The following is a 72,089-nucleotide window of genomic DNA, read 5'->3' as shown; positions in this document are numbered from 1 at the left end:
CTTCAGTGCCACCTTGTTCACTGAGAAAGCATTTACAAAGCACTCGTTCCACACAGGGGATTACATGACATCCTTGTTATTCACACTTGTAACAATTTTACAGTGAGCACCTGAAAAGTTGGGGTTTTAAAACTTTTTGTCAGTGCCACGCTTCCATTCTTTTCATGTGTCAGATGTGTCTTCTGACATTGTTATTTTTGCTTTTCTTTTGCACCAAGAAGGCCAACAGCATCCCGGCCTGTATTAGGAACAGTGTAACCAGCAGGAGTAGGGAAGTGATGGTTCCCTTATACTCAGCTCTGGTGAGGCCATACCTGAGTACTGTGTTCAGTTTTGGGCCCCTCACTACAGGAAGGATGTTGAGATGCTGGGGCACGTCCAGAGGAGGGTGATGAAGCTGGTGAAGGGTCTGGAGCACAAGTCTTGTGAGGAACTGCTGAGGGAGTTGGGACTTTTTAGTGTTGAGAAAAGGAGGCTGAGGAGAGACCTTATCACTCTCTACAACTACCTCCAAGGCAGGTGCAGAGATGTTGGGGTTGGTCTCTTTTCTCAGGTGACAAGCAATAGGATGAGAGGAAATGGTTTAAAATTGCACCAGGGAAGATTTAGGTTAGATATCAGGAAAAAATTCTTTACTGAAAGGGTTGTCAAGCATTGGAACAGGCTGCCCAGAGAGGTGGTGGAGGTGGTGGAGTCACAATCCCTGGAGGTATTTAAAGGCATGTAGATTAAGTGCTTAAGGGCATGAGGTGGACTAGGCAGGGTTAGGCTATGGTTGGACTCGATGATCTTAACAGTCTCTTCCAATCTAAGTGATTCTATGATTCTATCTTAAAAACATTTAAAATGCCTTTTGTCCCTGCTAGTATGAATTCCTTTTAGAGTTTTTGTAAAGTTCTTGTTTGCTAATTATGCAAACATATGTTGGTATTTTTTCCAGGTCCCTATTATTTTATAGGAACTAAAACTGTCATGGTCAGCATTTTAAGTGAAAAGCTAACACGGGTCATGACTCCATAGATTTAAAATGAGTAGATATATCAGTGACACTCAGAACAAAGGTAGTTATCTCTTTTCAGGTAAAGAGGCTCAGGCTTGTGAGATTCATGGTTCTGAAACTTCTCCATGTTAAAATAGATCATACCATCTTTTTTGGTTTCCAAAAGATGGTCCTGTCAGACAGAGGAAAGAGAAACGACAGTACAGCAACGCACACAGCACTAAATCCATTCCTTTCCCAATACCATTCAGGGATTTGGATACTGCATGACCACCGAGTTCAGTTTAGGCAAGGGATTCCTTAGGTTGCATGCAATCTGACTAAAGCCCCTTCCAATCTCATTGACTTCTGCTTGGCCCCTGCTTCCTGCTTCAGTTTGTGATGTGCCAAATACCCAGCTGGTAACAGCAGTGTCAAACCTGGTTAATAGCATGCTCTGACCACTTCTAACTCATGCATACATAACCTAGCTTTGGTTGGTTGGTTTGGGTTTTTTTTCCCCAGATGAAATTGTATATATTTTGCTCTGAGCAGGTACTATGCATGGAACCAATGCACCTCATTTTCACCAACTTGGTTGTCCCAAGGTGACACCTAAGGAGTAACTGTCTTCCTACAAATGTATTGTCTTTTCTCCCCTTGGCAAATGATGAATGTGTTAAGATACTCAAGTCCCTCATAATTATGTTCCTTGCCCCTCTCTAACCCTATGTTATTGGTATGTGACAGCATTTACCCACTTTTTTGGCCTGAAAAGTCTCTTAAAAACCACAGCTGCCACATCCCTTTATCCAAAGGAGTGCCTATAGCTGTCTGCTGAAGACATCTTTGAAAGACAACCTTCAACCTTCTGCCAATATGCAATAAACTCAATACCTTCTCCTTCACTTTTTCATTCCAAGACTGTGTGATCCCCTGCTAGGTCAGACTTCTCATAAAGTCACTGCCTTTCTCTACTGTGTGGCTACAGTGCCACTCCTGAAAAATGGTGAGGAACGCAGTAATTCATGAATGTGGTGGGGCTTTGCCAGTATCTGTGGCTGTTTGTTACAAATACAAGAGAAAAAAATAAATAAAACATAAATCCTTATCATCAGAAGTATTTCTGGAATTATAAATAATCTTATGTACATAATCTCCTTATGATTTTGCAGATCAAATCTCCAGAAGGCAAAATAACACCACATTTTTAATGAAGACCTCTTACATGTTATGATTAAGTACAAACACACGTATCAAACATTTGCTGCTCATATTCAAAAGCTTTTAACCATCTTACCACTATGACTACCATTACTGGCCCAGTGTTACATCCTTTCTTTCATCCTATCTCAGTATTTCCATAAAATAGGTTGCTTGATATGGAATCTTTGGGGTTTTATTATTCCTTACCTGAAAATATGGTAGAGTTTTTTCATAACCATGTTTTTCTCTGGAAGAAGAGTGCAACAGTTTAGTATGTGTTTCTTAAAAAATGAAAGATTTCAGCATTTACAATGAGCCATAGCTGCAGGAACAGGGAGTTCTGCTCCTTCAGGAAAACCTCTATGACAGCTCAGTCCTTAGGTAGGGGCAAGATGCTGCTAATCAGCTAATGATCAGTATTTGGCTTCTTTTGGAGAACATGTTTACATACTTTTGATTAAAGCAGAACTTTCAGTGCCATATGCAGCATATGGTGTGCATACCCCGTGTATATACCTTTTCATGTCTAAGCCCTTACTGATTTTCACATAAGCCATTTCAGTTAGTGCCAAAACCAGCAGCACTTACAGCAGCTCAGGATCATAGTTCAGACCTAGGTAATATAAGAAATATAGAGTTTGCTGTGCTATTTTGGGGCAGTCATCCATCTCATCTAATCTCATAGAAGTCTGTAACAGATGGTTCAACAGGAACATTGAGACAATGATACAGTGGACATTAATAATATAAACTGATGATCAAGGACATCCTGTCCAACTCTTGACTATGTTTGACATGTTTTCTGAAGCATGGGGTTTTACATTCCTCTCAAATATGTTTCAGCTCATAGAATGAAGCAGTGAATCTTCTTATTATCACTATAGTTCTCAGCAGTTTTGAAGCCAACTGAGCTTTTCTGTAATGTGTTTGATTGCTGCATAAAGCCCTACAATGTCCTGCAACTGCAGCTTCTGAAACGGCCAAGATACATTGGCATTTGTATCTTTCCCATAATTCAGACTTTCATGTCCAGAGAACTAGCAAAGTGGGTTCATGAGTACTATTTTCCTGTAGATGCACACCAGATGTATATATGGATGCCTTTTTGAACAAAATAAATAACCATGTTTAAAAATAACCCAACCTTTCCAAAATGGAACTAATGAAGAACACCAAAGTGTGTAATGCACAACCTCATTAAAATAATTAATGTATGCAAGCAATTTAGGTTTCAGTGCGTTGCAAAGTACCTGTTTTCAGTATGTATATGAACAGAGCATACTGGAACCATTTCCCAAAGCATGATAATACTGACCCTGGAGACACAAGAGAATGAGGAGGCTGTAAGCTACCTTCAGAGTCAGAAAAACAACTGGTCAGTGCAGAGCTGGGCTTAGCTTTCGTGTGGAGGTTGTATGAATGTGTCCTGGTTTCAGAAGTCACCCCTGCAGCCCTGCCCCCCTTGCCACTCAAACCCAAACCAGAATGATGGCCTTTATTTGGGAGAGAGTACAACACAAAACAGCTTAGATTTATGGAATGAACTGTTGCAAAATGTATATTCTTTGAAGAAGTGTTTTTAATGATGTTCTCACCAATGGCTATTTTGTAATGTCTAAGGTATATATCCATGTTCAGACCATTCGTGAAGCATGAAGCAGAGAAAAATAAATCTCAATGGAAAACTATGGGACCAGCAAAAGTTGCAGTGCCATCTCCAAAAAACTTTCTGCTGAAGCATTCAAAGGAACCCAAGCTACCAGCAAGTGAGTATAGACATGAAATACATGGAATGTAATGTTATTCTTTTATTTTAAAATCGATAACATTAATGTTGCAAGTGACAGTTATGGAGAATCAAATCTTTTAAAAAAATTAAATCATTTTTGCATGCTGGGACAGTTTCCATTGCTCTTTTTATAGCAAAACTATTTTACTATTTTATGAAAATGTTTCTTATTTTTGTGTAAAAATACTGAAAGAAGCAACAAGGAGATTATACAGGTAATTAGAAAATACAGTAAGCATTTACTCTCATGTGGTACAAAACCAGCTGAAACATACAGAAAAAGTCTCTCTCTCTTGGCTACAGCTATTCAGATGTTGAAGATGTGTTGATGGCATGTTCTATCCTGCTGATATTTCAATTTCTAACTATGGAGTTTAGTTCCTTTCTGCATCTGATCATTAATAATACAGTAAATAATGTGAATGGCAGTAATAGAAGTGAAATAATTGTTTTTAATGCTTGAAGAGAAATGGTAAAACTCCATGTGCCTTTCTTGATGTTACAAACAGCACACAGTTTTTACTCTTCAGCACTCCTTGTCAGCTCTTAATCCCGTAGCATTACATTGGCTGGCAGTGTTCAAAGCACAACATTTTTTTGAGATCTGCATGTCACAGAAATAAGAAGATGTGCCCCTATGTTTGGGCACAAACCGGAGCTGACAGTTCTGATGTTCAGCCTCATGGCTGATTCTGCAAGGGTGGAGTGATTTTTTTAGTGAGGCTGGAGTTCTAAGTACATTGCTATGAGAATTTGCAATTGAGTTATAAAGTTTCAGCTTGAAATTTATTTTAGCCTGGAAAAATAGAAAATCTTAATATACAGTATTTAAATTAAAAAAAAAAAAAGCTATCCAAAGGAATATAGGAGTCCAGCTCCCAAATTTGCATGGGACATGCAAATAAATGGCTGTGGCACTGAATATACAGGCTGTCCCAGGAGACTTTGGAGGCCTAATGCCTCAGGCAATGTGGATAATTAGAACCTTAAGGTGAGCTTTGGTCCCAGAGACCCTGTAGGCACCCTGGGCCACTTTTGAACAAAGCCTTCACTTTTTCAGGAAATCAGAACAATGTTCAGTGTACTGGAATGTCATTCATCAGGACATGGGAGTGTGAATGCTTCCAAGCTGAAGACTTTGTTACATTACCACACTAGTGTTTTAGCTAGGCATAGAGAAGATTCACCAATAGCTTAGAGCAGTCTGGAAGATCCCTTTTCAGTACCTGTATTATATAATTAGTGCTACCTACTTCACATTTGCTATATATTGTGATAGAGTGCTCTGACCCATTTTTCGCAGTCAAGCAGCTCACAATCCTTCTGTTTCAACTCATTGATTCAGGGCTTCATAATAGCAATATGTGCTTTGGTGTTTGCATTTGGAGTCAATGTACCAGAGCTTCAAAATGACTATGGCACATCACAGCTTCGATCCAGCCTAGTAATTTCATTGCCATCACCACATCCTAACAGATCTTGAGAAGGAACTGTATCATTAACTCAGAATTTCCTTGTACCTTTGCTGGATGACATTTCATACCTACTACAGAAATTAAGCTGTTACACTGCTTAATCCCCTCTTTTGAAGCATGGCATTTCCATCACTTGGAATTTAACCAGTGATCAGTTGTCTAAATGGGATTATCACATTGTGTGTTTGTAGAATCTGTGCCGCCTTCAAAACTGGGTTTGATTCAACTAGTTAAAAAATCGATTGCAAGGACAGAACAGAAAGATTGACTTTTTCCCCTGAAGTCTGGGATAGTGTAATTGTTTTGATTGCTCACCACTTCCTTACAAAAAGTGTTTCTTAACCTTCAGCTGAATCTTCTTGTATCACTGGACTTGAGCATTCATTTTAACCAAGCTTGGTTAGAAGAAGTAGGGTCTCCCAAAACAACAAATATGCACCAGTGTACTGCAGATGAGGGTTAGCCAGTGCTCACTGAGAAGCCTCAGAGATCTTGTTTCCAAAAAAAAAATCCTAAGAGAAATAGAGATTTAAGCCTGTGTGTCCTACAGTACTAAGTTATGGCAAGCTATCAGGTTGTAAAAACAAACATCAGGAAAGCACTTGTTGGTGGGCTCAGTATCAGGAAACGAGCTGTTGTAGTAATGAACTCTGTCACATGTGACATTACACCTACTTACTGTCAAAGAACATGAGCTCAGACAACCTGAACCAAATCATTATCTCTGATAATGACTGAGTTAGAGTTATATCTAGTGGGAAATATGGTGGGAAATGAATTGTCTTTCATCACTCACCTGAAGTGAGACTACTCAGGAGACTACTGACACTCTGTTGGTGTGTTGGAGAAAATATTACACTAGAAAGGAACAGTTTCTATATTCTCTAGAAAAAGAATTGTGACGGGTTGTTGACAAGTGTTGGGGAGCAGCAAGAGCAGGGCTTTTGCCTGAGGGAAAAGGAAATTGAGGGCAACCGCCTCAACAACAGGGTGCAGTCCCACACCAGCAGCAGGCAAGCAGTGGGGTGGTGATGTAAATGTGTCCTGTCAGTGACCTCATGGCCATCAAGCAAGATGGGGTAACAGGCCCGGTCCATCCACTGATCCCATGGCAGAGAGGGCTCAGCCAGGCACCGGCAGCACAGGGCTGAGCTGAAATGAGGTTCCTGAGCCCAAGGATATAGGGTGGATGCTTCAGCTGAGACTGGGCAGGGCCCTTAATGCCTAAGGGTCCTGACAATGAGTATCTTTAGTAGTTCTAGTAACATTTAAAGAAAGCCTTGTACTACTGCAGTTAAGAGGAAATGAGTGGCAAATTATAAGAAAAACCCACCTAAAACAACACAGTATTTCCTAGGTTATGAAACTTCTGTTACGCTGAAGAAGCATAATCATTTTCATCACAGTACATTCCCAGTCAATTCTTTCATCATAGTACAGCTGGTTTCTACGTTTATGTAATTTTGTACTTATTTTTTCCTCTTTGAAAAATATAGTAACATTAAATTGCCAAGTTCTTTGTTGTCATTGTTGAAAATGTTTACATGATCAATTCACAGGACAAAAAGAACAGGAGAGTAAGAAATTGCCTGCATTATCAGTGCCGCAGAGGACAGATCGCCCAGTTATGGGAATTCAGAGTAAAAAGAATTTTATAAATGCAAATGCAGTTGCTGCTATCACAGGATTGCCTAAAAAGCCTCAACCTATTTGTGTTGATAGCAGACAGGGAGATAAATATCTCCTTGAAACTTCAGGACTTGTTCCAAAATATATTAAAAAAAAGGTAAGTTGTATTAAATTGTAGTGGAAATACTAGTAGTGATGCCTGTTTGAGGTTCTCTACTGCATTCTCCCACGAAATGTTCATGGTTCTTTTTGAGATGTTTAGATACCACTGCTGTTTGTGGTAGACCTTTGAAATTCACCCAGGAGAAAATCACAGGCACCAGAGTTGTGCTGTGCCTTTGCTCTGTATTCACTTGCTTATGCTGTCAGCAAAAAATCGTCAGACTGATGGTGCTAAAGCAATAGTGCATGTGTTGTATTGGGAACCCTGGGAGTATCTAGTGGGGAGACAAATGGAGTTCTGTGGGGAAGGAATGCTGGGTCTTTAGGAAAGACAGGGAGAGGAGTGGTTGCCCTTTGGGTGAAGGAGCTGTTCAAATGTATGGAGTTCTTCTATGGAATTGGCAACAAGCTGGTTGAGCTTGTGAAACAGGATCAGAGGGAAAGATCAGTTAAGTGTCAAAAACTTGTTGTTATGGACCATCCAGTCAGGTGAGGAACTACATGAAATCTCATACAGCAACTTGAGGAAATCTTCAGATCACAGTGCAGCTTCTTAGGGAAGACCTCACCCTCCTTGATATCTGCTGAAAGACAACACAGTTGGATGAAAGCAGTCTGAAATGATTCCTGGCCATGTCAGCAACAGCTTCTTAACACAGATGATGGCTGAGCCAACCAGTGGTGGTGCTCTTTTGGTTCTGCTACTTACAAATGAGAAAGAACTGGTCAGAGGTGTGATAGTCTTGGTTGCACAGGCCATAAGGTGGTTGAAGATACACTCCTCTGCAGGGAGGTATGCGGTAGTGTACAGACTCTGCACCTCAGCAGAGCAAATGTTGGCTTATTTAGGGAACTGGTAGGTAGGTAGAACCCTGTGGGAGACAGCTCTGAAAAGCAAAGGGGCTGGCATGCCTGTGAGGACAACCTCCTCCAAGCAGAACAACCGTCCATTCCACTTCTCAGGAAAACAAGATGTATCAGGAGTCTGTCTAACCTAAACAGGTAACTTATCTGAACAGGTAACTCAGAACATTATTACAAAAGAGACAGGACATGTGACATAACTCATGGCACAGGGGAGATGCAAAAAAGTGAACTGAAGCCCTTGCAGTACCTTTGCACAGCTAAACACAGATAAGTGTATCATTTAGCGTGTGCAAGAATAGAAGGTAGACTCCAGTAGAGTCCAGTGTAGATGTGTTCCCCCAAGTACTGGGATATTTAGAAATTATTTTTCTTCACAGAAACACAATTCTGCCACATCCTGTATGGGATAGTTTGTAATTCCCAACTAGTTCAATTTTCATGTATATGTTAACACTGTTCACTCTTTTCCATGGCATGCAATGTTTAGCATGCATGAATCAGGATGCAGGAAGACTTTTCAAAGGAAGTATTTAAGGAATGTGTTCCAGAATGTAGAATCTGACACCATATAAAAATGTAAAATAGCTTGCTGTCCTTAACAGGTTTCAAACTGCTCACTCAACCATCAGTTCTTATAAATAGACACTTTGGGGTTTGAATTCTGTTTTCTCCCAAGGTTGCAAAAAGAAATTGAAGGGGAATCATTTATATGTTTTGCTCAGGCTACAATGCCAATCACGTTTGATATATCTGAGAACACAGTGGCTTAAGATTTTATTTTCAGTGGCACAAAATTCCCTTTCAAGCTGTCTTTGCAAATGTAATGTTATGTACGACATGTATGTCTTTGTTTCCTTCTTAAAAGTGCATAAAAGCAACTCTTTCTTACCTTTATAGGATTATGGTGTTACACCAAAATACATAACACAGAGAAAGGAAGAAATGAAGAGAGCTCAGGAAGAATATGAGGCCAGTATCTTGGAGCATCTCAAGAAAAAAGCCATGAAACGGCTATCTGATGAAGAAAGGACAAGTCTTCTGCAGGTGAATATTTTGGTTTAGTGTAATTAGTAAGATATACAAAAGCTTAATAAGTTAATGTAAGTATACTAGATTTTTTTAAGCCAGACAAATAAAATATGTTAGCTACTTTTTCACTAGATGGAGCTGTAGAACTGAAGTAGCAAACTGATCTGATCAGAGCTGGTCTGTAGTCCAGATTTACAAGTGCTTCAGTTCTGTAGGATTCCTGTCCCCCTAATGACCTGGAATTTCAGTAAAAATTCAGTGGAAGGCAGAAAATCAACAATATGAATTTAGTGACAGTTCTGACTCTCTACTTGAAAAATATAAATTGTCTTTTGTTGTTGTTGTTTTTTAAATCTCGTGTTCTCACTTTTATTGGTAGTTTCCGTCTTCACATTGTGACCTCACTGACTAAAGCAAAAGGTCATGCTTTAAAATGTGGCAAAACCAGAAAAGAGAATTAAATTGCAATATATTTAAGGAACTATAACTGGAAGAACTGTATTTTGTCAAGATGTTTTGGATAGTCTTTCGTATAGTTTTTATTGCACGAGATTTTCTAAAGAGAGCTAATACCATAAAAGAAGTAGAGCAGAAAAGAGAAATTTTAAAAGTATATCCAGTCTTTGAACTGCAGTTTCTCATGACCACATTTTAGTCAAATGTCCCATAAAAATGAGGCTCACATTATTGTGATAAATGTTTATCAGTCTGTCCCTTAATAACAAATAAGTAGGGAGAGCTCCACGTTGCTAAATTCCCACCAAAAAAAGGCCAGCAGAATGTCTAGAGAGAAAACACAGTGTCTAACTCACTTGCAAAGATTTAAGTGTTTAGTCATCAAGATCAAAACCAGTACAGTGATGTTTCTTGATTATGCAGTGAGCAGTAGAAGTTAGGAAGGAGTATGGGAGAGAGATGAGGGTATTGCATTGACAGCAATATAAGGAATATAACAGCAAGATTGAAGATTAAGATATTTTAATGGCAGGAAAGGTGTGGGACAAGCTGATGGTCCAGCAATTTAACTATGCAGAAAAAAAGGCATGTGCAATAAAACATGTGAGTTCAACTGCTCACAATTCTGCATTTAGTTTGATTAAAAATATGTTCTATATTTTTAAAATACAGGAGTGCACCAAAATATTTTTTTTTAACTAAGAAGTTTTTAGATTGTTTTTATTAACTCAGTATTTTCTCTTACACTTTTGAAAAAAGTTTGCTCTTTCATGGACCAGATTGCTTATACAGTTATATTGTGAGGAGGAATTAGTGTCCCCAGGCTTCCACCCAGTGCTCAGCTGTAGACATATGGGAATTCCTGTCTTTTAAAATAATTGACATTGCTAGTGAACACATGTGCACTATCTCATTTGTAAGAATACGTGGCAATAGAAGTCTGAGAACCAAATCAAACCTCATGAACTTACAAAAATAAAGGGAAATAATTTGTGCCAACATTTTTTGAACTCTCTCCATTATGCTTGCTTTGGTTGGGGTTTTATGAGAATAAAAGAGAATGTTGATAAATGCACTACATATTTCTCACAGATCCAGTATGTATTAGACCCCCTTATATAGAGTTCGATACTCAGCCTGTGATCTAGCCCGTAGTGATGGTGGTCAGCATGTTACATTGCTGTTGGAGGAGCTGTGAGCCTGATTTTTATGGAGGGAGTCATGAACTGCTTTTGATCTCCCCACTCTGTTGGGATAAACTGTGATGAGTGCACACACTTCTGATGTGTTTTTAAACTCACTATTTTCAATTATTTCCAAGCCAGTTTTTACTAATGCACACAAATAAGAATTATTTTTTAAAAGCCACAGATTACTTTTGCAATAAATACAGTGTATTTATTTGTCAACAATAAACACACTGCTTTGAATCTGTAAAATATTAGTTCATAGTAAAAAAGTATGTTTATCTTAGTATTGATGGGGAGGTATTTTTTCTGTTAAATCAATTCATAAAGTGAATTTCATGCAAAATCAGAATAATTTTAGGCATAAGAATCCTTGAGTTCTGAAATAGAAGGAACAATCTTCAAAGCTAAATAAGTATTAAGAATAATTCCTCCATATTTAATTTCAGTTTGTTAGTCAGCCAATCTGGGAGATAAGGTGCTTAATAGTAGTGGAGAAGGAGGACATGAGGTTGGAAATCAGTGTGCCATAAAATCAGTGTGTCACTGGAATCCAGAGAAGAACTGAAAACTTCAGTTCCCAAGAGTAACTTCAGTTCTTCATTCTAGTAGTTCTTCAGTGAGCATACTAGAACTAGATACATTGGAGCAAAGTTGCCTACTTGTAGGCCATTGGAACCATAAAAGTCTCTTACATAGAGTAAGGAAGAGTCACTCTCTGTTTACTTTATGCAATTTTTCCTTGAACATACTGAGGACTGGAAATGAAATGTGCATACAGGCTTCCCTGAGTTCTTGGTAGCCTACAGTGTTGACTGTTAGTCAAATTTATGTCTTTTTTTATTTTTTTTTCAGTTTAGCAGTTTTGTAGCTCATCCTTCATTGGTTTGATTAATTAGTGTTTTGTTGTCTCTTAACGACCGTAATTTTTTTCTCTCCAAGGCACAGAGCTTTTTAAAACATTACTTATATTGCATCAGAATAAGCCATAACTATTTCTGTGGCAACTACTTTGACTTTTAAGCATTTAACTAATTTGGCCCAATGAAGATGATTAAATATTATCCATATATTTATATATTAACATTGCAGTGATACTTATCAAATGCAAGATTAACAAAAACACCCAAAGTACTTTATGTGCATATTACTCCTAATAAGTTCTTCCTCTCATACTTCCTTTTCATCTCATGGCACTAGGGACTGAAAAAGAACTGGCAGGAAGTGTACCGTGAATTTCAGTGTCTTCCAGTAGAAATAGACACCATACCCAAGAAGCTATATAAAGAAAAGCTGGAAACACAGATGAAACAACTGGAGCATGACATAGAAGTAATTGAGAAGCACAAAGTTATCTACATTGCAAATGAGTAAAGACTGTTTTTCAGACATTGCCTCTTTCCTCCTTTTGTCCTTATCCTTACATCTCCAAGAACTGCCCCCCTAAAATTCTCAGAAGAAATAAACACCGCCAACTATTCAGAAGGAAATATGCAACTAACAGCAGTATCTGGCTTCTTAGAGAAGTTGTTACATGTAGTTCCCAACTGTGTAATTCATGAAGCATTTTGAAATAAAATTCTTAATTAAACTTTGAGTATAAAAACATTAATTTAATCTATTCTTCTTTTTAATTGTTATTAACTTCTAAGATTTCAATCAACATCACAAAAAAAAGAATAAAAATCTTGTTTGTGTGTTTGGAGCGCTTCTTCCCTTGCGTAGTCAAAACAAAATGAAATAATTGGCTGCTGAAGACAACTTGGTAAACATAACTCCAGGGTGGGGTGGCTTCTGGACTAGTTATTAAAAAGATGTTGCACTTCACTTAAAAGCTTGAGCGACTGTGTTTCTAAACAGCTTGGCTTCTGCATAACATTTTGTGCTCTCATTTTTTGTTACTAAAACCAATTTTTATAGTGGAAGCCCATAATAATGTAGACTTCACACAATACAGATACCGCATGTAGGTTGGTCTGTGTGTTCATCTATAAATAATTCTGTGATACTGCAGTAAATCAACAACTAAAGGAGAAAAACGTGTTTTGATTGCGGTTATGTGTGTAGTTAGAAGGAAAGCAATACACAACTAGCATGTGAGTCAAGACCTAGGCAGAAATGATCTCAGCACACAATACTGCAATTATTTGCATAAAAATAAAAATTGTTTTCCTTGCCTACTGCTTAACCTTTGCTTCAGAACACAGCTTTTTCTGTATGGTATCAATTATTACCACCAGCAGCTGTTGTGACATCATAGTGTCTGACATCAGCAGAGGATAAAGTAAAAAATTTCAAATGAACTAGCAACAGCCACATTTTCACGTACACAAAGTTCCTTTCATAAATTCATCAAGGGGTGGCTTTGAAGACTTCACAGTGATTCTAGGCTATATTTCTCGCGCATCTTAAACTTGTCTATGACATGCACTAGGAACGCGTGGGTGAGCAGGAATGTGTGCTTTGTTCTTCATAGCTTATTGTTAAGCAATCATGTTTATTTTTGAAAGATATAAGCTGGAAGAAAGCTGTGGGTTTGTAAAATATGAATTTCATTTACTGTTTACTGAAAAGAATGACTTATACTGTATATTTTAACAAACCCACACCAATTATGAGCACTTAATAACATGTCACATTATCTCCTAATGAAGTACAAGATGCCTTTCTAAAGAAACATGGTGTAGCCAATGTGGCTGTTTTTATGACTTAAAAAGAAAAAGCTAGATGTGACTCCAGAGCAGCGTGCATTCCCACTGCCTCATGCTCAGCTTGTGGATACTTGTAGAACATTTGGCTGAGTTAGGTTTAGGATGTGGATTTGGTTCGTCCATTTTCATCAGTGTTAACTTTATGGAAATACAAAGTAGGTGGTGGCCTGTTCCAAAATTTGGGATAAGCAACTTGGGTTATTATTGCATAAACCTCATATAGGTTTACGCACGGGATGTTCCCCTCTTGGTACGGGTGAATCACCTCCGTCACCCTGTGGGAGGTTATAAATCCTTCCACCTATTTTGATGTGTATTCCATGCAACCTAGCAACACTTCCGATTATGGAAAAAATATACTCTAATGAAAGCTTTTGAAAATACACACAGAAGGATGAGTTTCTTGCCCTTTAACTCTCTCTGGGAAGTTTGGCAAAATAAATGTACAGAATCCGAAGAACTAACACTGTACTGATATGTTCAGAAGTGCCAATAACTGAAGGTGGGATGTTCATGAATCAACTAATATGTCCATCCCTATAACTAAAGCAAAAAGCGGAGTAAACTCGGTTGTTCTGATAGAATTGGCACTTTGTAAAAGATAGTAAATATTAACAGAAACGAATCTGTTCACAGGCTAAAAAGTAGCATTACCAGTTGAAACATTCCCTAAACTCACTAGTCAGTTCCTGATAACCAATGAAATAATGAGAAAGGAAATAATCAAAATGCTCCTAAATAGTTCATAATTATCAAACTGGTATTTTTCAACGGTCCATATCAAATTGGATAACCATCACAAAACACATCCCAAATGGGGTACGAACACTCTGTCGGTCAGTAAGTTATGCTGCCTCAAACTGAAAATATTTCCTGTTGGAAGTTGTGCATGACAAAACTGCATATCTAGTTTTTAAAAATAGCAACATGAAATTATGATAAATATCTGACTGGCTGTCCTTTATAATGAAACTATTTATATCCAGGAAGGAAAGGATCAGATATGGCATCATCACAAACATGGGGAGTTCCTGATTGTATGGCTCCGATAGACCTGCCTCCGGCGAGCGGCAGATCTGACATGTGGGCTCCACGTGGCTGATCCCAAAGAGCGGTGGTTTCTTGGGCTCTGCATGCATCCCTGGGACCAGCTCTGGGACAGTTCCCCAAAATCTGCCTTGCAGAGGGGTAACCTCATTCCCTTCATGAAACAGTAAGGGCAAAATTCTATGGGAGAAATAATATAGGAAAAATCCCTCACTGATCTAATTTTCTTTGTTCATTTGTCTCCACAGGTGTATTTTATGGTGGGAGGGCATGATGTTCTGGCCCTTTGTGTATTTCTGTGAAAAGCTGGCATCACAAACTGCTGCTGTGACTGCTCTGCCACAGAGCTAGAGTCAGTCCTTTCACTGGCATACGTTTCAGGGAAAACAGCCAATCTTCAGCCCTGATGCTGGCAGACATCTTTCAGATAAGGAAACTTCCCATATATGCAGATTAATGGGAGTCCTGGATAAATGCTAGTCCTAGTCAACACTTTCATCCTTGGCTTTATGATGCTTATACTGTAACTAATATAATTACAGGAGAGGCCAGTAGCAAAGCCTATTATTAAGCTTGCCTGACGTTTCCCATAGCCAAGGATGGCAGCTGCTGGCCCTGCAGCTGAGGGAGATCACCCACCCCAGTGACTAGAGGCATGCTGAGCCTGACCATGCTAAGGAGGACTGGCCGGTTCTCCCCAGGAGCAGACATCTGAGGCAGTGATGTTTTCCTGACAGCCAAATGCCTAGATTGTTTTGAGGTTTTTTATTCTGTCTCAAGCTTGATCCAGCTTCTTTTTGTTATGTAATGTTATGTAAATAAAATGTGAGTAAATTCGGGGTTTTCATTGTCTAGGCTAAGCTGTGGCTTTGTGGTTGGAACCCAAGGCCGGATGAGTTTCTTGTGTATTTTTCTTTACTGTGTAAAGGGTGCTGAGCTAAATGTGACTGCCATCTCACCAAGTTATAAAAAACATACTTTTTCCCTTTTTTTTTTCTAGACCATACCTCCAACAAATGGTTGTAGGTGAGCAAACATAGACAAACAAACCACCTTCATGTCAGCTGGTCTTCTTGATGCTGCTATGAGGATGAACCTCTGTTCAGTCATAATAGCAGCTTGTGTTGTTAATTAACTATTCCATGTTTGCCTCCATGTTGACTCCACAGCATGGAGAAATTCACACAAACATGCAAACACTGGAATAACTTTGTCTTTAAATCCTTCCTTGAATGTTCTTTGCCATGGTGCCCACCAAAAATTTAAGAACAGTTAAACTGCTGGAGGGCTGAGATTAGGGTTTATCTCACTGACCTGTGCAGTTTCTTGTCTTGGGCTTGGGCTGTCATGCGGATCATCTTTTCCTCTCTTTGCTTGGTGTCTGCCACATTATTTTTCTCTGTAATTAGAGCTTAATGATAATAATAAAAATAATAACAACAATCTGGGGACAAATTAAGACCACGCAATAAAGGAATGGATTTGAGTTGCTTACTAAAAGGATCTGTTTTCCAAGAACCCTCATCTCATTTGTTTCAGCAACTGGAAAGTAGGAGTTGAAGAGAAATGAGATTTAAAGCACTTAACTTATTCCCTGGAGCAATATGATTTATTCATGTCTTTGTCATAGAATGTTTTTGAAGTGCAATGGTAAATGATTTATACCTGTTTTTTTTCACTGGTAGCCATTAATACCCCATTTCCTATTTAGGGGGGGTTCCTGACTTCTGCGATTTTAGCCCTTACTTTTTAAATACAAGTTATATTTTCCTAAACCTAGAAGCTATTCTTTAAACCTAGGCAGCACTGTGTAATAGTTTGAAAGCTATTGTCTCAAACTGGTCACTCAAAATTAATGAAATGAATGTTTAATTTGCCCTTGCTAGGTGAAAGCCTCCATATGGAGGATCCAGGTGACTCAATCCTCCAATTCCCAGAGCTGCTGTAAAGACAGACAAGTACCTGTAGAACTGTTCCCATATAGCTTTGAATACATATAGCTTATAATATGTATAGAGTATTGACGCCGACAAAGCAATGGCATCATTTTCAGAGGGGAAAAACCCAGTAGTGTTGTTCAAGGTGTGACCCCGAGCACAGTTTGCTGCTTGCTCAAGAGAACGGTCTGTCTTTTACACAAATGATAAAAATAGCACATGGTCTAAGCCCAGCAATCCAGCACCCTGAGGGTGTGGGTCATTCCATGCAGCAGCACAGCTCGAGGCTGGCCATGAACGTTTAGCTGCCTACACTACACAACTTGCTGGACCAGATTCTGCTTTTCAATACGCTTTTGTTACTGCTCTGTTTATTCTAGGCAAGCTGTGAAGTATGCAGAATTGCATCAAAGACGATTGAGCTATTTTGGAAAAAAAATAAAATCCTAAAACTATTATTCATGTACTTGTTTAAACAGAATTCTTCTGTTTTGCAGATTTTCACAGATTTGCCAGTTTATTTAAAAAAAGAAAAATAGATGGATGAAGTCAAGTGCACAACCTCCTCTAAAAAGAAAACAAACTCTTAACAGTTAAATCCATTACATTGGCTGTGACCCACTACATATTTACAATTCCCAGACCACTTTTCATGGCTGTGCATGATGAATGTCATAGGATACGATGCAAGCAGTGTTTCTTGAAAATAATGCTTGATGATTCAAACATCAATACTTCTCAATAGCTGGTTCAGGGAAATATTTGCATAATATTTTGAGGGGAAAAAAGTTTATTCTAATATTAAAAGACAAAAGGAAATTTCTGTTTGCATTTATTTCAGCCATGAAAAACTCTGTATTAATAACATGAGCCTGAAAAGCAGGAAGAGTATCTTCAGGAGCCAGGAAATTGCAAAGTGAAGCTCTCGCTGCTCTGGTCTGGCGCAGTGAGATTAATAACAAACAAAAATGTAGTTTTGTATTAAAGATGTTTATCATGGACCAAATAAGTCAAAGCCCAGGATTCTGTCAAGCAGTGCCTAACGCTGATTTAAAGATCATAAAAGATTAAGAACCAGGCTAATGTCTTGAATGGCAGCTTTTAGGCATTTTCTTGGCATCAAGAATACAATAACTTTCAAAGCCAAAGTCAGTCTCAGACGCAGCACAGGTTAACCGTGAAATACTCTGTGTTTCCCTCGAGGATCTTAGACACTGCAGTTGCTTTAGAGCTGAACTTTCCAATGCCCCAAGGCCTCAATTCTGCTGAAACACTAGGTGGACAGAAGCTAGATTTCATCTTGCAGTGCCTCTCCATCTCCTGCCACAGTACTGTAGTCACAAAGGGGACGTATAGCATCTATATGGCTGTACCTCATAGGATGCTGCCTAGCCCTGACTATTTGGACAGCTATTCCTATGGTGTCCCTAGGTTCTTGAATGTAGGGTAATGGTTTGGAAAAGTGCTTCACATTGTCCCAGATGTCTGTAACACAGTCTAGCAAATATCTTCTGCTGCACCCGTGGCCTTCAGCAGCCACCCCATGGGCAAGGTAACTGCCTCAGGTAATGCAGAAGCACTCCAAATTCTTGAATATATTGAAGCTGGATATGAAAGTAATTTAGAATTGCTTTCAACATGCCCTCGAGTACTGTGTATGCTAGTTTTGGTTTTAATATTCTCTTCAGTGACCATTTAACCCAAAAGTCTCTTTCTCTGCCACAACTGGGGAGGTTTCCTTCCCTTGTAATCACCAAGAAATGCAGGTTTATGCCTGATAAGACTGTTTACAGTTCTGCTGTTCACGTAACACCTGCAGCAACAGGCAGAACCAGAATAAGAGCTCTTACTTCATCCCCTAATTGGCAAGCTTCTACCTAGGTAAGCCATACATCTTGAAATATTCTGGATTTTCATGCTTTTCTTGTTCATTTTTGCCGTTTACATATTAAAGTAAGTTGTCAAATGTTTGTTGGAACTTCTTGCAAGGAGAATACATAATGGAGTTGCAAAGGCTAACTCTGTAGTGCTGTTTGTCTTGGACTGCTTTCTTGATACACCCCTGACCCCAACTTTCTGGTTTCAGCATTTCTTTACATCAGAGCTGTGAAAGGGTGGATCCATGACCTGCTTTTATCAGCAGCAGGGTAAGAGGAAAAGATGTGTAACTGAAATGACAAAGTTCATTCTATGAATTTATAAATGCATTCACAAGGGATTTGCATGTAAGTCCTAACTCTGCTTTGTTTCTCTGTGTGTTGCTTCTTCCATCTGCTCCCTTATGTCTTTTGGCTACGTGTCCAGACCTACTTGTTAGTATCATCTATCTTATTTGCTTTGTTCTTTCCCCCTTTGATCATTTCCCATGGTTGTATATCTAAAAGTGTTTGTTCTTTCCCTCCTATTTTTAGTTTATAAACAAACAGCTAAACAAAGATAATAGTAATGTTCTTCAGAATGCTTACAATCTTTTTCACATTTATGGCCCTGATATAATGTTTTAAAAAAATCAAATTTTGGCCCTAATTAAAAAAGATTTTGAAACTTAATGTATATTCATTCATTCTATACCAATTAATACTGTGCAAAAAGAAAAGTAAACATTCAGTATGTGCATATACCTCCACAGCAAAATCCTCAGCAGCTTCATTTCCATCATGAACGAAGAACCTCATTCATTCAGGTTTCTATTAATTCTGTGCGTTTCCAGAACAATTAATGTTTCATTTAGAACAAAAATAAATAAAAATAGATTAAAAAGATTATTATGTTTTATGCCAATGAAAAATTGTACATGCAGAAAAGCAACTTTGTTGGTTGGCCTGGTGGCTGTTGATACTGGCACTACCATGCAACCAGTAACTCAGCTGAATTGATCTGGATTTCACTTCCATATTCTTACTTATTGTGATTAGCATGACATGACACTTCATTACAGTTCTGAAATGAACACTGTAGAATTGTTGGAGAGAAGAACACAAAAAAGAAGACTTGACAAAATGCAGTTGTCCAACCTTGACAGGAAGAACAAACATTTCCTGCTTAAATTTTTCAGCACAATGCCAGAGGAATGTACTTTTTAGTATTTTCTTCATGTTAATCTTATCCAAATCATTAACCTTCTGTCTGTGGTGTAGTTAGAACAGTCTCTTATATTCTAGTGGTCTGGTGAAGAATGTGCTTAAAAAAGGCAGAAAAATCTGTAACAGTAACTCAACTTGTCCAAAAGATAAAAGAAGCCAGTACTCATACAGCAGTGTCAAAATTCATCTGATATTCTAGCTGTGATCCAAATCACTTCAGACCTTTAGAGCCCAGTTCTATGATGTTTATGCAACAGCAGCTTTATCTGTAACGTGGTGGTAACTGAATCAAGATTGCATTAGCTTTAGGGCAAATGTGGGCTTTAGAAAGGGTTCTTGCCCATCTCCAAGCAAGAAGAATCTTCAAATTTTGAAAACTGATTGTGGGTGCAAAGCAGTAGCATTTAATCCCCAAATTTAGACGAAACATTAGACTTTCACTGTAATTGCATGAAATATTGACATACAATTGAAATGTGAAAGCATTTAGGGTTTTTGCCCATTATGAAAATCTATATTTTAAAAAAAAAATTATTTACTTTATGTAGGTTTTTACAAATCTGTTTATGCTGTTTATCAAATTCACTGCTTTTTATTAAGTTTATTTTAAAACACTGTCCACAGGATTTATCTTTTACAGCATACCTCAGTTTTCATATACAGACATCACTTAGGAGGCAGACATATTCTGGAGTTGGTTTCTGTCACTTTGTAAACCTGGTTTGAGACGTGTCATCAATTGTAGCCATTGCTGTTCTATGAGTAGCTCCTTAACTTATCAAAAAGCAAACAGATCTGGCTTCATACAAGAAACAAAGCATTTATCACAAGATCATTTTCAATTCCTTTAGTATTTAGCCAGACTGCAATTGATGATTCATTTATAGAAACATCTTAACACTGGATTCCTAAGCTGTTAATTGTCCTATCAGTTCTAATGTAAATGCACCAACAGGATGCACCTAATAACCTGCACACGCAGGACACCAAGCTCCCAGTGTAGACAGACCCATGGTATTCTCTGGATTCGTGTGTTATGACTTGTGACCTACAAATCTCAACTACTAAATTCTAGAAAATTAGTGTTCCAAATTGAAATGTCTTCCTACTCAGCAGGTAAGAACCCTCAGGTATCACTAAACATGCTTCATTATGCCCAGGCCTGCCCTAAAAGCCACTTTTTCTCCTCTTAATAATTTCTAGTATAGGAATGGCAGAATTCTACCAGTTGTACATTTAACAGACAAATGCTGGAAATTGTAACAAACTTTCACTTCTAAAAAAGTGAAAAGCTGTAATTTAACTGTAGAGGACTGAAAGGTTGTTAGCATTCCTTCCCAAAAGATGGGATACAAAAAAGATAGCACAAATCCAAATTTGAACTTCTTATAACAGAATGTAAAGGCAAACAATGATCAGAGCTCCTTCTCACCTGCGAAGCCATGAAAGCCAAACACTAATACTAATTTTAACAGAATTGGAAGGGGGGCTGCAGAAAGCAGCACGGTGCCTGATCTCCTGCTGCTGCTGCGGAGACAGCGCAGGCACCATGGTGGTGGTCTGAAGGCCCTGTGAAGACACAGCTTGCTCCAGCATGTATGCAGGGGTGGGTTCAGAAGCCATCAAGACGAGCCAACTATTGGAAGTTTGCTTTCTGCCATCCTTTTTCGTCCTGAAAGTACAACCAACGCATGGTTAAAATGTTAAGTTTAAACGACACTTATCTACCGCCTTGCTTAGCCCAGGCCTCTTACCCAGCTCTGTCCAAGCCTTTCCACCACCTGCCCATCAGTCGCCCAGCCCTGGCTTCCCCGAGCCGTCCCCACCCCGCAGCTGCTTCCACCTCGCGTCCCGCTCAGCAGCCAAGGAAGCCCGCCTGCAGACACCGCATTGCTCTACTTATCCCTTGGCCTTACACGCAGCATGGCCTACGCGTTACAATCCATATTTCTTTTATTCTTTATAGCCCTTTAGCAATTCAGCCTAGCTTGTCACAGCCTAAGAAAAACGTCGCCTGCATCTGTGGAGAGCGCCAGCCGCCGGCGGGTGCACCGCAGGCTCCACTCCCCAGGGAGGCCGACCCCAAACACAGGGGTGCAGCCCCCACCCCGGGACCTGCCGCTCGGCCACCCCACATCACGGCGGGCGCCGGGCTCCCCGGCACCTCGCTCCGCCGCGGCCGCCTGAGCAGCAGCTGCCGGCGCGGCGCGGCCCGGCCCCCCGCGCTGTTCCAGCTCCGCTCTCCCGGCCCGGCCCCGCCCCGCCGCAGCCCCTCGGGCGGGCACGAAGGAAGATGGCCGGGGAAGGCGAGAGCAGCACGGCGGTGCGGAGTGGTGAAGGCCGCGGCGTTGTGGTAAATGCAAGCGTGGCTTGGCCTGGCCCGGCCCGGCCGCTCGTCCCCTGCGGTGCGCGGTTCCCTATGGCCCGCTTCCCGCCCTCTGCCGCCATGCGCTGCCGCAGACCCCACACCGCCCACCCCTCAGCGCGGCTCCCTCGCCGCTTTGTGCTTGACGCCCCTCGCCTGCCCTGCCCCTGCCAGCCGGTCCCGGGAGCCGCTCTGCTCTCGGGGCCGGCGCCAACCCCATCCTGTTCCCTCATGTCCCCGCCGCGGAGCCCCCTTTTGAGGGTCCTCGCGTGTCCCGGGCTCCCCCCGGCCAGCACTCGGGCCGCCTCCCCCGCTCTGCTCTCGTCCCCGCGCTTGCGTTGCCTCACGCCCCAGCCCCATGTCCTCAGCCCCGCCGGGGCTGCTGGAGGGTGAGGGGGCCCGGCCCGACCCTGCCCGCCGGCTGCGGCGGGAAGGTGCGTGTTGGGCGCCCCGAGCTAGGGGCGGGCAGGCCGGCCGGCTCTCCAGGCTTCACCGGGCTGTTGGCTTCCACCGTGAAAATACGGACTGAATTGTCCCGAGCTGTGCCTTTCACCGGGTTGCTCGAGTGACTGCGGTCAGGATCCCCAGGGCTCCTGCAGAAATGCTTCGAGGCCTTTTGAGATTCTGGGAGCGCTCACTGGGAAGGAGCAGCTTTGGCTGCTCCTTGTTCTTCCACAGTGGGAAACAGACCAACTTTCTGCAGTGAGTTTTGAGTACCCGTGGGACTGAATAAATTAGGCAAAAAAACCCAAATATGCTTGTTATTCTGAGGGACAAACCAGATTCTCCCGTGAAACAAATACCACCAGTGCCACCACCTTAGGTAGGTTCTTGTGGCATTGGGATTTCAACTGGGTTGCAGAACAGCTGCCCAGATGGAGGCGTGGAGCTGAGGGCTCTGTGTAGGCAGCACATATGCCCTGCCCATGCCTCTTCCAAAGAAACCCATTGCTGTATGTTCGACAGTGAAACCACCATGCGTCAAACACCTCTGTAATGAATGTAATTTTTAAAGTGAGTGTGTTTAGCGCCAAAGCAACATGAGGATATTGCAAAGGAGGAGATGGATGCCCATCACCATGTTCTGTACTGATTTACTTTGCTTGCTGCACACAAATGTGTGTGTGCATTCTGCAGTGCCCCCCCCAAAGGACAACCTAAAGTACACCTGAAGTACATCCTGTGCAGTAGGATTTAAATTTCCTGGACTTTGCTTGGTGCTCACTCATCTTCTACAACAGAAACCAGATTGTCATTGCTGTGAAGCGAATTACTATGCTCAGACCTCATGTTAACCCACTTTGCCAGACAACGAAACTAGCAGTGTTAATTCAAAGGTGGTGTAATTTAATGTCTCCATCTTCTGTTGTAGGCCTCAAGGCAACACTGTTGGGTATTGCCATGTATTTATACTCCTTTTTGTATACATTCACATCAACTTTTTTAAAACTTACTGAAGAATTTCTGCTGGGCTGCTTCAGCATGCCAAGCCTGAGCTTTAAAAATAGCTCTTTTTATTTAAGACTTTTTTTTTTTTTTTTTTTTTTACGAGGGGGAGTGAAGGGGCAGGCACAGATCTCCTCTCTTTGGTGACCAGTGATAGAACCCGAGGGAACAGCATGAAGCTGTGACAGGGGAGGTTCAGGTTGGATATTGGGAAGAGGTTCTTTACAGACAGGGGGGTTGGGCACTGGAGCAGGCTCCCCAGGGAAGGGGTCATAGCAGCGAGCTTGACTGAGTTCCAGAAGCAGCTGGATGATGCACTCAGTCCCATGCTCTGACTTGCCTGACCCTTTGTGGAGCCAGGAGTTGGACTCAATGATCCTTATGGGTCCCTTCCAACTCAGGAGATTCTGTGATTCTGTAATATATTTAGAATATTTCTTTATCCAGTTAAATACTGTCATTTATTGAAACAATCACAAATACTTCCTTCATATTTTCAAGGGCTAAAGCCAGAAGTAAGTGGAAATTGAGTTTAATTTGGGGGCAGGTATTTTTTGATGCTCTAAACTGAGGATAATAACTTTTTTTTTTTTTAATTCAGGAGCAGAATACCCATAAAAATTTTACAGTAACTTGAAAATTGCTCTGGAGCATAACACTTTGAATAGCTTTAGGCTAAATGAGAATTTCTAAGTCTTATTGTTGGGAAGTGCCCTTTAAAAGAAAGAATATGAAACAAGCTTATTATATTATAAAAATAATTAGTAGGTACAGGGGTGAGCTTAGTCTTAATTGTCAAATAGCAGTGAGCACTTTAAATAAGAACTTGTATATTACTGCAAAGTGATACAGACTATGTTCTTCTATTCAAGAGAACCAGAAGAATAGATAGGAGAATCAAAATTTCATCCTGATCCTGTTTCATAAAGGACTTACTGTAACCGAAGTAAAAGCTGTTGGTTTGTATGAATTCTGAATCAGTTTCCATCCGTTTAGTTTGATCTTTTGCATCACACTAAAAACAGGCAATTTGACAAGAATGCATAAGTAAGCAATACTGACAAGGGTTCTTAGTGAGTGTTTATAGTACTTATGCAGTTTAAAGTGCTATCTGAAATTGTTTCATTTTATGTTAAAGTGCTTTTGAACAAAACCCTGCCAGACAGTTCACTGCTATGAAATGTTTTAAAAGTGTCAGCCACTGTTACGTGGTGAAAATGAAGATGGGAAAATAGGCTTCCCAGGCCTTCTGCAGCAGCAGTGCTTCTGGAGCAAGGTTTGCCTCTAATTAAAAAACTTGCCAAGGAGGATATTTATAATCTCCTGTTTCTATGGAAATGAGGAACAAAACTAAGTAACTTTTTCTTTTGTGTAGTTTCAAAGCTTGTGTAAGTCAGGGGAAAAGCTTTCATTGGTTCCAGTGATCTCCAGTCATGCTCTTCATGGGCAAATGTTCAATAGTACTTACCAAAAAACCTTTTTTGGTGAGGAAACTGTGGGGCAGAGTTAAGAAAACAAGACAGCTGAGGTGTCTGTAGCTGTCAATGAATATACAAAAAACCCACAACCAACCAAAAATCCATCAGGCAGAACACCATTTCAGTATAGCATGAGACAGGACTGTGCCTAAGTTTAAGGCTAGATGTGGAGGAACAACTCAGCATCAAGTATGTTGTGTTAGCCTAGATATTTTTGAGAGATGGCTCATTGTTCTACTACATGAAATCGTAAGCAGAGGTTAGTTTCAGTGATGGTCCTTCAGCAGAAATGCCATGAAGACATGCACCTCACAAAGGCAAGTTTCTTGCCATTTAACCTTCTACATAATGTTGGTGTGGCCAAGCTGCATAAAGGAGAAAGACTTTCTTGTGAGTTGAGGAATGTGATTGTAGAGAAAACTGATTAGATGTCACTTTTTATCCTGAATCAATGTTGAAGCAAACCTTTGTAATGATTCCAAGATACCTTGTCAACCTGCAGGTCTTGTCTTTCATAAAGAATTGTGAAGATTGTTGGTTTGGAGTTTGTCTAGTTCCTGTGCTGCTGATGACTTTGCATCTTCATAGCTGTCTGAACCTGTTGGCTCATTTTTGCCCTGCTTAATCTCTCCTGCCACCGTAAACTGTGGGGTCTCCTAATTGCTGTGTTCAGATACTTGTGACACTAACATGTATTGAATTTGTAATATATTTTTTCTGTAACTGTGTGGATTTATGGACAGCTGGCAGGGAAGTGAGGTGGGAACATTTTGTAATAACTTACTTTTGAAGATTTAACTAAACTAAGAACCTCACCTTTGGCGAGAAGCAGTCCTACATTGATTTGTACCACCCATGAACCACATAATTTGTTTTCCCTGTGTGCTGTTTCATCTGTAGTATATTTCTATATCTATATGCAATTTAAAAATACCTCTAAACCAGAAATTACAATTTTAATGTATGATTTTATGACTTATAACTGCACTGTCTGAATTTCCCATTGGAGAATCCTTTCTTACTGGTAATCCTATGTTTGTACTTTGATTTTGGTAATAGTAAGGAACAGACTTGCCACTAGTCTGGTATTAAATATTTCCTTTTCCTATCCTGTTGTTTGTAATTTCAGTTGTAATTTCGCATGTTATGTGGGAAAAAAAACCCTGTAACATTTGATTTCTGAAGCAAAATAATTACAGGAAGAGTGAAATAGTACGTTATAACTGGAATGTTGTACGTTGCACAATTAATTCAGCCAATAGAGTGTACTACAGCACTGATTTTGTGTCAGTTACATATTGTAAAATGCCATGAAGTATTCTTAACAGTACTATTTGACATTCAGATTTCAGACAATTGGCCTGGATACAGTCTGGATTTGTTCACTTATCCTCAGCACTACTACGGAGATCTGGAATATGTGCTCATACCCCATGGCATTATTGTTGACAGGTATGTGTGGTTTGAATGTTACTAAATAGATTCTTTAGTCAGTAGTAGCCTTTTTTATAAAGCCTGTAAATCACAGACAGTGTGTATATAATGTTTGTTCTAAAATACTATATTCACAATTAGAAAAATACTTTTATTTATTTCATTTGGAAAGTAATTAAGTTCTTGAAGGTTAGGAAATTCTAGACTTGTAGCTGCCTCTGGAACTCCCCATCTGATTTCTTTCATTGAATTTCTGATTTGGGGATTGAGTGAGACAGAGGTCCCACAGAAAGGAGAGTGTGATCATATACTGACATTGACATTGGAAAGTAAATCACAAGAGAGCTGAACTGAAGGTGAAAGGACAAGTACAAAGCTTTGTATGTAGCTATACCACCTACTTGGTAGGTAGTCCTGCTTGCACTCTAGCCATCTTGTGTTTTTAATACAAAAAGGAGAAGAAGAACTATGCTCAATTATGCACATCTTTGGCAACTCCCTAGTACAAATCATTAATACCAATTAACCTAACGGTTCCTAACTGCACCATTGACTTCTGCCATTCTGCACAAGCATGTTGTGGATTGTTTGGGTCCAGATGCTAGGTTTGAAGGGTGGCAGTGGGAAAGCTTGATCATCCGTCATTCCCTACCTTGGAGTATTTCCCATCTGGTCTCAGTGTAGGCATTTGATGGTACTTTGGCGCTTGTGGTAGTCCAGCTCACTGTTCATGTTCTGTTACTATTTTGACATGCTGTGAAAAATCTCATGGAAAAGTTACAAAATGGATATGGTAATTTTCAACGTTGTATCCGTTGGGAGCATCTGAATGGATTTCCCTGGGACATTTTCAGCTGCACATTTCTACCTACCACATTTAAACAGCCAGTTGCAAGTACTGTAATTTTTGGAACCCCTTGAAAGAAAATTGTAAACATCCATCATAAGGAAGAGTTAGAACTCCCATATTTGTGTTTAAACAAAGGCTTTCTTTCATTGCCTTTTTAGTTACCATTGTGTTGAATTTTTAATCTATTTTGGTTAGGGTCAACTGACACTTAATTCCTCATTTAAAAAAAAAATTAGTATGTTACAACTTCAGTTCTCATAGAATTCAGTATACATTTGTTTGGAGTAAGCACGGAACTCTAGCATTGTTTTTGTTGTTCAGTCTGTTCTACTCCAGCAGAAAAAACTAATTCTGTTCTCATGGAAAAGGATGCAGAACTGAATATACTGTGATCATGCAAAATTTTCCTGTAGGAAGAATGCTCAGCACTTGAGAAAAGTCTTGCCATTTGGTAGCAATTAAATATAGGTGAGAAAGCTGGTATGCTTTTATTTAGAAATTGAAATTAATCCATTATTTTGTCTATGATGCAGTTCATACTCTCTTAAAATGCAAAATAGTCTTTGGGTTTTTTTTAAATTTCAGTTCCTCAGACAATTTCAGAAAGAGTATTAAAAAAATTCTAAATCGCCAGAGAAATAATTCTTCTTCCTGAGAGGTTTTCCCCATTAAATAGAGAGAATAAATGTTAATGCAGAGTAAATGTTATGAGAAGTGGCTGAGGGAACTGGTGTTGTTTAGTCTGGAGAAGAGGAGGTTGAGGAGAGACCTAATTGCTCTCTTCAACTACCTGAAAGGAGGTTGTGTTGAGGCAGGGGCTGACCTTTTCTCCCTGGTGACAAGCGATAGGACAAGAGGAAGTGGTGTCAAGTTATGCCAAGGGAGGTTCAGATTAGATATGAGAAGAAAAGTCTTCACAGAGAGAGGGGTTAGGCATTGGAACCAGGTGCCCAGGAAAGTGATGGAGTCTCCATCCCTGGAGGTATTAAAAGTGGTATAAAAAGACATGGTTTAGTAGTAGTGGATGGTAGGTTAGGGTGATGGTTGGACTTAATGGTCTAAAGGGTCCATTCCAACCAAGAGAATTCTATGATTCTGTGATGATTCTGAGACTTGATAAAAGTTGATAAAGGCTGTTTTACTAATCTTCAGTAAAATCAGTGTAAGTCTCCTAATAATCTTCATTCTTACAGCAGGAAGAGGAATTATATATTTAAGGTCAAACAAGATGATGTAATGATATCATCCATTTTTCAAATCTAAAAAATACTAATTAGTGCTTTGCATCTCGCATCCATCACTCTATCTCTGCCTTCAGTGAACCTGATCCAAACCCAGATAAGTCAAGACACTCAGACATCAGTCAAACTGTATACTCACCATAGTGTTTCTTTGTAACCCCATGGGAAGCATACCATGAATGTAGAGAATCTGCATCTAATGTTATTTTGTCCTTAATTTTTCTTTCCCCCTAGGACAGAACGATTGGCCAAAGATATTATGCAAGACATCGGAGACAATGATATTGTGGTTCTCTGTGTCCTCAAAGGTGGCTACAAGTTCTGTGCTGACCTTGTGGAGCACATTAAAAATCTCAGCAGAAATTCAGAAAGGTTCATCTCCATGAAAGTTGATTTTGTTAGACTGAAAAGTTACCACGTAAGTCAACAACTTATTTATGGAGATTCTGGTTGTGTGTTCATAATAAATAGTGGATTTTTGTAAATGGGAAATCCCCTCCACCCCAATTATAAGGAAAACAATGTGCAAAATGTTTCTGTTTGAAAAACCTGTGAGGTTTTGTTCAAAGCATTTGCCCTTTATACTTCATAGATGGTATGTATGAGGATATGAAGTATCCCCAAGCTGTATTTTTTTATTTAGCCTGTCTTCACTTTTGGACAGAAAATTATTCAAGTTTCCATCATATAAAATGTCGGCATGTTGTTTGTTCTCCAGACCCTCAATAGGTCTGTCAAGTTTATTTCATCTTACTTCATTTTCCACCCCCACTTCCACATAGTTTGGCATAAGTGCAAGATGATAAATCCATGTCTTACTGTAAATGTTTAATGGTAAGTAAATTAAATGTTTTCATCTTCATAACATGCACTTTACATATAAGCAAAATATACCACTAGATGATGATAGTGTTGTATAAAAGAAAAATGAAATAAGCCATTGAACCTAATCCAGCAGTGAGGTAAAGATCTAGACTTCTTGTTACCTTCAGAGGAATTTACTCAGTAACAATTCATTTGTTTCAATCAGGATATGATAATGAGATGACCGGCCATGTTTTTTTAAATGGGTGATTACAAATTGTATTTGCATAAGCTATACATTTATATTCCACTTCCACAGTGAGGCAGCATTTCTAGAAGTAAGTTGTCCTAGAAATGCCTGAGTAAATACGCTAAATAAATGGAGAAGTAGTGCAGTTGCTCTTTAAGCACAAATGCAACTTGCTGGGTCCAGTAGTTCCCACAATAACGCTATGTCCTGTCCACAGACAGAGGTTGGTTCGTTGGCATTTTCTTCTGATGCCAGGGACCAGGAAATTTTCCTAACTTTCACAAATCCAGTCTGATTTTTTTTCCATCATTGAAGAGTAGATGAGAGCCTTTTGTAGCCATTTGATTAGGATTTGGTCCTGGGACTTCTCTTTCAAGAATTAGTTAGGTCTAGTGCAATACTAATATAATATTGCAGAATTTCTATCTATTTAGCAGTATTAACAGAATTAATAAAATATAATGTTTGTCTCACAGAAAGACATGTGGAAATTATACTAATTTTTTGGGGGGTGTAATAATCATAGAACTTCAGTAATATTGCTTTGCAAGTAATGGCATTACTTTTTATTTTGCAGTTATATATATTATACTATAATATATATATATATTACTTTATATTGTGCATATAGGGAATGCACGTGCTTTTCCTATTGGGTTATCTTCTATCTGGTATAAAGATACCCTGGTTTTAAAATTGGCAGGAGAAGTACATCTAAACAGCATGGAAATCTTCAGATTGTTGCTTAGGAAATAAAATAAAAGCATATTACATCAAGGTGAAACTGCAATACAAATTCTGCTATGCAGGATGCAATTATCAAGACTAAGTCCTAGACAATCTTACCAAGTAGTAGGTCTGCATATTTTGGATCATGCTTTAGCAGGAAGGTAGTGTCCTCCCTAGAACTAGTGCTTGCATCTAGTTTTTTTTTTTTTTTTTAAATAAATCCTTTTTTCCCTTAGAAATGCTTCCAAACAGGTGCCATGTATTTAAAGTGTGAAGCTGTGCTTGATTTCGTGCTTGGAAGAGTGCTTGATATCTGCCAGGTGTTGAGAATCTGAATGACACTGCAGTATAAATTTGAAATGCTGTTAGTATCAGTAGATTTATTGCATGAGATACGCATAAATGTAATGCCAACTGGAGTATCATTATCTGCATCCTTTGCATTCTGAGTCATGGTTGTGTCCTGCCCAATTGCAGGTTTTAGAGAACCTACCCTTGTCAACAGAGCTGTGATCAGAGCACTTGAAGAACTAGCTGTTACTAGTTTGCATGACTCTCTGTCCCAGCCTTATATGCAACTTCCAAATCCCCCATGCCAGTTTATTCTGTGATATCACACCTCTCACAATGTTTTACACTTTAATCAGAGGCAAATACGTACAGGTTTAGAGGTAAGACTCTACACAAAGTCTGGGATCATCACCATTTCTACTCCTTTGCTTCCCTTTGCCTTTTCTATTCCATTTTCTGTTAAGACCTATTACTCCTGTCTACCAATTTTTCTCTCGTTTTATCCCTTTGTCATTTTATAGACACTGTTCTTCTCACATTATTTACCTGCTTCCTTTTACTAACTGTTCTCTATTTCTCTCCTAAAGGGAGTCCTTCAGACATGTCCCCCTTCCCCCACTCCAGCTGTTTAAATCCAACAACTAATTTCATCTCAGACTCATGGGATTTTTGAATTGTCTCATTCCAACTTCAATACTGAAAGGTTAGTTGATTTTTAGAGGTTGTGGGACATCTTGGTTTTAACTTGTAGCAAAAATGGGCTGTAATTGTGACCCAAAGTCAGATTTTGGCACTGCTAAAAGTGAATCTTAACTGCAAAGTATGAGCAGAAAATGTTGTGTTTTGATGTCTGGCATATGGACATGATTACCTTTCAAATGAAAGGAGATTGCAAATATGACCAGCTTTACATGGCTCTTTGTTTTTCAAACCTGTCATCATGTTCCAGAATTTAGACATTTAATTAAGACATTAAGATCTACGTTCATTTTATCTAGCTGAAAGTTGGACATGTAAATTCTTTTTTTAGACTCCTTCATACAAATGCATTCATTTTTAAAAAAACATAGTACATAGATATTAATGAGATGAGTGGCTGTTTGTACTTCCAGAATCAGAATGCTTTTATCTGGTTTGCAAAGTATTGGCATATGTGCCTGAGCCTGGACATTTTGATGAGAAAACCTCCTGTGTTCTTCAGATTGTGTCATAGTTTCATTATCTCAAATTGGCATGTCAGATTACTGAATTTAGTATATACAGGTTAAGTGGGAAAATACAATTTGGTTATTATTTTCAGAGGAAACAAAGTGGAATCCAACTTATGAAAAGTTTAGCTTAAAAGCGATGTGGTTTATACTCTGCAGACATCAGTATTAGTTCCTTGACATTTAACAGAATTCCTGAAACTGAAACTGGAGGTGCAACCTGAAAAATATGAATGAATTTCAAAGGAATGTTGCTTGCTAGTTACTTGGAGGAAACTTCTAGAGGATTATGTGGATTTGGTCAGTCATGTAATTCTTTAAAATGGATACATTATTTATGGTTTCAAGAACATAACTAATAAAAAAAAAAGTGACCTCTGTATTATGATCCATGCACAATGGTTGCATTGAAGTCGGTTCACAAACAAATCCATTGATATGATCTGTTTCCTCTTCAGCCTCCAGTTGTTTGAAATGTATTTACAACTGTTGGTTATTAGTCTTGGCATAAACAGGAACATTAGTGCTGCAAAATTCCAAAAACAAGCAACAAAACAGGCATTGTTTAGTAGAAATCTGAATGTTTTTGCTATATGAACCCATCTCAGTAAATAGTTTTGCTAAATCTCTCTGCTGTAGGAGTAAGGAAACAGAGGGATTTTATAATGAGTAAGCTGAAAGCCAGTTGGTAAATGTAGTAAAATCATTTGTTTTCCTGCCAGGTAGCTGTAGTTCTCATACACCATCACTAAATACATCGTGAGAAGCACATCACCATGGGGAATCAGAGTATAATGAAAGAATGATGTAAAGCCTGCCCTCCTGCTTTGCGTCAGAACCTATTCTTGTTCAGGGTCATTTCACTGTATGGAGCTTTTTTAAGATCGGTATGAACTTTACACCTGTAAACAGTATGTTGCAATCCTGACCCTAAAATGCAAGGAACTTAAACTTGGCTTTATTTATTCATTTAACAACAGAAAAGAAATGTCTAAGTGTATTCCTTGTACTTAATGATTTGTATCTATAGGCAGACTCTTCACCAGAGTTACGGTGTTTGTAACTCTATGTCTCCGTGCCTGTGTGTCGTGAAACACAACTAGTACCTCCCGGTAAAAATGTGTGTCCTGAGATTAAAGAAAATCCAGATTAGCTTTTATATTTACAGGTTTTCTCTTGGGTAGGCTGAGTTCCCTTCATTTTACTTAACACACACTGTTTAGCTGATGGCCTATCATCATCTTAATGCTGTGTAGCCAAGGAAGTATTACAAAGTGAGCTTACCTGGTAGAATGATTTCCTATCAACTTTAAGGCAAAATTCTACAATAATTTCACAGGATTGAACTCCAGATTATCAACAGATTGTCACTTAGACATGCAAATAAATTTCTTCAGTGTAGGTAAAATGTACTTTATTTAAACCCCTGTGGCAGGGGGGTTGGAGCTCTATGATCCTTGGGGTCCCTTCAAACCCATGCCATTCTATGATTCTATTTAATTTGGAGAGAGGTTATGTGTGTGCTAGGAATTCAAAAACTAAAATATACTCTTTGAACCTTTGTCAAGTGCATGATTTGCAGCCAGCACTGTAGACAGCAAACACCTGTACAGAGAATTTTGCAGCAAGATATACTTTTAGAAGCTAATGGGCAAGAAAAAATATTACATTAATTTAGTCCACAGAAGCTTCCAGTGTCAAAGATACAGACTTTAAAATTGTTGCTGTTCTGAGAAATGTCTTCTAGTGATTGTAGACTGTGCTGCCAAATACATGTCTTATGGGCAAGACAAAGATGAGAGATTTGAGACTAGGAATCTCCTAGAACTGCCAAAGAGATTTCATCTCTCTGTACTTTTCCATTCCTCTGAATGAATAAAATGGCATTTGCATCCTAAAGTAGTACTATCTTTTTGAGTGAAAGCTCAAACCCACTAGATGAATGAGTGAAAGGTCTTTTACAGTTCCAAGCCAAAGATACTCCCTAGTTTGAAGCAGGCACTGATGCTATCAGTGTATCTCTGATGATTTAGTTATTTCCTGAAACTTAATAAGACCTGAGATGGTTAAGAAGGTGAGGAACAGTGGAAACAGATCATATATTATGTGGATAGAATGTTTAGAGATTAACAGTCCTCCTAACTATATATTGAAATGTTCATTTTCCAAGTGTTAAGACTTGTTTAAAAATAGAATATTTTTCAGGAAAGAAACAAAAAACCACTTCTACATGCAGAGGTGTCTTAACTGCAAAATGTCAGCCTCAGAGACACTAAAGCTTTGGAGAGAAGTAGTTGAAAATGTGTTAGTAGTGGAAGTTGTCCCAGAAGCTTATTCTTGCAACTAGTTGATGAATTTTTAAAAGAAATTTACAAAAATGTAATGAGAAGAATGGCAGGCTCATTGGTTACATCGTGGCTGGTGTTATTGGAGTAACAGCATGATCCAGGGAACTTTGGGAATAAACTCTCCTGCCAGATTCGTCTGTACATCAGGTACAGACAGTGGTTTCGTGTGAAAACAAAAGTACTGGAAAAGGGTTTCTTTTCTGATTACATCTGCACTGGCTGGAACAATGACAGCCACCAGTTCGTTCCTTGGCAGCTGCAGTGCCCTCCTGCCAGTCTCACTTGCCAGCTCAGCTGCTTCTGAGCACTTCCTAACCTGCCTGAGCCCTGATGAAGTCAGTTACAAGGGACTTTCTATTTGAACGGCTTCATCTCCTGGGTTCATTTTTACTGGCCCAGATGCACACCTGCATCTCCGCCTGCCAGTAGCCCCTGCCAGGGGGAGGGTTACAAGCAGCTGGGGACAGCTTGTGGGCAGTAAGTTCTGTAGTCAGCACAGCTCCTGCCGGAAAAAGAACTCTGACTTCCCTAGTGAAGGGTGCAAGCCTCAGATTCTCTTTATCTGTGAGTTGCTCCTCAGAGGTATCACAATGACGACAGATTGTTCAGCCCAAATTATTTTTTGTGAACCAGCCTACTTTTCATCCTGTTCTAAGGCAAACTGAAGAAGGCTGTACTATACGCAATGAAATGTGACCTTAAAATTCATTGTTGTGAAACTTCTCAGGTCTGGAGGCAGATGCTCTCCTTTCCAGGCATCTATAGCTTCCATTTGACATGATGGCAGAGCTGTGAGATATGAGAGCTTAAATTCATCACTAGCTCAAGGCTGTCTTGACTGTAAAGAGGAAGAAAATGTTTCTGATTTACGTTAATTAAAAATACAGTATTTTCCTGTTGGACGGCGCTCAGGGGCTTGGAGTGTTACTAATAATATAAGCAGGCGTTAATTTGCAGGGGTAGTTCAGAAAAGGTCACGATAAGCCTATCATACAGTCAGTTTATCAAGTTTATCTGTAATGTAAAACTTAATCATAGAGCGGTGATCTCTGTAACTGTACGCATCAGATAACACACCTACACACCACTTAAATATGTTAGCACCATCTGAATTCTTAGTGAGGGTTTTTTTTTAAGGATGAGTAAGTGTTTCAGTGACTCACGTATAAAAGATTTGGGGAACCAAACAGCTCAGCCGGGGGAGAACTGAGTAGGAAGTGGCCTGATTGCTATGGGGACAGAACGAGAACAGATGTGGCAGCGAAGGCAGAGTGGTACCGAGCTGTGTTACAGCTCTCTGGCAACTCCAAAATGCTGTTTTACGGCATTCATGGGGCATATTAAAGCAAGTCAGTACTTGCCTTGTCAAGATGCTTCTTATCTATTGTTCCTTACTTAGGTATTACCTTCCTAATACCGGTTTGTGATTTTTAGCTGTGGAATTCTAACTGAAAAAAAACCAAGTAGTTTTCTTGTACTGCAGGTTGATGGTCTGTTCTTCTGGACTTCAGATCTAATGCAAACTCCACGAGTGGTATTTTCTAATCTTTCTGGAGAAATTTGTCTCCCCAAGGGTCACATTTTTCTAAGAAGCTGTAATGTTTTCTTTTGAAAAATGTTTTCCAATTTGAAATAAATGTTTCACATTACAGTGTGATACAAAGGGTACAGCTCCTATGTATAAATGGAGGTTTAGATCTGAAGTTTCTTTTTCTGCTGGGTTTTTTATTATGATTTTTTTTTTTTGGTGAGCTTAAATCCTTGATATTTTTAAGCAATTCAGGTTTCTGGAATATCTTAACATTTGATACCATGGATGTTTTTAGAATTGGTTAGTTTTAGAACAGACTCAAAGCATCAAGGGATTTCATTAAAAGGATTCAAGAGATCATCTTTTCAAAGAGTTAGATTCTCAAGCTCCCCAGATACAGTGTTGTAAAGCAGTGGTTCGTTGATAAGCCTAAAAAACTGACCTTTAGTCTTAGTAGAATATTTTGTTTCATAGTCTGCCAAGAATACAGCAAGGTGCTACTAAATTGTGACATTGCAGCAATACTATATGTTGTCATTAGGAGAGACTGTAGTCCTTATATTTCATTCTGCTTCACATGTTTTTACAGTAACAGGGAGATAGGCTTTTACGTGTAAGAAAGGTCCAGAACAGAATTGGTTACTAATCCTGTTGTACAAATAAGATCTGATGAGTTCAAAAGTATTGTGACATGTTTATGTGTCAGAAAAATACCACTTTCATTATTTATTTGGATGCTAATAATATCATTTAGCATGTGGCTTTTTATATTAAGATCTGAAATGGGGCAAAATTAATTAAAGAAAGCCGGAGGGTTCTAATTTCCCCAAGGAATTCTATGACTCTCTTTTACTGGCATCTCTTGAACGCTGTTTCATAAAACAGATCACAGCGTGTGCAATGTTCATGCCATGCCACACCCCAGGGGTGCTGTCAGGTGTAAACCAGAAAGGCTGCTTTAAAGGAATATAACAATAACAAGCAGCACTGTATTGCTGCAGTGCTGTTTTGTGGGACCAATACAATTTTTTTTCCCCTCCTCATTTGATAGACAAGAGTTAGAATATTTTAAAAGAAAAGGGATACTATAAAATAACCTTGCAAGAAAACTCACAAAATATATCTGTGTTCTCAAAAGTTTCCAAGTAGTCATGAGCCAAGGGACTAAACATAGTGGTATGAAAGAGAGCGCTACTGAGTTGTGAGAGGCAGTGATACACACTGGGCTCCAGACTGCTGGATGTGACTAAGCATTAAAGGTTCTTATCAGTCTTGTCTTTTGTGAATTGCTTACACCTATCTGTCTGTTTTCTCAGCCTGTGGCTATTTGACAAATTTCAGGATTCTTCTACCTTCCTTTTATCATCAAATCCTAGGACCTGCTGATAGTCCAGGTCACAAGGTTAGTACTTTGTGCTTAGTCTAGAGAAAGCTGTTTTCTCTTGTGCTTTCAGAGCCCTCCCAAGGGACAGGGGTTTTAGTATGGAGCTACAAATTCACTATGCTAGGTTTGTCATAGTGTTCATTTACTTCATTGTTTTAAAAAACAATTTTGAACATGGGGTAAGATGATACATACGGATCCAGTAGGGTCCCAGAGGGCATGCTGAGGCCCTCTGTTGATGGTGGGAAACAACTTCCAGTTTTGTTGCTAAACTATAATTGGGTAAAAGACACATACTCCAGTCAACAGACTTGAACCCAAACTGACCTTTACCTTAGCTGAGACCAGTATAGTTGGCCATACCATCCTTGATGTCCTTGAGGATTTCTGCACTACCATAATGTAGTAACAGGAGGAAGATTTTCACTCTTTGGCTTATGCTGGTATTCTGAGAGCTGAGGAAGAAACGAAGCCCACGTCTCCTGTTCCAGGAGTGTGGGGTTTTATTACTTTGTTATCACAAAAGGTAGACACCCTTAGTAATACCTCCTGTCAGTGCAGAATGAGTGCCTGAGTAGAATTAAGGCAGTTCTGGAGAGAATGCTTCCTAAATGGTTCTTTTGCCAGTAAATTTTTAATTTTATTTTCCTCCCATCTCTGAAGACAAAGTATGAGCCTCACCTCACAGGACTGAACAGCCCTGTGAAATGTTAGCACCTTTTCTCGCCCTGGAACATAGGCAGATTTTATTTCTATGTTTTAAAAGTTGTTTTACAGGATAAAGAGAAGTCACAGTATAAGGAAACCTCAGAGTAGACTTTGTGGAAATTAACCTGAGTTTCGAGCATATGCTGTGTTTCTGATTTTTACACCATTCAAAACATTGGTTATCACAGGTGCTTCATTTCACGTCTTGCTGATCTTTTCAAGTGTACAGGTGCTCTTTGTGCCATATGGGTATACACAGTGCTGCAGTCTTACTGCCTCAGTCTTAAATAAAATAACCCACTGAATGTATACCAAATAAATAATATTTAGTTGCTAAACCAGAAAGGAAAATGTGAAATAATTTATTGTCTATAACCCCTCTTAGTCAAGTTAAGGGGTCTAAATTCTGCTTCAATTTACAACAGTTTGGCCCTTTTCCTGTAGAGTTACTTCATGTTTATGCCAATAAAACTGGGTTCGTATCTCTGCTTAGGGGTTTTAAGGAAAGTTCTACCCGCAGTAAAACTACCGGGGTAGAACATGTATCCAGTCATCATTTGAGATTTTTTTAAACATTGGAAATATCTTTATTCTCTTTATCTACAGAAATTATTAGTAAGTAGAGACATAGTGCTGAACACGTGCATCCAACAAAATAAAAGTGTATAACAAATTTACAGCTTTTAATATTTGCTCCTAGCAAATATGTTCTTAGTTGCAGGTACAATCTGCATTAACCTGTGTTAACTTCATTAACATTTCCTGTGAGTTAACCTGTGTTGATATCTGAGAGTACACATGATGAGAGATCAGTTCCAAATGCCTTGACCTGGAAGGGAAAAGCTTCAGTGGCAGTTCATGCTTCATTAGATACGAGGGAATCTCTGTGGAAGCAACTCCTGTAGGGGATGGATTTTCTGTGTCTGCTTCAAGGTGCCTTAACTTCTGTGAGACAGCATGCAGGAGTCCTGATAACACCAGAAGTTACTGAATGCGTGAACAGATGATTGTAAACAATCCATTTTATTAATAACTTAATGATAATGTATTAATAAGATATTTAAGCTGTATGATCTGCCTTGCTTTAACAGCAAGGAAGAAACATACCCATGTGTTACCACAGGTCAGCGAGTAAGGGTACCTTGCTGTCAGTAAGTTCAGTCTGTCCAAAGCCAACTTCCTTGTTGCAGAACTCTGGCCTTCCCTGGAACTGGATGGACTAGCCTGAATTTGAGGCACTTCCAGACCTGTGCAGTGGAGTTAAGGAGTAACAACAAAGAAGAAAAAAACATACAAAACAAGTGATATCTTCAAATAGTTGTACTGTAGATCTAACTATAGGGATATAAAATACATGTTACCCTGTAGTAACTGCAACTCAGATAGATAGATATATATACACCAGTTTAAAATTCACTATCTCAGGTTATGCTGGCCATAGCAGTAAGACAGATCTCGGCCCTTCTCAGTCAGTGGTGTGGTTACTAAGCAGCTTGGGAAGGCATCATAGCCTCAGCTTCAGAGCTAACAGAGAGACCAAACCATCAGTGCTTCAGTGTAAATGTGCCTTTACTGTTCCTGTGGGATATGGGGTGTTCTGACAGGGAGCATATGCCACTTGACTGCATTTGATTTCCAGTTGGTTCAGCATTGCTGGCTTGTTTGCAAGGTATTCAAAGCACCTCCTATAAATATATCAGTGACCTGGCATTGGTTATTTTGGATGTGGGTGTGCCCTGGAGGCTGCAATCTGCCCTTTGGTTTACATTTGATTCTGGGGAAGGGAAGACATGCTTTCCAGCTTTTACTGGGATGCGATCCATATCTTTCCCACTCATTTGCTAAGTCTCCACGTTAACAGTACTTACTAGTTGTCTTGTGCATGTTGCTTCTTAAGCCTGGATAGTCCTTGTTGGCTGCTATGAAAACCATGGCAGTCCATGTTCTGACCTACACTGTTGAGGTCCTTTGTTCTCAGCTGTTGTTCTTTAGAGAAGAAATCCAAAGTGGTGGCATTTCAAGGGTATGCTTCTTGTAAGTACAACATCTTATGTTATTAACATTCCATTTCTTACTTCTGCTGAGATAATAAGAATAATTTCATAGCCTATTTTCTATATGACGCTTTGACTTTGCCTAGTAGTAGTTAGAATAGGTTAACAGATGATGTTGGTGCCATACTAACAGTTCCTTGACCAACATATTTATACATTAAAGCACTTCTTAGGAGGCAGCTGCAAAGCAAGTAAGTTTCATACTGGGGTGTCAGCATCCAAATTGGAACATCAAAATTCTCCTTTTAACTCCTGTGCTCATGACTGAGATGGTAGAGCATGGCTTGTAGCAAAAGATATTATAATTATTGAACATATGCGATTTCAAAGCAGAAGTCTTTGTAATTTTGGATACATATATCTAAAGTCTGCCAATAACCTGCAATTAATTTCTGCAATGCTGTCTTTTCAAATACAGAAAGCTTGGTTATATTATGAATCAGTTTGCTGCAGGTAACTCACATAGAAGTAACAATTTTCTATTTAGAATTTGCGTGACAGACATTGCTTCTGTGATTTCATTTTTGGAAGGTATTAACTGGAAACTAATTTCTTGTCATCTTTGCTCTGCTCTTGTCTCAGCATTATGTTTTTTTCTCAACTGAAAGATGTATCTGTAATACGAGTTGTTCTGTATGCCAGAGTATATGGTTTGCTTTGGGTGTCTGTCATGTTCAGTCTCTGTTGCAGCAGTGTGTTGGAGCCATGTCTGAAAACGTACCCATTTCATGTCAGTTGTGTCCTTGTGATGCTTTGAAGTCTCAGCTTTTCTTTACTGTATGAATTATCAAGAAGTGTGTTCAAATCATCTTAATTCATTACCTTGGTAATTATCATCTCCTATTTGGGTTTAATATCATGCACCTTGTTGCATCTATGCCATTCAAAATGCAGCTGTCATATCACCTTCAAAGTTAGTGTTGGTGTAGCCTATCCAGTTACTACTCTTCTTCCAGTGTTGAATGCAAGTTATTGGCTTATTGAGACTCCATTCTTAATGACCATGAACACCACACACAGTAAATCCAATTGTTTTCATTATTCAGTGGGTAAACCCTCTAGATAAATTTATGTTTCTGCTCCCAGAAGTTTTGAGTGTAGAACCATGTTAATCACCCAGTGCTATGTTGCAAAGACAGTTTGCTAATTTTCGTGACATAAGTTGGAAGAAATATTAGATTGGTTGCATCTTTTGAAATCTCTCCTCAAATATATTTCACATTAAAGTGAAACCTTTGAGTAAACATGGAAGCGAATTATCTTGGCGTGACACCAAGGGGTAGTCTGTTAAACGTTTGTGTGAGGCAGAGCCCAAGTGGATAGTTCAGGATGTTGCTCCTGGAAAATAGTCAGGATTGTTGCTGCTAATGTGCCTGTGGTAAATGTGATTGAAAATAATTTGAGTGGTCAGTGAGGATTTTAGTAAGAAAATACTGGTTTTATCTCTTAAACTGGGATTCATCTCACCTAACTTCAGATTTCTCACAGTTAGAAGTCTAGGTATAAATTACCTGCAGTAGATTTCACAAATGGTGGAATAGAGTATTTTTGTAACCTACCTTGTTTTCTCTATTGATTATAAAGGGAGCCCAGGATACATGGGTTTAATTTTCAGATACCTAAATTAGGAACAGAGTCATACAGTCTTTAATGAAAACATTTCAAGGTCCTGGGTCATGCTGTGAGAACAGAAGTGGCATAGATCACATGCAGTTAGTGGCAGTCTTCATGGAAAATGTAGAGGTGAGGCCAGAGTAAATATGGAGGCTGAACTCTACTCTGCTGTCATGGACATGTCACACCAAACTTACTGGCAAAGTGCTGCTTGACTCTTGCTTTTCAAACTGCCAGTTCACAGGCAGTAATTCTGTCCTAATTGTTTCACTTGCCCATTAAGGAATGATAAGAGAGGCTTTAGAGACGCTCTGTATACAATGTCTGGAAGTTCCAAGGGACACCTGAAAGTGATGGTTTGTCAGTCACTTCTTTTTGGTCAAAGCCTTTCTGGAAAACTGCTGTAGGAGACGGGATTGTTGTACAAAGTGAGAGCGCTGTCCTCATGGGTCTCTCAGGTCAGCAGATCTGCTGTATCACCCAGGTGGCAGAAAGCAAAGTTGAACAGGTCTGATGATCACATCCTACTTCGTTGAGTTTCCCCAGTGAATTTTGGAAGAAAAAGGTAACGACATTTTTTTCCAAGAAACTCCATATGAACTGTGCAGACTATAGCAACTCAGTGTGTGATAATGACCTGGTGTTTATATTTCATCATTTAGCCATGCTTTTACCTGTTATGTTACAGCTACTTTTTTTGCCATGATTAAAGAATCTTTGGATCAGTGAGCCCAGTATTAATGTGCTCCAGATTCTGCTTCTTTAGAAGAGTAACAGATGTTCACAGTTTGGTGCAATTTTCAGATGAGCAATGCTGTTTATAATAAATTTTCCTGAGACCACCCAACTCATTTCACATGTAACTTGAACTATGTCCAAGTGTTGATCTCAGGAGATGTAAAAGAGATGTAATAATTCTGTGCCCCACCCAGTTCAAAAGACATGACTTAGTATAGATGGAATTTAAGTATCTATACTTCCAATCAGCATAGAAAGTCAAAGTTTTATCTTCCATACCATGAAAAATAGAGATGGAAACAGCAACATTCTTGCTTTCATTCATCAAGTATTCATAGGATATGAGGAAGTATATTGAGAAGGTCTGAATGAAATAAAATTACAAAGCAAAGATGGACAGGTAAAAAAGCACAACATAGCAATTAAAACCAAATTATCCTGTAAAAATGCATGTTCATTAAACACAGGAAAAAATGAGAAATGCAGTATTAAATATATTTTGGGGTGTGGAAAATTCATCATGTCTTGTTAGAAACAGCTGCAATAAATTTTGTACTGCATTAACTAAATGTGGTGTGATTTGATATGTCTCTGTGCATGACATTATATTTAGTGTCAAGCATTTAACAGCGAAATTAGTGTTGGTAGGGTTTAGGGATGTTGGAAAGCAAGTATTGAGGAACTTTGGAAGACAGAAAGTGAACCTTTAATTCATGTCTCTGCATTTATAAGAAGTCGTAGAGTCTCAATTGTATCATTTTTTTTCCAAGGTATGGAACAACTCCCAAAGAAAAAAGAAGCTCTGAATGACTTGAGACCATGAAAATTAAACAGACAGTTCTGAACTGACAGTAATTGGTACTGAATGAAACAGTACCAATTTATTTTTCTTTCCTGACATTTATTATACTTATACCTAACATTATTGCAATGTTATTTTGAGATTATAAAATGAGAACTCTGAAAAAAGCGTTGAGAGGTTCCTATGGCAACCATAGTGTGCACATTATCTATAGGAACATTATGATTACAGTAATGTGACATCGTGGTATTGAGTCTTGCTGTTTGGCAGGCAGGTATTTTACAGTATGAGTTAATTGATAAATGTAGAGATAGTTAGAAATGCCAGTAAAATAAATTATCTGAGTTTATTTTATTTTTTTTTTTGCAAGGGAATTGCTCTACGGCATGATGCAAATAATTATATTTAAATTTCTTGAATGCACCTTGGCTGAAGGGTTCTGAGCTGCATTTTTCTATTAGGTTTCTAGGCAGAGTGAATACTCAGCCCTGTCCTCTGACAGCAATCGCTCTCCAGTCCAAACAGGAGGATTTTCATAATTGTGTGCAGTTGTGTCACAACAGCCTATGAGAGGAGATGCAGACTGACAGGATGTTCTGATCCCCCAGCTCTCAATGGCTTTTGTGTTTGCTTAAATGCTTGCCAGCAATGAAGATGCTATTTCAGCATCTTCCTTTCAGCCGCAGCCAGAAATACCAAATGCAAAGGAAACAGTGCTGCTGTGAAGTCTGCTGAAAGAGATTGGGTTTTAGTTAAAAATAAAAAAAGTCATTAATCATTGCACCTCACTGTTATCTGTGTTTCCCCTCTCTTTTTCAACTAGCAAGAAAGGGCAAACTGCCTCTTCAGTAATTCTTGTGTATGGTTGTTAATGAAACTCCAGTCTTTCTCATCTGGAAATTAAAAAATATTTTGTCACTGCCTTGGTTACACATGCTGTAATAGATAGTAGAAGCCATGTGCTTTTTACAGTCTATAATAGCCTCAATCTGAACGTGTCCCTGAATTTTGAGGAGTGACCCGTCTTGCTCTACAGCAGAAGGCTTATGCTTTTAAGCCTGAAATTAAAAATCTTTACCTCCGCATTTAATTTAGTTTTAAAATAATCTTCTGAGGAAGTCAGTTGTTTGCCGTGTGTTTGTTTGGGGTTTTGGTGCAGTTGTTTTTCTTTTTCCTTTTCTTTACAAAAGTAAGGAAATGTTGAAATGTATTAGAAAACATATGGGATGTAACCTTCATTCCTGCTGGAGCTCTTGTTTCCCAGGAAACAAATCAGTGCAGTGTGGAAAGGATCTGAAACTCCCAGGTCCGGTGCAGAAGAAGTCAAAGCAGGTCTAAAACCTGTCTGTTAAGGCAGTGACTGCTGAGGACGTCTTCCAACACTGTGGCGTGAGAGTTTTTTGGAGGGTGGAGTCTGGATAAAAGGGGAGCCCTTTGATGGGTCTGCACTCTGGAGAGAATGTCTGTGCAATCCAGCAACCTTTACTTAGTCAGGAAGGCTGTATTAATTTAGACAACCTATTTCCTTGAGGACCACAAATAGTTCCTGGGGTTGTCATATTGCTTGCGATCAGGTGGCTGCAAAGGTGCCTTGGAAGTCCCTGGACTTCTGCCACCTGGGCTGTGAGTGTGGACAGATGCAGTTTCCATCTGCACAGGCGTGCGACTGTAACCGTGCCGCGTGGCAGGTGTGTGTGTGCTGCCTCTGCCGGTGCTGCTTTCCGAGGGGAAGGAGAGTAATAAACCTCTTAGCCATAAAAATCCTCACCTATCTTGTAAGTCCTGCTGTCCTATGATTTATTTGTGGAAAAACATTTGACTTCAGAGTACTGGATTTATGAAATAAAAGCAAAACAGTCAAGTGTTGCATTTTTGGCAGTTGTTTGTAATGATAAAGCTTCTTGATGTTACTAGTAAACTACAGTGTCACGTTGTGGTACTGCAGCTATTACTAAAATTGATCTAACGTCATCTTCCTATGGGTAGGGAGATTAGATTAGCACATGCACCCATTTGGCAAAACCCCCACATTAGCTATACCTAATTTTTCTCTGGAAAGTTCATACAGCCTTGACATGACTGTTTGGGATTTTGGTGCAGTTCTTTATGCCTCTTTTGTCTTCCCTTAAAGGTAGGGCTTCTGTGTGTCTCCTGTATGTGACCTTAACTTTGTGTGCTGCTGTTAACAAATTTGAACTAGACCTAGTTCTACGTCAAAACAAATTTCTGCTAGAAGTGCCTGTAAAACAATTATTTCAAAAGAGATCTTTTTATTGTTTGGTTTGTTGGTTTTGTTTTTTTTTTTTTTAAATTTTCCAACAGGAAAATCAATGCATACTTTTCTGTTTGGGTTAGTCTTTAGTTCGACCTAATTGATGGTATTTTATTTTACAGAATTGGCCTGTAGGATTTTATCTTTGTGTTAGTTGAAGAAACAAAACCAAAACCCTTGAAACTGTATGGCACACTGAAACTATTCTTGATAACAAGTGATAATTTTTGCAAAACATTTTTCCTCCGAAAAAAATACTGAGTGAATTTCTTCAAAAATAACTGAGTTCTCTGAGTGAGTGACAGATGTAAGCACATTTTCCCTGTGTTCCTAAAGCCTGTTCCAAAAAAAAGAGGATTTTCTTCCAGGTGTTTGGTCAAGTGTTGAGATGCTTCTGTCTTCCTGTTGTGAAAGGGACGAAAATGTTAGTCAGCACTTGTCATATCAAAAAATAGCAAGCAAGGGAACATTATTTACCTTAAAAAAGAAGATGCAACTTTTTCTAGTTCAGAAAAGCTTAAATACACCTGGGCGATGATAGAAGTCACAGGAACAAGTGAGGATGTGGTTTTCTCATACACTGATATTAATGAGTGTTGGAAAATATTGGTAACCAAGGCTGTGAAAGATCAAAGAAAAGATAACATGTTTATACTTTTCTTTTATACAGTTGTATCCAATTTAAATTTTTTGTCTTCTTTCAGAATGATCAGTCCATGCAAGATATGCAGATAATGGGAGGAGATGATCTTTCCAAGCTGACTGGGAAGGTTTGTTAATTTTAAATTTAAGAAAGAATATACAACCACTAAAAGTGTTTGAGAAAAGCTGTGTAACCTTGTTTATGAACTGTCAAATACTCATACTGGAACCAAAGAAATTTTTAATCTCTATTAAATTGCTGTAATGTCATTGCTTTCAGATTGCAGGTGCAACGAAAGCTCAGAATGTAGCCCCTCCAGCCTAGTTTAGGGATTTCCCAAGTTATACATGTGCCATCAGTGAGACTGTGGGCAAAATTTGTGCTGGAATGCTTCCCCTGAGCTTCTTGATATCTTGGAGCCTTGTTTTTTCTGCCTTTGATGGGTGCCTGCAAGCAAAGTGCACACTGAGTGTCCCTACTGAATCAAGCCTATGAGGAGTTTAATACAGTTTTGCCTACTGCACCAAGTTGAGGTGTGGAACCTTTTACTCAGATAATCAAATGGGATTTTTTATTATGTCAGCATCCGGCTGGCTGTATGACTGAATTTGCTTTGCACTATGCTTAATGTTGTGGTAATGGAAGAGTGTGGTTTGAGTCAGTGAGAAGGCTGTTTTCAGCCCGCTGTGGTGATACGAAGCAGCACACTGAAGAGGAAGGAAGACTGATTTCATTAGGCAAATGGTCTATGTGGAAAATGGTCAGAAATTGATTCTTTACTTTGCATTAAGGCAACATAATACTTACCCTGTCATTTGCTCTGTATGTGAAGTTACTCTGTTATTAGCTGGCACTAAACCGTATCGGCCTTCAATGCACTCAGATGTAGCACTAGCAAGCCCATTTGTTTGGCTGTACTACGGCACACCAGAAAAAGAAGAAAAAAACTCTTTAAGTGTTTCATTAATATTAAAAAGGTTTTGATGCAACTAGAACTTAAATGAAAACAAATGCTGTTATACAAAGAATGCTTTAATGATACGAATATCCTGAATTTGCACTTCTAAATACTCCTGCTGGGTTTTTGTTTCCAAATTATCATTAGAGCATTAATCATATTCTTGGGAAATAGGAATTAATTTGCTACCTTCTAATATTCAAACACTGGAGCTACCTGTTTTTCTATGATAATTTTGCATATGTTTCTCAGCGTCACAGGCAGAACTGTCAGTGCACCTATTCATCCATCTGTCTAACATTTCTCCTTCCCAGATAGTCCAAAAGCTTTCTAAGCTTCCAGGCACAGCTTCCCTTCCCCATCTTCCAGTACCGAATTTTCTTGAGGAATGGTTTCAGTTATTAATATCTTTTCCAGATACAATCTTTCTAGTATCATTCCAATTCACTGGCACAAACCATTATTTTCTTTCACTGGACTTTCCTGTATTTGTATGGCCACATGTGTATAGGAGAGAAGGAAAATTTTGCCACAAGTAGTTCTGCTTTTTCCAAAAATGATGTAAATTGTTTTCTTATACCGAAAATCTCAGTGGCCTTTTTGGAATTGGCATGATTTTCCTGTTCCCAGGTATGGAACAGGACATAAAATTTGGCTGTTGGAAGGCTGAGAGATACCTAGAGACAAGACTGAACAGCAGTATGGTTTAGGACTGCTGGGTGAGGCGGCTGCGGTCTTGGCCAGGTGTGAAGGCGCTGGGTTGCGAACCAGCACAGTTGCTGCTGAGAGGAGCAGGAGCTGCTGAGTGGAGCAGGAAGAGAGGGCTGGGACTGCCGGGGGGCAGACCTGCAGAAGGGGCATGTTTGGCACTTGTTTGTGTGTGTGGTTGTCTGACACAGCTGATGTACAGATAACTCAATAGCATTTTCACTATAACACGTGAGGATGGGGTTTCCTTAAGACTTATTTTACTGATTGAAAAGCTGGGATGTAAAGCCTGAGCTCAAATGTTCGTACTTACACATCTAAAGTTGGATATATGAAGGAGTGGCCTTATGTCCACGGATGCCAACTCCTCCATCTGTTGTTGACTTAAGCAATTAGTGCCAGTATTCAGCACATTTTACTAATCAGCCATTTGTGGTCTGATTCAGAGCCTCCTACAGTCAATGCAAATCTTTCCTTGAAGTGATTTTTAGTACCTTAGTTTAGCTGCTGGCTTTTAAATGGTACTGCTGGCTTTCACAACCATTCTCAGTCACTGAACAAATTAGTGGAAGACTTACTGCTAGAATTTAACTGCACTGCTTTTAAATGAGCTGTGTGCTTCTTCTGCCTGCTTGGAGTACTTATTAAGAAAAGATTGCAATTATACTGAAAAATTAATGCGCCAGGTTAAGGACCATTGATTTAATGATCATGGAAGGTGTATAAAAGTGCCAGCATGGGTTTGGAATGTAAGTTCCATTAAGTTTCTGTAAAGTTCAGAAGCATCTATAATGTAAACAGTTTTGAAACATGCAGTTTTGAAACATGCAGACAAAAGAGTGCTGCTCATTGAGTAATAATACCCGGAGCCTCAGCTGGCCTAGAACCTTAGCGAACAGCAAAATCATTTCCATGCAAAACTTGTTATTGGAAATATAGATCACTGAGTGAATTCATGAACATGCTGTTCTAGAACAGTGTTTTCTTCTAGGAAAGCTTAAAGCAAAAAATTTTAAACGCTAATTAAAAAGTGGCTCTTAAGGACAACAGCTCTTCAGAAGAAAGAATCTCTCCTCTGTACTTCTCTACAATATGCTTTTGTTTGTAAAAATATTACAAGCCTGGGAAAAATGTATAATGACCCAAACCATAAAAATGAGAAATATTCTGAGAGTGAGTTAGCACACAGACCCAAATTGTTACCTGAGAAAATGATCCACAATTTGAAATTATTCTCCTGTGAAGAAGGTCACAGAGACAAAAATGATGATTTCCATGGCATGAATCATTAATAAAGGTACTTGAAGAATGAGTCCTGATACAGCTCAAGACTCTGATGCTTTGTAACTATTCATTTCTATGCAGAAAAAATATTTCAAAATCTCTCCTTTAATGGTGTAGGTGAATGTAACATTTCTCAATAGCTGATTTAGTAGTTCAGTAGTTACATAGTTCTCAGTTACTTTAAAGCTGAAACACACATTGGGGTAAAAATTATCAGTAATGTTTGTAAAGAGAAATACATGTTGAAATCAGTGAGATAATTAATAACTGTCCAGGAAACCAGAAGTATTGTTTCAACACAAGATGACTATAAAAAGTTATGTAGATGGCATGAAAGAGCAGATATTATAACCTTGTTTAGTATTAATACTGTAATCATATGATTTGTAACAAATTTTAAAATACTTGTGGCATTTAACCAAAGCAAATTTTAAAACATTGGAAACTTAAGTGGGTTCTGCTGTACCAGAGCTGTGAGTTATCGCTGCCATTTAACCTCATATACTTCTGTATGTGTATATTTTGCCCCAAGAGCTTTGAGGCTGGTTACATAGTCCAAAGCCTCTACTGACAGGAATCATACTGTATATCCCTCCATACGTGCTATGTTCTGCCACCTTTCAAAAAAGCTCCTATACTACTTTGCCTTGTCTCCTCTTAGGTTGACAAGAACTTCAAATTAGAAAGAAGTAGTTATGCAGTAGTATGATACAGTTATGGAACCAGTGAATTTCTGATACTCCATCTGTCTGTAGTATGAATCAATGCTCATGTTCTTTATGAAGGACTATTCCCCTTGTTAATATTAAGAACATCTTGTTGACAGCTCGTGGTTTTGGTGTCTTCATAGAGGTGTAGAAGGTATAAATAGTGATCAAGAAAAAAAAGAAAGTGAAAGTCTTGCATTCTCTCTGCACTACATTGTGTTAGTTTGAGCACTGCATCACTTCTCTGATGCTCCTGTACAATGAGTGATCAGCTCGTAGCAAAAAGAGGTTTCACTCAGAGGAAGGTATCTACCAGGCAGCACTCTGCATTTCGTCCTGGCAAGATTTCTGCTATAAAATCTCCAAGCTTCCTTTGTATGTCTCACCTAAAGTGATTTATCCACTGTCTACCCTTTTCTTGCCCCAGTCGTTATATGGGAAGATGTTCCAGGAACATAATGCAATCTCACTGGCTTTCTCTACGACTCTCATTTTTTTTAATCTTCTTTTAGAAAACTATTTTCTCTGCACGTCTTAGATTCTAACATGAGTTCTGAGAGCCGTATCTCTAACAGCCTTCTAAACATGGTAGCCTTTCAGTACTTAATAAATGATACTTGTGGCAGCTGTGTAACACACAGTTTTATTCTCTAGCTTTAAAATACGTATTATCCTCTTCTTCGCCATTCCAAGTTTGTTTCTCATAATTCTGTTGGTTCTATACTTCAGCATTCACTGCCTCAACTAAGACTATGCATTCTCTCCCTACCTGCATTCCTTTCTGAAATAATGCCTATAAATTTGCAGAAAAAAAATAAAGTCCTTCTCTTCAGAACATTGTGTACACAAAGGACTTCAGACGATGGTAAAGATACACAAAATCCACTATACACTTCTGCGGTAGTCGTGTTCTCTGCTACATCTTGCTGCATTCCTATCAGATGTGCAACCTTGCCTTTTTTATCTTTTCAAAGGTTGATTTTATATGTGTCTTAAAGCATTCCACATCTTAAGTAGTTAACTGCCATAGGATGAAAGGTCTGCCTAGGTTTGTGCCGTGCTTTCAGCAGCAGACAGCTGGAGTTTCAGTAGGGAAAGGATATATGAAAGACAGCAAGACCAGAGACTACCTCCAGGAATACATCCAGTGCTAGAGCTGTTATCCATGTCTGTGTAACATTCTTGTAATTCCTGTAACACTTCTAGGACCACAAGATCCTAGAGCAAGAAGTTTCATATTTAAGTAGCCTGTGGAAAAGTTACTCTTTCAAGCTTGCTACCTGCTTACCTTCAGTGAGCTTTGCAAGACTTAGGTAAATCTGCCTTTTTTAATTGCTTCCTTAAAACTTTCTGCAAATCTTGCCACAGGAAGCTTATTTTTTTCCCCCTTTTTTTTTCTAGTACAGTTATTTGGCCTGATCACAAACAGAACTTTGTTTAGAGATTGAGGTATTTTAAGATCCAAAAGCACCAGTATTCCTGTCTGAACTTCTGGATAATTTAGATTGAGGAGTCCCAAATGATAATTTCTTCACTGGGTCTCCAGTTTCTCTTTTGAGATACCAACTATTGTGACTTAAAGACTTGATGGAGAAGCCTCCATACTTCAGGCATGTTTTACCAACAGCTGTCATTGCTGCTAAAATGGTGAACCTAATTTTCTGTTCCGAATTTGGTTAGCTTTTTGCCTTTCACTGTTGCCTTTTTTAATACCTTTGTCTACTAGATTGAACAGCTTGCCATTATCAAATTTATATTGCCATATGGTTGCATATTTGCCCATCATCCAATTGTTACTTAAGCTTCTTTTAGATAAACTAATACTTGCTGTAAAGTACTGGTATACTGTAGGACGTAAGTGAGATGAGGTTTGAAGGTAGAATTAATAACAGGAAATTAGCACTAGGCTATCTATATTACTGGAGAAACAAAATTTAAAGCATACAGATCCTTCTGTTGGCCTGAACAGAATCAGCAGACTTCAAACTCAGTACAGATTGGGAGAAATTCTTAATGTTAACCTAATGTGGTAATCAATTTGGGAGAAAGAGGTGATTGCTCTACATAATCACCTGCCCTATGACCGAAAGGGCAGATAAAAATGTTAAGAATTCCTCTGAGCTAAAATAAGAAAGCAAATTATCAGCTGTGGAACACTGATAAATGAGTTGGCGGTCAGCTGCAGTGGAAGATTATCATGTGCAGTAAAGCCAGCACTTAAATATTGAGTCCATGATTTCTACTACATACAGCGGTTCCAAATTTTTGTTCCCAGGCTCAGCTGTTGAAGGTATTTTGTGGTCTCTTTGAGGCTGTGGGCTGAAGGGTCAAAGTTCTTCTGTGAAAAATGTTCTCCCACTGGGAACTAGGCTGTTAATTAAATAAAAGCTATTACTTCCTGCTACAAACCTTACTTCACTGTAAGGTGTTTTTTTCCAGGTCTCAAATCATGGTTCTTTTCTGAGAGTTAAGTTCTTTCTGGGTTTTTTTAACAGCTTTTTGTTGTTGTTGTTGGGTTTGGGGTGGTGGTGGTGTTTGTTTGTTTGTTTTAATTGTGCATATTTACTGATTTTATGCTGAAACATGCAAGGGCTGTGTTTGTCCTCTTAGCTGTAGTATTGCATTAAATGTGGTTATTTATTTGTTTACTTAAATAGAGTTTCTGCTTTCCAGAAAATTGTCCCCTTTTCTAAATTTGCAAATTAGCATTTTACCATGTTAAAATTATACATGTGATGTGAATTCAAAGACAGCCTTTTCCTCAAATTCAGTGCTAATTTCAAAGCACTGCTATTTTGTAGTAATTTTTTCTTTGAAATCAGTCTTCTGAATGGAACACAAAATCAGAATCTAGAAAAAGTTGTTATTCTTTTCCAGGAAGGTGAAAAATAGTTTCCATAGCATTTACTACTGTCAGGCAGGAGGCGTACATGATCTCATTACTCTGCTTGGTCTTGTTAGCTGACATTGTTCCATTTATTAGTGACCTGTGGAAAGTAAACAATAGAAGTGTATTGACTCAGTGCCAGTCTTTTTCAGCTTATTACACGTTTGGGTGTTTTTCACATGTATTATAACAACAGCCTACTTTGTTGCCATGTATAAGCTCACGTGACTTTGAAAAGCAGCAAACTAAAGATTTTCAATTTTTGCAGGTTTCCAGGCCATTATTAAAATTTGTAAATTCACAGATATGTTGGAATTTATTATGTAAGTGAAAATGTGCCTCTTTAACATGAGAGACAGAGCCACGTGGAATGCAGGGATTAGAAAGCTTTTCTTCGTTTTACATAGTACTAATGTTGTCAAAAACCTCTTGCTTTTTCCAGATGTCCCAAACCCATTTCTACCACTGTCTAAAAAAGGATATCAGAGCACAAACTTTATTTTTGTGTAGATCCAGTTCACTCCATGAATGTTATTTCTGCTCAGTGCAAATGTCCCTGTGCAGAGTCACAAGTTGTGTGCACCCTGATCACTCAAAATCGGACAATTTTAAACTTCACAGTGCCCCTTTTCATTTAAAAACAGAGTACAATTTTAGGGCCAGTGCTCCTTAATGTTTTTATAAATGACCTGGACACAGGAATCAAATGTTCATTAAGTTTGCCAAGTATGTAAACCATGAGGAGCTATGGACTCCCTTGAGGGCAGAGAGGCCTTACAGGGGGATCTGGATGCACTGGGAGAGTTGGGCGATCGCCAACAGTATGAAATTTAAGAAGAGCAAGTGTTGGATTCTCCACCTAGGATGGGGTGGTCCTGGTTGTATGTGCAAATTGGGAGATGAGAGGCTGAAGAGCAGCACAGAAAGAGATCTGGGAGTTTGAATTGATGGCAAGTTGAATGCGTCAACAGTGTGCCCTGGCAGCCAAAAGGGCCAACCATGTCCCAGGGTGCATCAAGTACAGCATTACCTGCTGGCCGAGGGAGGTGACTGTACCACTCGACATTGTGCTGGTGTGTACTGTGTGTGGTTTTGGGTACCTCAAAATAAGGACATCAAACTATTAGGTTGTGTCCCAAGGAAGGCAGCACAGATGGTGAAAGGTCTCAAGGGCAAGACTTAGAAGGAGTGGCGGAAATCACTTGGTTTGTTCACGTTGGAGAAGACTGAGGGGTGACTTCATCATACTGATCTATCGCTGATGACCAGCAGGACGACATGAGGAAATGGAATGAAGCTCAGGTTGGACATTATGAAAAGGTTCTTCACCGAGAAGGTAGTCAGTCACTGGAAAAGGGTTTCCAGAGAAGTGATCAGGGCCCCAAGCCTGTCAGAGTTCATGGAGTGTCTGCACAACATGCTTAGTCATATGGTTTAGTGGTAGATATTCCTGCAAGAAGCGGGGAGTTGGACTCAATGATCCTTACGGGTCCCTTCGGACTTGAGATCTGTGATTCTGTATTGCACCAGCTTACTTCCTTACTTCCTGACAGCCAGCTGGTGTACACACAGGATGAATCACAGTCATCCTTATCTGTGAGCTCCCAACCATCCCTCTGATCCATCAGCAACAAAAGCTGCCGATGCTCTTGCAAGGGCTCAGTAGAAAGGTGTTTCAGTCTCTTAGAGTCAAGCCACCGCCCTTTCTTTGTTTGGACTCTATAAGAAATCTTTCCAGGTCATATTTTAAAAAACCTGACTGTTCTCTGTGTCTCAGCATAAGATATATTAGCACCATTATTAGCCTTCTGGATGTACTTCACAGATTCTATTAGTGAAGATGGCTCTACTCAGAAATTAAGCCATCTTTAGTCTAGTCAACATGTCAGTGAATATTCATATTTCCTGCTCTCCAAGTTCCAAAAATACACAGGAAATATCCAATGCATGCCAGAAGGCCAAATTGCTTTTCATGTGGTTTTTCTCCTCTGCAATTGCCTCAGATATATCTGAAAAGACAAACCAGTCTTGATCTATGAGGTACAGAACTTCAAACACATATTCTTGAAAATAAGATCTTTTTCTTCAGTGTCCTTTAGCTGATGAGTTTCACCAGTCTGCTGCTTACTAGCTCACAGATGAATTTCATGGTGAAGTTGGACTCAGGTCTTTCACATAACTGTGACCTGTTGCAAGATATGCTGGTTGCAGCCAGCTGTGTGTTTGGGATGTTGGTGACATGACTGATAATGTACCGATCTGCTGTACACATTGAACTTTTCATCTTCTATCCATCTGCTCAAGGGTAAGCCAGTCTATTTCAACCTGTTTTAGTTACAGGTCACCACTACCTTGTGTTGGATGCTGTGTGTCAAAATATTTCTTGGCAGTTGTGTCTCTGGCACCCTGCAACGCCATCCGTTTTCCAGAACCCTTCCACCACAAGCCCACTTGGACAGGAGAAAGGTGGGACAGCATTACAGTCCCTTTCTCAGCATGTCAGGTAGTTTTGCAGGAGGTGGTTCCTGGTATCAGAGAATGGCAAGCTGTTGGGAATGCCTTCAGTCAAAGCAAAAGTTAAGTGTGTCGACTTTAGTCACAGTAACCCTGCCTAACCAAAACAGCCATTAATGTATCACTCCAAATGATCAGGATGCCTGCTTATTTATTTATACAAAATATTTTCATAGTTAAATATTTTATGGTGGCTTTTCTACTACAAAGTCCTTACATACAAGATTTGTCTGTAGCACAGAAGATCCTCATCAATGTTTTGGAAATAATGAGAATGTGCATAATACAAACCAGAGTCTGTGTTTCCTGACCTAGACAACTGCCTGCAAAGGGCTTGCAAAGGACCAAAGCTCCCAGTGTGTATCATTTGCAGCTGGGACTTCTTGACTCTGAGGAGAAGAGGCACAAATAACAGAATGCTGGTCAGACAATTTGAGGGTCCATTAATATCCTTCCTTCTCAAGTTAGTCAAATATGAGATCTTACGCTTCAGTTGGTCATGTGCAGGTGACTATCATTCTTGTGGCCAGACAAGCCCTTCAGGCATGTCTGGATCTGTGTTAATCTTCTTTCCTTCGTATGAATCATTTCTGATAAGGAAATGTAGACAAGATTAAATTTCTATTAGACAGACGTGTAACTGGTTGGAAAGCTGTTCTCAAGGAACAGTTAATTATGTTTCACTGTCAGACTGGATGCATTTCAGCATGTTCTCCAAGTACTATAAAAGATTTCATTCATCATTTAAAAGATGTAATTAGCATTTAATACTAGTGATACTACCTGGAAAAATACTACAAGATAGTATTATGATCTTAAGAAATTAAGAATTTGGTTCAAAGAAAGACATGTAATGACAACACAGAAGTAATCTTTTGCATAAATGTAAGTGGGGAAGGACTGATTAAGCAACAGTTCTGAAATGGAGATGATAGGTGGATGGCAAGTTGCACGTAAGACAACAGCATATCTTTATAAAAGATGTAACTCTGGTACTGTTTTCTAATAATGTCTATGATTTTTTTCACTCAAGTTAATTAATAAGGTCTGCTGCTCCCTATTGGTTTAGTCCCAGTTCCATAGCCAGGGAGGCTTCTGTATGACTTTATGATTTCCAGTCATGAGTAAGCAAGAGAACTGTTCATGACAGGGTAACTGAAGTGACCTGTGGGCACAGGAGCCCCAGTTCAGCTCAACCCTGGGTGCTTAGTCTGTGCCTTTGCTACACTGTATGGGTACTGATCTCAGCTACAGCCATGCCTGACATTGATCCAGACTCTAACTCGCAGACTGGCTTTCCAGTTTAACCTGGGACCTGTCTCAATCACTATAGACCTACCTGGAGATCAGTGAACTGTGTTGCATCATGGTTATTCTCACTGAACCTGATCCCAACCTGTGGATTGACATCCCAGCTTGACCTTGAATCTGCCTTGTCGCCATGACCTCACCTGATGATCTGTACTCTCAGTTGAACAAGTCTCAGGTCTGCCTGCTCCCCTCGCTGGGACACTGTGGGGTTGGACCCTGGCCAAGGAGGCTCCTGCACAGACAGCCATGTTACTGCACTGGGCAAAACCCTTCTGTGCAGGGTTTGCTGCAGCCTGACACAGTCTGCAATGCAGGACTTTGCAGCCACATTGGTATTGGCATGTCCCACCTCATGTCACAGCTGCTGGATGGGTCTTGTCATTAGAAGAACTGTGCTTTTGCTTTGGGAAGAGAGTTCTTGGCAACAGTTTGAAGAGCAGTGAGAGATGCATGGAAGGGGCAGCATGGCTCGGGCTGCGAGGCTGATGTCAGGTCACCCTTTCCTACCAGGTGCCACTCGCAGTCATCCTGGACTGTTTGCTGGTGCTAAAGGAGTTAATTTCCATCTTTAGTTCTGGTGAGGTTCTTTCCTTGTCGACTCTTTTGCTTTCTATCATATATATATATGTGTGTGTGTGTGTGTGTTTGTATATATATACACATAAATATTGACATATAACACCAGCTGTGCAAGTTCCCATGGTTAAACTATTACTCCTGCATGTAATCTTCAGGTCTGCACTGACTGAATCAAGTGATTTGCTTATGCCTCAGACCCAGGTGTCCTCAGCTAGTCTTTGGAAGTGTTTTGCTAGTTGCCACTTCATCCTGGAAGCCAGATGACAGACAAAACCTTTATGGATCCAAATGGCCTCCTTCAAGAACATTTGTCCCTGCACACCTGTTGTAAGCTTCCTCTGAATGTGGTTTTGGTCCCTTCATCTCATCTAGGGGACTGACATACTTTCATTCTTTCTTGAAGGAAGAAGTTTCCAGAGGCAGGGAGTCTTTAGACTTTTGTTGTTAAGAGGCCTTTGACTTTTTACCTCCACAGGACTAGGTGTTTCAGCTCCAGAGTTGTTTGTGTCAGCATCTGAGAGGTTGAAAGTCAGGAGTGCCAAGCAGGATAACCACCAGTGAAACCTGTTATGAAAACACCAAAAAGGAGCCACCCTCTAAGATTAATACACATTCCATTGGAGCTCGGTCTAAATTAGTGGCTTTCTGAGTGATACCTCCATTGCTGACATCTGCTGAACTACTACCAGGAGTTCCCTCCACACCTTTACAAAGTGTTTTGCCATTTCAGAAGCGTCCAGGTATAATACAGTGTGTGGTAGCATGTTTCTGCAGTGGTTGATGCATGAAGCATGCTATGGCTCCCTACCAAGCACTGTGATTGTTAGGAGGGACTGCAGTATGGATATAAATATGGATAATCTAGATTACGAACTTCTGTTTTGAAAATTAAAAGATTTATGTACCAGTTAATGAAACTGGTCCAAGGTGTGCTGTTTATGAGCACACTCCCTCCACACAGTCCTTCTCCATGGTGTTTCAGTCTTCCTCAGAACTCTCAACTTTGGGATTCTGTGGTGGAAAAGGAAATTAGACAGTCTCCACATGATGTATGTAGCAAAACCAACAAGCCTGATAGAAAGGAAGTGGAATGTAAGCTAGTGTGCATGGATATGAAACTGTCTGTCTCAAGGTTTTGCAAGACACAGAATGTGCAGAGATGGATGGATGGATGGATGGATGGATGGATGGATGGATGGATGGATGGATGGATGATAGAGGTATTCATGAAATAACTTTCTTCTTACTATTGCAGGTTTCACCTCAGAAAGTAATCTTAATGTAAGATTGTAAGAGTACATCCTTTTGAATATGCATCTGAAAATGTCTACTAATAAATAGACATATTTCTTCTGATAAGGACATTACTTCTTGTTACTGCTTTTAATAGAAGAGCAGAAGTCACCTTAGATACTGTGATTCCTGGAACAGTGGCAAACCATTTCAGCAAAAAGATAAGCCTGTGTGATCATGCTGTCATGTGGCTTGACATCACTGTTTTTGACTGGACCACTCCCCTTCTCTTCCAAATAACACTACTGATTTCAGCAGCAGTATTTGAAGAGAAAAATGGTGCTTCACAGTACAAGAATGGGTGGTACAACTTGGCCTGTAATCCTTTACTGCAGGCTTCTGGGGCCGAGGGACAGGAGGAAGAACATTTATTTCAGAGAAAGAGTATTATTGCTGTAGTCTCATATTTACATTGGAAGTAGTATTTCAGTGAACTATAGGGTATGCTGTAGTATGTGGCTAGACACACTGGAATGAAGGGAAGCTCATCCCATTTGGATTTCTGCCATCTGATTTTGTTTTCTGAAGCTACACCCGTTCTTGCACAAACGGGATAATCTAGCCAGAGCTGGATAGAGCCACAGTCCCTGACTGCAGGGCGTGCAATTATGGCTCACTCTTCTTCAGGGCACAGAAACAAGCCAGGAAACTCCTTTTGTCTCACCGTGGTGTATGTATGCACACGGACCAATCTCCTTTCACATTTTCAAATGTTTGTTCCCTTTAGTTTGTGGATATTGTCTAATTGGATTCCTTTTGTTTGTTTCTTCCAGAATGTCCTCATTGTGGAGGTAAGTTGAGTGCTTGTGTCGTATTGGACTTAGATAAAGTCAAGGCGTGATTGTTTGTTCAGCTTTTATAAAAAAGTGTGTGTTTACAGTTCTTTAGCAGGGAGGTGGTGAAGAGGGAGAGGGCCTGATTTGCTTAAGGACCTCTCAGCCTTTTTGCAGTGGCATGATGGATCAAACTACATTGCTGCTGCTCTGCCTGGTGACACCCAGGACTCTTTTGTCTGTGCATCATCATTTGATTTGTTCTTTCTGTGGTTTCATCAACTCCAGTTCTGCACATTATTCTGTTCCTGAGCAGATAATCAATTGACTGCAGTGATGCTCTACACTTCTCAGTTACATGAATTTATACTCTGTGGAGACAGGACAAGGGGCAATGGCTGCAAGTTGGAGCACAGGAAGTTCCGCACCAACATGCGGAAGAACTTTTTCACAGTGAGGGTGACAGAGCCCTGGGAGATGGAGTCTCCATCTCTGGAGATATTCAAGACTCGTCTGGACGCCTATCTGAGTGATATGAGCTAGGAAGCTGCTCTGGCAGGGGGGTTGGACCTGATGATCTCTCAAGGTCCCTTCCAACCCCTATGTTTCTGTGATTCTATGAATTTGAAGCAGTAGCACAGCCCTGCACATGGTTTACAACTTCAGGGTTGTTGATATGCTGGTTGAGAATGCCAGTCATTCTCTCAAGTCCCCACGACTCCTGGTTGTTAGCACTGCACCCTGCAGTGTCCCCTGGGGGGGCCTGTCATGGATATGTTCCTGATGTAAAGCAACAGCATTCACTTGTAGATAGCTGGGGAGCAGAGACAAGGCATTGCTGGTGAAAAGTCCACACTCATGAGTTCAGGATCAACAGCTGCTCTCCATGGTGTGGTCAGTTCTGTAGCCAGGTATCTGCTGATCTCATTCAGACCACATTGAGCACAGCAGCTCTGGAGAAGACCCATTTGCACTGGACTAATAAAACAACAAATAGGGCAGATTTAGCATTGACATACTGTGATCTTGAGCATCCTATAAAAAATTCTGATCCCTGCATCCTTGCAGTGCCCAGTAAAGTCATCTCCCATCTCATGTTACATCCCAAGTAGACAGCTACTTTCAAGAGGAAGTAGACAGTCCTTTAACTGATTATTTTATGACTAGAAGGTGCTTGCATTGAAAAGTGTGAGCTCAGTTATAACCTTTTTTGGATATGTCTCACAACACACTGGGAAAAATACATCATTTCCACCAAACAAGAAGGGGAACTCCTCAGTCATTGTCCAGATTTCCTCTTTTCAGCTTTCCTTTGTGTTTTACTACTTCTATTTTTCATGTTTTCTAAGGATATTGTTGGAACGGGAAGGACTATGAAGGTTCTGCTTCATAATATAGGAAAATACAAGCCAAAAATGATTAAAGTGGCAAGGTGAGTAAAATGGTCACAAAACTTGTCAATTAAGAGTCTAGCCCAGCATCTTTAACAGCAGAGGTTCCCATCCCGAGAACCTGACTTTATCTGATACTGCACTGTCTCAAGCAAGGGGCTTTGCAGAGGAGCTCCCTGAGTCACTAAGAGGAGGGAGGAGGAGAGGGGAGGAAGTGCTTTTGTATTGTTCTGCAGTGGCAGTAACCTTTCAGCCATTTCAAGACTGGCACAGATGGACTTTGAAGGGGAACACACCCATCTCTTCCCTGCCATCAGGACGTGGTCAGGAGGAGAAGCAGAACGAGAACAATGATTCACATAGCTCAGCAGTTTTTTGATAAAAGGGAATGGGTTTTATGCATGTATTCAGGCAAATATCTGGATTTACATGGGGTTTATTTTGGTTTTAATTACAGTTTGTTGGTGAAAAGAACATCTCGGCCTGATGGCTACAGACCAGATTGTAAGTGTTATCAAAATCTGTGCTTGCCAGTACAAGAAATGACCTGCATTCAGCCCCTTGTCTTCCATGTTATCCTGTGGGTTGCCAGAGACTTTGGAAAGCATCAGTTGTCAGTGGGACTATGGGATGCAAACGAAGAAGGTGTAGAATTGTGGTTTGGAAAGCCTAACCTCCTTATAGTCAGATGTTTTCTGCAGAGTACTAACTTTATCAGGGAGTTAGGAGAGGTTTCATTTTATCCATGAAAGGTGCTTTATCTTCTGTCTCAGACAGTCTATAAACTATATGGAAGAGAAAGTCCATTCTTAAATTTCCTTCCTCATTGCTCCTCTCTGGAGGAGCTGTAGGATTCCATCTGAACAGGGAAGGTGTTCAGTCATGACCTAGTTATTCACAGGTTTTACATTTTTATAACAGAGTAATGTTTTTATTATTTTTTGAAAAGTTATTACCTTTTGAAGAGCAAAACCTATTCTAATTAAATTCAACCCCCAAAAAAAGCAAAAGATTGAGCAAAAGAAGGCGAGTAGGCAGGTGAGTACCAGAGGGCAGCATAAAGGGACTTGATTTGGGATGTGGGAGGGAGGGAAACTTTATGAGGCAGAAGTTAGTGCAGAGCATGACACTGTGTTTTTAGCCCAGCAATCTGAACTGTGACCCAGACATCTTGTTGTTGTACAATGCTTTACACAGTGGTTATTTTTAATATTTAGAATTTAAACCAGTAAATGAAAATACATGTTCAACCGGATTCACTGATGTTAAGCATGTGACACATAGAAGATTACAGGGAAGTACAGGGATGTTGTGTAGGGATGAGGTCAGGAAGGCCAAGGCACGCTTGGAGCTAAACTTGTCAAGGGATGCCAAGAAAAACAAGAAGGGTTTCTACAGGTACATGAACCAGAAAAGGAAGGTTAAAGAAAGTGTACCCCCCACCCTCCGATGAGTGACAGTGGAGAACTGGTGACAAAAGATGAGGAAAAGCCTGAGGTTCTCAATAGAATTTTTGCCTCAGTCTTTACTGGGGACCTCTCTCCTCACTGCTCTCCAGTTGAGGGCCCACAAGATGGGGACCAGGCAGACAGAGTCCCTCCCACTGTGAGTGAAGATAAGTGGGACCCTCTGAGGAACCTGAACAGACACGAGTCCATGGGACCTGCTGAGATGCATCCCACAGTCCTGAAGGAATTGGTTGATGCAGTTGCCAAGCCACTGTCCATGATACTTGAAGTCATGGTGGGCAGGTGTAGTTCCTGGTGACTCGAAGAGAGGAAACATCATGGCCATTTTTTAAAAGGTTAGGAAGGAGAACCCTGGGAACTTCCAACCTGTCAGCCTCACCTCTGTGCCTGGCAAGATCATGGATCCTTAAGGGTCTGTGCTGGGTCCAGTGCTGTGAATGATATTGACAGTGGAACTGAGTGCACCCTCAGCAAATTTGCTGAAGACATTGAGCTGAGTGGTGAAGTTAATGTGCTGGAGGGACCAGATGTCATCTAGAAGGACCTGGACAAGCTGGAGAAGTGGGCCCAGGTGAACCTCATGAGGTTCAAAAAAACCAAGTGCAGGGTCCTGCACCTGGGTCAGGACAATCCCTGTTATCCATACAGGTTAGGATATGATGTGCTTGAAAGCAGCCCTGAGGAAAAGGACTTGGCAGTACTTGGGGATGAGGAGCTTAGACATGAGCCACCCATGTGCATCTGCAGCCCAGAAGGCCAACCACATCCTGGAATGCAGCAAAATAAGTGTGGCCAGCAGATCCAGACAGGTGATTCTGCCCCTCTACTCTGTTCTGGTGAGACCTCACCTTGAATACTGTGTCCAGCTTTGGAGCCCTCAACACAAGAAGGACATGGACCCGTTGGAGTGTGTCCAGAGGAGGGCCACAAACATGATCAAAGGGCTGGAGCACCTCTCCCATGAAGACAGGCTGAGAGAGTTGGGCTTGTGCAGCCTGGAGAAGAGAAGGCTCCGGGGAAAATTTATAGCAGCCTTCCAGTACCTGAAAGGTGCCTGTAGGAAAGCGTGGGGAAGAACTGTTCACGAGGGCATGTAGCAATAGGACAAGGGATAATGGTTTTAAACCCCATCATAAGGGGAGATCTAGGTTGGATAATAGGAAAAAGTTCTTCAGTATGAGTGTGGTGGGTCACTGGAACAGGTTTCCCAGAGAAGTAGTGGAGGCCTCATCCCTGGAGATATTCAAGGTCAGACTTGATGGGACTCTGAGTGACCTGATCTAGTGAAGATGTCTGTGCTTACTGCAGGGGGTTGGACTATGTCTAAAGGTCACCATTCTGTGATTCTGTGATTACTTTATGAAGGGTGGCTTAGTATTTTTATGTAACAACTTGTAAAATGAAATGGGTTTTATCCTTGTCTATTCATACTGTGATGAATTTTATAAAGCATTAGAGGTGACTCCTGTGAATCACTGGCAGGGCTGTGGCATTCCCTCCCACAAATATTTTATTCCAAAAGGTTGATTACCCACAAGTTTTACCAAGTGAACAAATTCCTTACTTAAATACCCATAACATTTTTTACACTGACCTATTTTTATGTCCATGAGGTTGTGGTTTTCTCTTGTTACTTACTGAGTGATTTGGAAAGAGTCTTAACTTGTTCTGCATAGAGCTGCCAGTGCAGAGACCTTCAGGCTCCGAGAGATGCGTGCCCGTGCTGTGTGTGAGCCGCGTGGCGCGGCCGCACTGCCTGCGTTTCCCTTGTGAAGCACGGTCATGAGTCTGCGTAAGGTTGGGGCTTTAACTTAAGGAGCATTTGACACGTTTGGGTGGCATAATATGCAAAATAGCTTTTGCTGCTCTCAGCAGAACACGTATAAACCTCCAAAAGTTACTTCTGGATTGAAATGGCAGTTTTTCATCATTAGCACGATGCTGGTCATCTGTCATCACACACACATACCAATGGAGCTGCCAAACAGAGGCAGAGTTTTTTAGCTCTGATTTTGGCTTCCTCCTGCAGCGTGTCTGTTGTGCCAGTGATAACTGTGCACACCTCTCCTTCTTTCCACTGACTTCACATGCCTGCCACCACAGCCCATGAGCAGGAGCTGTCTCTAGAGCTACAGCTGATCTGTGTGTGTCGGAGCCAAAAGTAACACCGCCCAAGCTCACTACATAGATCTATAGCTTGCTTCTCAGGGAACCAACACACAAATTTAGGGGCTTTACATTTAACAACCACCTCTCCTGTACTGATGGTGGGTTTTACTTGTCTCAATACAGATTATGGATTTGAAATACCAGATTTATTTGTGGTCGGTTATGCCTTAGACTACAACGAGCACTTCAGAGATCTAAATGTAAGTTTCTTTTAAAAAACATTTTTAAAATGCCTGGTTTGATTTTCCTGAGGCCTCAATGTCATGGGTGGGATCCTTTCAGTGAGTGTAGACCTCCCTGAAAAACCTCAAGCAATCCAAAGGTGTAACTGCTCAGCACTGTGAACAGTTCCTTCCCATCCCTTCCCCGCAAGCAGAAGTCGCAACCTCTGCTGCATTTCATCTTCTCTGGGCCTGGGACTTCACAGGTCCATCATTCCCAGTTCCTGCAGGAACAGCAGTAAAAAGTGAATCACAGCTACAGCTCAGACAGCTTTGGACTTCCACTGCTGTGCTGCCTGCCTCTGTTCTGAGTGAGATGATGGAAAAAAGGTGCAAGCCTCGCCTTTGCTTCCTGTGGCACTCCCAGGGGCGGACCTCAAAGCTGGGAATTCCAAGTGGAAAAACTTACTGTAACTAGAAAGCAAAATCAGAATTCAGTTCCAGGTCTCTGGAATGGAAAGGGTAATTACAAGATTGGTCAAATGAAAATAGTTCTGAATAGTTCACTAATAATTAATTACATAATCAACTATACCATTGCAACCAGTGTTCTGTTTTTTTTCCAGCACATATGTGTTATCAATGATCATGGCAAAGCAAAATACAGAGTCTGAAGCAGTGACATCTGCACCTGAAGAGTCGTAAGCTCATTGAAGCAGAAACCTGGCAACACTCCCTCAAGCATCTCCCGGAAGAGCTGTTCGACTGACTTGTGTTTCTTGCAGCTCACTGCAATAAGGGGTTTACTCTTAGAGGTACTGATTAATATTTAGAGAGGTGAGAGCTCTTTTCTAAAATGTGAAGTAGAATACTTTCAAGGTTATTACCTTTTTTAAGTATTAAAATTACCACCTAAGATGCCTTTTGACTAACCCAGGTCTCGTTGTGAATGCGTCTTTTCATGGCTCAGTTCGTCCTCCTCCCCATTGCAATTCATCTCCGTCACTGTTGCATGAGATCACTCACAAGTGCCACTCTGCACGTGAAGATCATTTTACAGAGCTGTACTGACTGCAGCATCCTGGCCAGATACACCCCTGCCAAACCAAAAGCGTTATTCTGATTTAATTCCACAATGCAGGAGTTTCAGCTGAAGCTGTATGTGACTTAGCACTCCATCACTGCCTCTTCCCAGCTCTCAGTATGTGCTGAACTAGGGTTCAGCTGCTGCAAAATGAACCTTTGCTGATGATGTAAAATTGGAAGATGTCATGTAGCCATAGATCTAACCCATGTAACCTGCTGAACTTCAATCAGTGCCAGGCAAGTCTGGGTTTATGGTATCCTTTTACTTCTGTAGGACACAAACAATTAAAAAAACCCCAGTGTTCTCCTGTGCATATATTCCTAATTAAACCTCGTTAAGGACAAATGTTTAATGCTAGTCACACAGTTATTCAGTTGGGATTTGAGTTTTGTAGCACATCTCAGTCGAGACTTTTTGTAGCCATTTGTCCTATTTAAGAATACAGAACTGGCAATGGTGGAGGAGACTTGTGTAAGAAAAGAAATAACTATAGAGGAAAACATGGAAAACAAGTTAACCCATGAACACTGGTAACCCTAGAGATCCCATCCTTCCCTTACACATTGTGTTTGAAGAAGTTTGCTAATTTAAATGCTGCACTAAGTGTGAAAAAATCCTTTCTGGACTGTATGTAACTGTTTACATCAACTTCCTGAGGGAAACTAACACTACGTAAGTAGCTGTGTAGCAATAGCTTTGCTCTGAGCTGGGAGAGGCAGATTGTTATTAGCTTCAGGTTCCTTTAAACTAATAAAGAAACAGTCAGAACACTTGTTCCATTGCTCCGTTTATTTTCCTGCTTCAGCCTATTTTGCACATCCCACAGAAGCTCTCCAAAAATACCCATTTCCCTGGTAATCTCAACATCCCTTACGTATGGATCCCATGGCTCGTAAGCTCTTCTGGTTTGAATAACAGCCACGATGGTAATGGCATGAAGAAGATCGAAGAATTATTGTGGTTGCTGGACAAATGCTTGCACCCCTCTACTTCACTCATTTCACCTGTGTTTTTAAAGAGTTCTGCTGGAAAGCTTCTCCTCACAGAACACCTTTCTCCTGCTACAGAGAAAAGGGTGTACCTGGACAACCCCTGAAAGAAGCAGTTGGTGAAAAGAGTTTCATCTCTTTTTCTCCTCTGCACATGTTATATATTTTCTTAACGCTTCTGATCACTGTGGTTTAGCAGTATTGGCACATTGTGTGGCAGACATGCTCAGGCTTAGCCTTAGTCCAGGAGATTCATTAGATTATGTCCTTCTTTTCCCCCTTCTCCTAAAAAGGCACAACCCAATCTGCCTTGCCACTATCAACCTTCAGCAACAAGTAGTGAATTAGTGCGAAATTAGTGTGAGAATACGAAGTCCTGCAGAAGCACACACACATCAGACTGCAATCATCGGAAGATTCGGGTTTAAAGAAGGACAGTAACAGAAAAGATAAGAAGAACAGGAATGTTTCTTTACATTATTTCCTCCTGCCATCCTATTTTGAACACTGAGAAAGCCCCCCACAGATTTCACTAGTGAATTCGCACATGTGATTATTCTGTGAATAGGAGGCAGTTTTCTCATCTAATGTCATACCTGAAGTTTGTACTTTTATATCACTGAACAGGTCCAGATATCTCAGTTGCTGTTCCACATTACAGTTTTCAGTTATTTGAATGATCTGATTCCAAAATATCATTATTCTAATTATGCATATATGCCTGATTAGTATTGGCTCCAGTTTCTTCAGTGTGTTCAGACAGGTTTTAAAAAACTTGTACATTTTATCTGCAGCTGTGTGCTGGTTCGGGAGCCGTGCTGATTCCCAGTGCCACAAAGCACTTTAACCATGGGACAGTTTTTCAGTTGCACCCTGTGATCCTCAAAGCAATGCTTTTGTTTCTGGGTTGGTTTGGGGTTATTTTAATTCAGTTCAGCAACACCCGTTGCTGAAGAAGAGAGGATGTTCTTTACAATCAGTTGTTTTTCTGGACATTGTTGTGTTTATGTGTTTGGTGGGCATCCATTTTTATCTCACTTCATCTTCTCCAGCACTCTGACACCCGCATCCTTTCCCTGCCTGACATGGGCAGTACTTTGTTGCAGAGTCACAGAAGTGTTCAGCAGCAGCTGGCAGGTTTTAGACTTTATTCGGGTCCTTCGTGCTTTACATCTGGTTCAGTTCCAAAATCCTTTCAGGAGGGACAAAGGTGACATGAGCTCTGGGCGAGGCTCTGTGAGCCCCTTGAAGGCTGTCAGCTGTCATTCAGACACCGATGTGCTGTCACAAAGGACTGGCTGACACCACCTTCCCTTCTGTCCATAACCAGGGCTCGGTTTCTTTGCAGCTTCGCAGGAACATACGTGCATCCGCAGCTGAACCTTTCACCGCTGCCACTGGTTTTGGAACACAAAGGGGGTAACAGATCTGCAGCAACCTGCTCTCAGTTAGATAAATGCTGTGCTGGTGAGCCTTGTTCCCCCTGCTGCTGCGTGGAGCCATGAACTACTGACAAACTACTGGAGTTTGCAGTGCAGCAGCTTATTTGTAATACTAAGAGGGAAGAAGGTTTGGATACCATTCAAAGGCTGACCTGTTGTTTGTTTCAGGAGTGATGTGAAAGATTTCTCCTTTTCTTCCACCGCAGAAAGAGACAAAAATGACTGTAGTGTTGTGATATAGCAATCTTAGACCTGTGTGACTGGGCTTCTGATACTGGTAAGAAAAATCTCATTTCTAATTGTGATGCAAGATTTCATTACATTAAATCATTACTACATGTCCCAAACCCATTGGTCCTACTGGTAGTAAAGCTTTGTCCATTTGTCAGCACCATTAAGCCATAGCTTCACAGCTATGGAAATGGCATCACAAGCACTGGGATTTCGCCGCTTCTGAACCAATACCAGAAAACAGAGTTCTCTTGCAGCATCTTTTCTGAGTGATTTTCCATTCTCCTATACTATTAGAAATTAATATCTTATTAATCTCTTTCCTTCAGATTGCTTTTCTCCAGCTACCTCCTATATATTGTGTTCTATCCTAGTGTCTTTTAACCAAATTCTTGCCATTCCCGTAGTTTTTAATGACACTCACAAAGGTTTGTTGTTTTCCAGGAAAGATAATCCCTCGTTCTGAAACATTCAGGGACAGATTTACCAAGGTGCTTAAAGCATCTGAGAAAATTTTGTGGGATTTCACCTGCCTGGGTGGGTGCCCAGCTGCATCCTTCTGTGATTACCTACCTTTGAAAATACATTTCTTGCCTAATCTGGACAGACTGGAAAAACAGATGATAATATAACTTGGAATGAAAGCAGGAGGTACCAGAATATACAGGAGAGTGATGTACAATTGTGTCATTCTTTGATGTAGGCATGAACATCTTTTTGTCTTTCTGAATCATGCAAGTGGTGTTAAATTGATTTATTTGTTTGGGTTTTCACAAGAATTACTGTTGTGGCGTTTCTGCTTTTTCTTAGGAAATTTGGAAGGAGGTGAGAGCACTCAAAATCTAGCTTTTGGAAGCAGCAGCTCAGCATAAACAATAGCGCAGAGAGACAAAAAGCAGGCCAGATGCAAAGGAACAGTCAACAGTAGCAAGAGCAGCAGAAGAGTCAAGGAGGATAAGAAACAAAGTGTCATTAAAACTTCGACTGTGGAGTATTGAGTGGCATGGATCCAACCAGCAGGAAGGAGACCAAAATGGGCTAAATGACCTGCTGGATGAGCGCAGAGGTGGAGGCTTTCTGCTGAGAGCCAGCTTGGGCCCAGGCCCATTCGTGCCATATGGGAAACAAAACCACAATGCACTGAACTTGTTTTGCGAGACAACACGAGGCTGGTAACGGCATTCGGGCTTTTAACAAACACCCTGTGAAGCTTCCAGCTCGATTTTGCCTAAGCTACATGTGAGGAGGACTCAGCTCCACAAAGTCAGTCTGAATCCGTGTCTTGGATTTAATCAGCCACGAGACACCTATGTGACTCCGTCTGAGTTACATCTCAATGATGTCACTAATACTCTCCTATTAGGTCTCTGGCTTTACCCTACTCCTTCAAGTTTTATTTCCATTTCTCCCAATTCCTCTTAGTCCAAGTTGGGCAGAAACCAGTTTACAGACCTGTCAGGTCCTGGGCACAAGGTGAGGGGTAGGTGATCTGGAGACAACCATAGGGCCCAGTCCTTAGAGTAAAACCCCATGAACCACTAAGACACTCTGCTGGGTGGCAGTTCCTGGTCTCTTGTGAGAAGTTTTAAGAAAAGTGGCAAATACCTAATTTAAGGGGGAAAAAAATATCTCAGGTTTGTGTCCAAAGTATCAGCAGGAAGAAGCTAGCTGGCATGAGAGGCACAGAGAGAGGACTCCGTGTGCTACCACCACGGCCCAGTGTGGTTCATTTGCTCCTGGAGCTTCGGCAACAGCTGTGGCTGGAGGATGAATCTGGCCACTGAGACACAAATCAGCACAAAAAGCACCCCCTTTGCTGTGGTATTTCTGCCCCTAGTACCTGGAGGAGCACAGAAAAGGATTAATCCAGATGAAGTCTGGCACACAGTTGATTTATCAGGCCTCAGCCATGCCTTGCAGCAGCCTAGCCAAAACATGCCTCAAAATATTTTGATATTTTCCCCACGTGTGTCACAACCTGGAGTCCAAAGCTAGAGAGTGTTTTCCTGATTATGTTCCATTTATTTATAGAAAAAGAGTAAAATATAAGAACACATTTCCTGTGCAGAAGGGAAGAAGGAAGTCGAGGCACATCACAGCACTGCCCCAGGCTGATCTGAAGTCTTTGCTTGGGCGCAGACCAACCGGAGTTATTTTCCATCCCATTAAACTCTGTTCAGACTGCCTCAGCTTCAGCAGCCTCCAAGACTCACAGATTATTTTCTGCAGAAGGGCAACAGCATTTTGTGGAGTCAGAACGGGTTGTGAAAGCTCTGTATAGAGCTACTTGAGAAGGAAGGGTGCACGTTCTCTGTACTTGAGCAGCAAACCAACACCAGGGCCTGCGGGCCCCGCTCCTGCAGAGAAACACAGACCAACTGAGAGCAGCTGCTCCCACGCCCCGCGTTCGGCCCCTGCTAAGGTCACAGCCACAGTTTCTACTTAGTATAGGTGCATGCAGGAAAGCAGCATCACGTTTAATGGGGACGTTTTATTCCAAACAGCCCTTTAGCCTCCTAAAACCAGGAATACTTGTTGTATTTTTAACTTGGAGAATGTAAACTTTTGGCACAACATTTACGTCATTACTAGATAGCTCGGAAACAGGGTTTGTGGTAAGGCTCACAGACTGTTGATCCACCAGTGTGGAGTCATAGCTGCTGAGGTGAATCATTACCTGGGGAAGGATGGGCACGCCACAGCAGGTCTCAGCCATCACTTTCCAAAGTTCGGAACAGAAGCTTACAAGTCCCCTTTCTAGTAAGAAAAAACCCAGTAGAACATAAAAACCTGTTCATGAGTCACGGCAATCACCACAGAACACTTCTGCTTCTTTATGCTCATAAATATGAGAGGTACCTTTCTTGATACTCCTCACAGCCAAACCTGGCCTGCCAAAGCCATGGTTTCAACCATGTCACACCACAGCCACTACCCACACAGAGCCAGCAGAACCTCTGCATCTCCCACCTTAATTTGTGAAGAGAAACCCCAGCCAAAGCACTAAACCATGTGTAAAATTACTACATGTATTGCAGGAGTGGCCACAAAGTGCTGGATATTGGCTGAGCCTACCAGGTAACAGACTTGGGTTGAGGCTGGACAGGGATTGTGGCTGTTTTGGGAAAGGTTGGGAGGATGAGGAGGAACGGTCATAGACTCTGGTTTATGCAGCAGCCTGAGTGTCTCGCCAGGACAGTGCTCCCTCAGGACTGGGAGGCTCTCGTGGCAGAGAAGAGATGGCAACGCAGCTTCCAGCATCATCTCCACCATCCTGCTGGGGTCTCCCAGTATGCTCTCCATGTTAGAGCAGATGAGATCACAGTTCAAAGCTGTAAAGACGTAGGAGTTAGCTTTTCACCAAGAACAAGCTCTAAATAGAGAATGTCATCAAGTTGACTTCTTTAAACCCCCCTGCCCTTCTCCCAAGGGTCCGTGCTGCCCTCCTTCTCTGCCATCACTGCCTTTATTCAGCTTCTCTGCAGAACCAGTTTTTCTCATCCTCTCCTGCTCTTGTTCTTGCCCCCCAAGTGCTCTATAAAAGTGCATTTTACGGCCCAAAAAATACCATCCCTGACTTACCCTTCCACTGCCAGCCTGTGGCTCCGACTGAAATAATTGGGTGGGTGGGAAGTTTTATGAAAACCAAGGAAATGGGTGATTTCCATGTTTAGGCTGACTCAAAATTACAACACTGAGACCCCTGAAGCATTAAGGCAACAAGGCCTGGCTAATGTCCTCTGCTGCTGCTGAAAGGAGCGGCTGCTTTCGCTCCTTCAGATGGTTCCGATGTACAGGGACATGCCGGGTCCCGGTGTAGCCCTGTGTTCATCCATAACAACAGCTAACAGACACAGCTGCAAACTTAGACACAGTTATTGAAGAATGGAAGGTTTGGAGGGGTTTAGGCTTTTCTGAACTTTTCCTCTGTCCCGACTCACTTGCAAAAGCCCTTTGCCAGCACATTTTCAGGAGTTTTCTAATTAGTCATTCTAGGAAAACAAGTATTTATGATTTCATCTTTTGTCTATAGGTTCATCCAAGGTGAAAAACCCTGGGAAGTTGCCATCACTCTTCCAAGTTGATTCAACACAAAGTCATCGTACCAATATTGCTCTAAAAGTCAGTTTTAAAGCACACAGTCAGGCATTCGTGTGTCACTGTCTGCATTAATTGCTCTGTGAAAGACAGAAAGGAGTTCTTGTTTACGTATAATACTCCTGTAATAATGAGTGTTAAGAGAAACGTGGACATAGAAAACCAGCTCAAAACAAAAATCAGGTTTTTTATTCCTGTTTTTAATCAGGTCTCAGCTAAAAGGTAATTTGCTACTTCAATGTCCTCAGTTACTTTCCCGAGCCCCACAGGAACGTCTGTTCAGCATTTTCA

The 72,089-nt window shown here is 40.3% G+C and overlaps 2 protein-coding genes across 2 annotated transcripts in view; both read left to right on the top strand.

Annotated features, from left to right (window-relative positions):
• ENKUR (enkurin, TRPC channel interacting protein) overlaps positions 1 to 12,469 on the top strand; it is a 12,851-nt gene extending 382 nt beyond the window's left edge. The window contains exons 2-5 of the mRNA XM_084280348.1: positions 3,806 to 3,951; positions 7,009 to 7,235; positions 9,005 to 9,151; positions 11,980 to 12,469. Of these exons, the coding sequence (XP_084136474.1) occupies positions 3,806 to 3,951; positions 7,009 to 7,235; positions 9,005 to 9,151; positions 11,980 to 12,153 (694 nt within the window). The 3' untranslated portion in view covers positions 12,154 to 12,469. The remainder of the gene's footprint in view (positions 1 to 3,805; positions 3,952 to 7,008; positions 7,236 to 9,004; positions 9,152 to 11,979) is intronic.
• A 9,381-nt stretch (positions 12,470 to 21,850) lies between these two features.
• On the top strand, positions 21,851 to 64,929 carry PRTFDC1 (phosphoribosyl transferase domain containing 1; the record flags this gene model as incomplete). The annotated part of the gene is made up of 9 exons (XM_084280502.1): positions 21,851 to 21,910; positions 26,192 to 26,298; positions 28,606 to 28,789; positions 45,809 to 45,874; positions 58,762 to 58,779; positions 60,111 to 60,193; positions 60,610 to 60,656; positions 63,914 to 63,990; positions 64,578 to 64,929. The coding sequence occupies 9 exons, from the start codon at positions 21,851 to 21,853 to the stop codon at positions 64,623 to 64,625; spliced, it is 690 nt and encodes a 229-aa protein (XP_084136628.1). The 3' UTR covers positions 64,626 to 64,929.
• Positions 64,930 to 72,089: the final 7,160 nt, after the last annotated feature.

The sequence above is a fragment of the Gallinula chloropus genome (genome assembly GCF_964237585.1).
Source record: "Gallinula chloropus genome assembly, chromosome: 2".
NCBI lineage: Eukaryota > Metazoa > Chordata > Aves > Gruiformes > Rallidae > Gallinula > Gallinula chloropus.
This window is presented reverse-complemented; position numbering and strand designations above follow the sequence as displayed.